The sequence below is a fragment of the Giraffa tippelskirchi genome, chromosome 7 (assembly GCF_054371585.1).
Source record: "Giraffa tippelskirchi isolate mGirTip1 chromosome 7, T2T-mGirTip1v1.2.pri, whole genome shotgun sequence".
NCBI lineage: Eukaryota > Metazoa > Chordata > Mammalia > Artiodactyla > Giraffidae > Giraffa > Giraffa tippelskirchi.
Genome location: NC_137281.1, coordinates 3,928,415 through 3,983,970, shown reverse-complemented (window position 1 = coordinate 3,983,970; position 55,556 = coordinate 3,928,415). Strand labels below are relative to the sequence as shown.

Here is a 55,556-nt window from a genome sequence, read left to right as displayed (position 1 = left end):
TAAAACTGGAGAAACAAATTTTAAATAAAGTCTGTGCATTTTATTTTACATAATCTATACCTTGATAAAAAAACAAATATATAATGGTACTAGTAAGGACAGTTATCTTCTTTTTTCCTGCTCCCTCGTTTTGATTTTATTTCTGCTTTTTTTTTCTTCAGTATTGTTCAGCTAATAAGATTTAGTCATGAGACTTCACTGGTGGTCCAGTGGCTAAAACAATGTGTGTCCCCACTGTCTCCCAGGGTCCTCCCCTACCTCCAAGGGGTTGCTCAAATGTGTGTCCATTGAGTCGGTGATGCAGTTTACTTTCTAGCATGGGTCAGACCTGAGCCTGACACCAATGGCCCTGCACACCTGTCTCACAAAGACAGCCTACGTTTGGGTGTCTATGGGGCTGAAGTTTTGGGGGTTTTTTGTTTCTTATGTTTTGTTTTTCGGTGAAGCGTAGTTGATGCGCTGAGATTTTCTCACTTCTAATCCACACAGGAGCTTCAGAACAGTGGGTGGGCTTCACCTCCCCGTTTTCCAGCCCTCTTCTCAGTGGTTACTCCCCACCGGCAAGTTCCCTTTCAGTCGTGACGCTGCACTAGAGGCGGCCTAAGAGAACTCCAGTTTCTGCCTCTCATTCTCTTTCCCGCCAGAGGCAACCATTCTAACATGTTTCGCGTTGCTCACTCTACTGCCTATGTTTGTGTGCGAGTGTGCCTGCTCAGTGGCTCAGTCACATCTGACTCTCTGCAACCCCATGGACTGCGACCGTCCACCAGGCTCCCCAGTCCATGGGGCTTCCCAGGCAAGATTACGGGAGTGGGTTGACATTTCCTTCTCCAATTAACTATACATATACAAATTTTAATATGTATACAGACATACACATGTATACGTTCCATGGACATGAATTTGAGCAAACTCTGGGAGATAGTGGAGGACAGAGGAGCCTGGAGGACTACAGCCCACGGGGTCACAGAGACAAGACATAGTGACTGAACAGCACGTACACATGGACAGGCTTGCCTCAGTTTTCTGCCCTTTGAAGATACTGCATTTTTTACAAATTGAAGGTTTGTGGCAACCCTAGGTTATCAGATGGTTGTTAGCTTTTTTTTTTTTTGGCTGTCCTGGGTCTTATTTGTAGCATTCAGGATCTTTGATCTTAGTTGTGACATGTGGGATCTAGTTCCCTGACCAGGGATCGAACCCAGGCCCCTTGCATTGGGAGTGCAGAGGCTTAGCCACTGGACCACCAGTCAAGTCCCAAGTGCTTTTAAATTAAGGAGTATACGTTGTCCTTTTGGACAGAATGCTTTGCACACTGAATAGACTACACTGTAGTGTAAACACAACTTTTACATGCCCTGGAAAGCTAAAACTTGTGTGACTCTCTTTATTACCATGTTCTCTTTATTGGGGCTGTCTAAAACCAAACTAGCAACATCTCCGAGATACGCCTGTATTAGCTCTTCACTTTGGGTCATATCATTTATTAATTATATTTAAATTTATTTATTTTTAATTGGAGGATAATTGCTTTACGACGTTATGTTGGTTTCCGCCATACATCGCCATGAATCAGCCATAGGTACAGTATGTCCCCGCCCTCCTGAGCCTCTTCCCTCACCTCCCACCCCATCCACCCCTCTAGGGTGTCACAGAGCACTGGGTTTGAGCTCCCTGGGTTATAGAGCAACTTCCCATTAGTGATCTGTTTTACATATGGTAGTAGATATGTTTCAATGCTCCTCTCTCAGTTAGTCCCACCCTCTCCTTCCCCCACTGTGTCTGCAAGTCTGTTCTTTATTGCTGCCCTACAGCTATGCTCATCAGAACCATCTTTCAAGATTCCATATATATGTGTTAATATATGATATTTGTTCTCTTTCTGACTTACTTCACTCTGTATTAAAGGCTCTAGGTCCATCCACCTCATTAGAACGGAGTCAAATGTGTTCCTTTTGTGGCTATGGGTCATATTATTTAATTGGTATAAAAAGGGGACCATTCTTCTGCCCTGGAGAATTGTCAACATCCTGGTTTTGGCTGGTCGTGTTTTCAGTGGAAATGTAAATCTATCCCTTATGTTCACGACGAGCTGTGGTTGATCTAGAGGCTTGAGGACTTTCTGACTCAGCTTTCCATCAGGGCTGTGTTCCGGGCGGTGTTCTGTGTTGCCTGTTACGGAACACTGGGTAGCACGGGATATCTGGTTGTCCCCCAGCAGTAAGGGAAGAACAGCAATCAGGTGATGCCAGCCTCCTCCATCAAAGTTTCGCCTGACAGAATCACTCACATTAATTGTGTCCTAAATCTGATTTCATTAGAACTTGCAAGACTGTGACTTTGTCTAATTCTATTCATCCTCTTCCACCTAGCTTTAAATTCATTTAATAACTTTGCTACTCAATATCTTGACCTCCAGCTTTCCTTCACTCCACTTCAGTTGCTCATTTCCACAGTCCTCCACTTCATTATTGCCAACATCTTCAATGTCTATAATCTCAAGTTCAAGCATTCTGTTCTGCAGCAACACCTCTTTATTTTGACTTTCCAGTTTCACTTCCCATCTTTCAGTTCTACTCAACTGTAGCCAGTTATCAATCAGCCACTACTTCCCATCCCCTTCACCCCCCTCTGGCCATGCAGGAGGTTTTGTTTTGTTTTTCAATTAAGAACTTTTCCTCCTCAGCTCTACTGTGTAACTCTAAGAGTCTGTGACAGAAAACTAAAGTGCCTATTACACAATGTGATTCTATATCTCAGTGAAGCTGGAGCAAAAGATGAAAATGACCATTTCTCTTTCTCACTGTAAAATAACCCATTTTTTTTCTGTTATTATGCTCTTTTTCTTAAAATCTACGTTGATATTAATATGGCTATGCCAGCTTTCTTGTGATACTGTTTGCACAGTGTATCTGTTCCTTTCCTTTCCTTCCAACCTATCTCTTTTCTCATGTTTAAACTGCAGCTCTTTTTTCTAAAGAAAGATCTGACTTGCCTTATAACAGGAACAAGAATTGGTAATTATAAATCCTCTCACAAAGCAAAGCCCAGGCTGAGATGACGTCTCTGATTAAATTCTATCAAATATTTAAAGAAAAAATAATGTGAACACTTGATAAGCTCTGTCACAAAAAAAAGGAAGCATGAGAACATGTTTAAATTCATGAATTGTTGAATAAAGCTGATTATATTTTCAATTTTTTTTAAAAAAAGTGAAATTCTTTCTTTTAAATTCATTTTCAATCTTTTTTTCTGATTTTTTGGCCACATTGCACAGTCTTTAGAATCTTAGTTCCCCGACCAGGGATTGAACCCTGGCCAAGGCAATGAAAACCCTAAGTCCTAACTCCTAGACCTCCAGGGAACACCCTAAGTGTAACTCTTTTTCTTTTTTTTAATACATATATTTTTTACGTGGACCATTTTTAAAGTCTTTACGCTTCCGTTTCATGTTTTGGTTTTTTGGTTTGAGGCATGTGGGATCTTAGTTCCCCAACCAGGGATTGAGCAGGTACCCCCTGCATAGGAAGGCAAAGTCTTAACCACTGGACTGCCAGGAAAGCCCCCTAAAGTGCAGTTCTTGTCACAACATGGGCTTCTCTGATAGCTCAGTTGGTAAAGAATCTGCCTGCAATGCAGGAGACGCTGGTTCGATTCCTGGCTCAGGAAGATCCCCTGGAGAAGGGATAGGCTATTCACTCCAGTATTCTTGGGCTTCCCTGGTGGCTCAGCTGGTAAAGAATCCACCTGCAATGAGGGAGACCTGAGTTCGATCCCTGGGTTGGGAAGAGTCCCTAGAGAAGGGAAAGGCTACCCACTCCAGTATTCTGGCCTGGAGAAGTCCATGGACTCTATAGTCCATGGGGTCACAAAGAGTCGGACACGACGGAGCGACTTTCACTTGCTTGTCACAATATATGGTTACCTGTGTTTCCTTCCCATGTGACAATTTTTGTGTTTTCACTGGAAACAGGCACAAGAAGGCATTGCTTAAGTTCAAGTTAATATTTTATTTCTTCCTTTATTTTCTGGTTACATTTTTGTACATTATGCATGAAAATTCACTTTTCTGGATGCGTATCATGCTTTTAAATGTAACTTCGACATTTGAAACATCAAAGTCACTTTGCCCACTGGCGATAAACACGGTGCTGTAGATGCATCCACCTTCATGCTCCACAGAGACGCACAGTGTCCCTTGAGCCAGCAGATCCTCCAGTGCATGGAGGGATTCCGCACAGCATCTCTTTCCCGTGGTTAAGACGATTCATCACTAGGGATGTTTCTGTTAAGTCTGGGAAGTGGAGGCTGGCGGCTATGGCCCATTGTCCTCCTCCAGGCTGTGTCGGATCCCGTATCCAAAGTATATGGCAAATCCTAGTAGGGAAATGAGATAGTGAGAAGGGAAGGCTGGTGCTCTCCTCACTTACAAATGCCCAGTGGGCCTCCTATCATGGTGTCTGATACAATTCAGGGGAGAGGAAGTAAAAGAACAACGGGCTCCATCATTCAAGAAACCTTTTTATCCCAGACAACCACTTACCAATTGCCATCCAGATGCCAAATTGAGCCCACGTCTGAGTGGTCATCTGTATCATCAAGTAAGCATTCACAAAGGTGCTCACCAGGAAGACAGCAGGCAAAGCAGGGACCTGTGGGCAAGTCAGTTCATCCCTGAACACAGCCCAGACGTCTGAAAGGTGACCCCCGTGTGGACAGGAAGACTCCAGTTCTACTCAGGCTGTGTGCTCAGTGCATAGTGAGAGTGAGTGTGTAAAGCACTGAGTGTGGATCAGGGAAGAGTCCATTGGTTTCAGCAACTCCCCTTCTTCTCTGGTCCAGCAAAGGATGTTTAGGCCTAAAGCACACAGACCTCCTTCACTCAAGGTGGACACTTTGGACCCATAAGGTCACCTACCCTGAACGTAGGTTCAAGAGGAGAGGGGTCCTGGGGCTGCCTCCAGATGATGGCCATGACCCCAGTGATGAGCAGCAGCAGCAGCACAGCCACAGTTGTGAGCACGGGGTCTCCAGAGAACACCTGGCTGGGCCACTGGGCCAGGATCAGGCTCAGGATGGTCAGCAGGAGAACTGCAGGGGTCAAGGAGAAGGAGAGCAGGCTGGACCCGGAAGACAAAGACGTCAGGACCTCGGGTCACACCCCTCCCCAGGCTGCCCCCATCAGGAAGGGCCATAATATCTCCAACACTCCTCAACTGACAAAATAAATACTCCAGTACCATCCGTCAATTTCAGAATATGACCAAAGAGAAGTCCCACTGCTCACCGAGCAGGAAGGCACATCCATAGACAATTTGGCCAGATTTCCGAGTGGGGATGGGGCTGGCAGGGAACCATGGACTCTTCAGAATGTTTGAGGTTCCTGCTTCAGGTTCAGAGTCCAAAGGCCCTCCTTCAGCTTCAGGCTCCATCTCAATTTCCTCCGCTGTTTTCTCCTTCTTGCTTCCGTTCTGGGCTGGTTGATACCTGAATGAGAAATATTGAGGCGGTATTAGTCACAGCCCCTACTGCTGATCCAACATCAGACTGCCTAATGCCTCTCTTTCCCAAATCAGTGATAGCAGGACATTTAGGAGGCAGCATGAAGGTAGAAGATGATTCCCTCCCCATCAACCCTCGCAAGTCGAAGACCCCCACCCCCAGTCAAGGTGTCGTGGGGTCTCACCTGAGGGCAAGGACAGAAAACGTCCCCAGGGAGTAAGCGAGCAGGGACCGAAATGACATGAGGTCCACCAGGTCGGTGAAGTCGAAGAATAACGCCATAACCGCTGGGATGAGGGAGCAGAGACGGTGTGGGGAGAGTGAGAAGCCACTGGAAATATGCAAGTTAGGAAATATGATTTTAAAAAGGGTGAGTTTTGTTTATTCACCTGCAAGAGTTCCAGGAACCAAGACGGCCATGATGGGTGTTCCTGTGGGGGCAACGGTGCGGACAATGATGCGGGCATTGGTGCGGGCCTTTGTGGGGGCATCAGTGCAGGCATCGGTGGGGCCAGGGATCCAGGCAAGTCCCCGGAAAAGGAGCCCGTCCTCTGCCATTGCATAGGTCAACTGAGACATGATGAACATGATACTCAGAAGGCTGGAAGAGAAAATGGGAATGTGTGAGAACATGCAGAAGCAGGAGAGACCAGGGCTTTTGCTCCCTGGTCTCCATGGGGCAAGATGTCTTTCTCGTCTCTCAGTCCCAAGGGCTGGGGATACCCGAGCATCTGACAGTAGATGAGGAGAAAACCATGACACTGACCTGTATAAAAGGATGCAGAGGGTGCCAACAGCCACGACATATTTGACAGGCTCCCACCCAACATAGAGGAAAGCCTGCGGCAAGGGGCTCTTGAGCTGAATCAGGTAGTAGGGCACCATGAGGGTGAGGGCCGCCGAGACACCAAAACACACCAAAAAGCAGATGAAGAAGGAGATCACGACAGTCAAGGGCATGGACCACTGAGGATTTCTGGCTTTTTTCCCTTCAGGATGGGAGGAGGTATTGGGTCAGTAAACACACTGGGGTGAAATCACAAAACGCACTTTACTCTTCAAACTTCAAAAGCAGCCTAACCTTCTACCCACCCCTGTGCCCAAGGGCAGCCCATTCTGTGCCCAAATCCCTGATGGAACACACGATGCCCATGTTACCTGCACTGGCAATGCCAGTAAAACCAACAAATGCATAGAAACATGTAGCTGCTCCCTGGAGAATTCCATCAAAGCCGAAAGGCACAAACCCTCCAGAAGCCAGAAGGCCCAAGCTATGGTGAGAGAAGAAAAGGGGAGGAACGTGGGTGAGGTGTGTTCAGCCGTCTCTACTGGGCTCCTCCCTTAGGACCTCAAGTCCTGGGCTCCAGGGACCCCCACGCTTGGACCATCAGCCCAGGTCTCCCTAGTCCCCACCATATTCCCAACTCTGCACACCACACACACGTGCATTACTACAACCAAGTGTACCGTCCAAACCTATAGGCATCACCAGATCCAGCTGCAGCCAATGTGTAGTCCTGTTCTGTGAGTTTCCAATTGTTCAGGTCCCCCTTAACGAAGCCAGAGAGGATGATGAAGCTGAGAACCAAAATGTTCAAGCCTGTGAAGACTTTGTACATCAGGGTTGACTCATAAACTCTCAGAGCCAGTAGTCCTGTGGGAAAAACAGAAAATGCGACAACAAAATAACTAAATCCAGGACTCCCCTAGCAGCCCATTGGTTAAGACTCTGAGCTTCAACTACAGGGAGCATAGGTTCAATCCCTGGTCTGGGAGTTCCCCATGCATTGCAGTGAGGCCAGAGAAATAAATAACTAAATCCATAGAGACAGAAAGCAGACTAGTGGTTGCCCAGGGCTGGCGGTTGGTGGTTGCGGACAGACGGACAGTGACTGCTCAACGGGTACAGGGTTTCCTTTTGTTGTGATGAAAATGTTTGGTACTGGATGGGGTGGTGGTTACACAACGCTGGGAATGTACTAAGTGCCGCTGAATTGGACACTTGCAGATGGATATTTTCTTACTGTGACCATCATCTCACAATATCCATGTCTATCAAATCATCTTAAACTTTCACAATGCTGTGTGTCCGTTGTTGTTGTGGTTCAGTTGCTCAGTCATGTCTGATTCTTTGTCACCCCATGGACTGCACCCCATGGACTGTCCTTCACCATCTCCCAGAGTTTGCTCAAACTCATGTCCATTGAGTCAGTGATGCCATCCAACCATCTCATCCTCTGTTGTCCCCTTCTCCTCCTGCCCCCAGTCTTTCTCAACATCAGGGTCTTTTCCAGTGAATCAATTCTTCTCATCAGGTGGCCAAAGTATTGGAGCTTCTGTTTCAGCATCAGTTCTTCAAATGAATATTCAGGACTGATTTCCTTTAGGATGGACTGGTTGGGTCTCCTTGCAGCTCAAGGGATTCTCAAGAGTCTTCTCCAGCACTACAATCAAAAGCCTCAATTCTTTGGTACTCGGCCTTCTTTATGGTCCAACTCTCACATCTGTACACGACTACTGGAAAAACCATAGCTTTGACTATATGTACCTTTGTCAGCAGTGATGCTTCTGCTTTTTAATATACTGTCGAGGTTTGTCATAGCTTTTCTTCCAAGGAGCAAGTGCCTTTTAATTTCATGGCTGCAGTCCCCATCCACAGTGATTTGGAAGCCCAAGAAAATAAAGTCTCTCACTGTTTCCATTTTTTCCCCAACTATTTGTCATGAAGTGAAGTATATCTCAATAAGGCTGGGGAAAATAATAAAATGGTTAAATTTACATGAATTTCCTCTCAGTTAAAAAACAAAACCCAAACACATAACTTTGATCTCAGTACAGAGGAAGAAACTTGTTGGTCTAGGTAAATGATTCCCAGCTGGGGCGATTTTGTGCCCCAAGGGACATTGGCACTGTCTGGAGACATCCCAGTTGTCACGGTTTGGGGGTTGGGTGTGACTGGTACCTACTACATAAAGATCATAGATGCTACTCAACATCCAACAATGATTTTTTGGGGGGTACCCCTCTTGGCATGTGGGATCTTTGTTCCCTGGCCAGGGATTGAGCCCGAAACTTCATCATTGAAAGCACAGTGTCCTAACCATTGGACCACCAGGGAATTCCCCCAACAACAATTTAAAAAAAAAAACAGAAAATGCACGGGATAGCACCCCACAACAAAGAATGATTCAACCCTGTCTCTTGAGAAACCTGTATGCAGGTCAGGAAGCAACAGTTAGAACTAGACATGGAACAACAGACTGGTTCCAAATAGGAAAAGGAGTACGTCAAGGCTGTATATTGTCACCCTGCTTATTTAACTTATATGCAGACTACATCATGAGAAACGCTGGGCTGGAAGAAACACAAGCTGGAATCAAGATTGCCGGGAGAAATAACAATAACCTCAGATATGCAGATGACACCACCCTTACGGCAGAAAGTGAAGAAGAACTAAAGAGCCTCTTGATGAAAGTGAAAGAGGAGAGTGAAAAAGTTGGCTTAAAGCTCAACATTCAGAAAATTAAGATCATGGCATCTGGTCCCATCACTTCATGGGAAATAGATGGGGAAACAGTGGAAACAGTGTCAGACTTTATTTTTCTGGGCTCCAAATCACTGCTGATGGTGACTGCAGCCATGAAATTAAAAGACGCTTACTCCTTGGAAAGAAGCTTATGGCCAACCTAGATAGCATATTTAAAAGCAGAGACATTACTTTGCCAACAAAAGTCCGTCTAGTCAAGGCTATGGTTTTTCCAGTGGTCATGTATGGGTGTGAGAATTGGACGGTGAAGAAAGCTGAGCACCGCAGAATGATGCTTTTGAACTGTGGTGTTGGAGAAGACTCTTGAGAGTCCCTTGGACTGCAAGGAGATCCAATCAATCCATCCAAAAGGAGATCAATCCTGGGTGTTCATTGGAAGGACTGCTGTTGAAGTTGAAACTCCAATACTTTGGCCACCTCATGCGAAGAGTTGACTCATTGGAAAAGACCCTAATGCTGGGTAGGATTGGGGGCAGGAGGAGAAGGGGACGACAGAGGATGAGATGGTTGGATGGCATCACTGACTCAATGAACATGGGTTTGGGTAGACTCCGGGAGTTGGTGATGGACAGGGAGGCCTGGCGTGCTGCAATTCATGGGGTCGCAAAGAGTCGGACACGACTGAGCTACTGAACTGAACTGAACTGAAATGAAATGAACTGAAATTACCAATAGTCCAAAGGTAGGAAAAAATGGTCTCTGTCTTGCCTTCCTCTCTCTCTTATTCCAAACCCTTTTTCCCAGTCCTAATTCCCCACCATTCTGCCACCCCAAGCCTTCTCCATGCCAACTCCCCCTCCATACCTTGCTCTTCCCTTTACGTCTCTGGTCCCTTCTCACCTGTGAGCAGCAGCACCAGGCCCAGGGCAAGGAAGTCTGGAAATGGGGGCAGGAAGTAGGGCATTTGCAGAGAGAAAGTTCCCCCTAATGCCTCAGAGATGTGGTTCCCAATCAGGCTGTCGAAGGTGGAGCTCCAGGCCCGGGCTATACAGGCAGTGGCTGCAGCAACAGAAGAAGGAATGTTTACAAGCAAACAGAACTTGAACCCCTATTATGCACCATGTGAGATATTTGGGGCAGAAGGTGAGCAAAAAAACACCTGATCTCAAAGAGCTTCTTCTCATGGGGTGGACAGGGGAGACCCAGGTGATTCACAGAAAGACCAACTATTTAATATGCTAGGAGATAAAAGTGATGGAAAACAAAGAAACACAGGTAAATGGGACTAGAAGGACCTAGATCAGAGTTGAATTTTTAAATTGAGGTGTAAGGTGATGGAATATTACTCAGCCATTAAAAAGAATACATTTGAATCAGTTCTATTGAGATGGATGAAACTGGAGCCCATTATACAGAGTAAAGTAAGCCAGAAAGAAAAACACCAATACAGTATACTAATACATATACATGGAATTTGAAAGATGGTAATGATAACCCTATATGCGAGACAGAATAAGAGACACAGATACATAGAACAGTCTTATGGACTCTGTGGGAGAAGGTGAGGGTGGAACGATCTGAGAGGATAGCTTTGAAACATGTATATTATCATATGTGAAACAGATCGCCATTCCAGGTTCGATGCATGAGACAAATGCTCAGGGCTGGGGCAATGGGATGACCCAGAGGGACAGGATGGGGAGGGAGGTGGGAGGGGGGTTCAGGATGGGGAACACATGTAAACCCATGGCTGATTCATGTCAATGTATGGCAAAAACCACTACAATATTGTAAAGTAATTAGCCCCCAACTAAAATAAATAAATTAATTTTTAAAAAAGAAGGAAAAAAAAGACTAATAAAATAAACGATCCTCTAAAAAAAAAATTGAGGTGTAAGGGAACATCCATGAAGGCAACAGCTGAGCAAAGATTTCACTGTGGTCAGGGGATGAGCCTAGGGACATGCCTCCCTCTCACCCGCTCCTTACAGTTCCCATTCCTCCGGTTTCTTGGTCCATCATTTAAGGAAAGCAGGATAGACCTGCGCGCGATGAGGTTGGGCAGCTTTCCTGCCACCATTACCCCTTTCCCAACTCTGCCTCAAAGGTGGATAACAAAGTTCTGATGAATGACTGAAGCCTCCAGTCATCTCTCCTACTTTCTCCATCTTAAGGCCCACTTCTCCCCCCTCCCCATCGTCTCACCAATAATTAAATACAGTAAGAGGTTCCAGCCAGTGATGAAGGCGTACAGTTGTCCCATTGTGACATAGCTGATGAAATACACAGTACCAGGTCTTTCTACTCCAGCTGCCAACTCGACATAGCAGAGCCCAGACAACACAGTAGTCAGGCCGGCCACCAGTAAGAAAAGGATGATTGCTGGTCCAGCTACGTATTTGGCCACTCCACCAATCAGGATGTATATGCCAGCTCCCAACATGTTGTCCAAACCTATAACCACCAGGTCCAGGGTGTTCGGAGGACGGGTCTCAGACCCCTCAGGTTCCTCTCTGAACTCCTGTGGCTTCCTGCGGACCAGCTTCTGACCAAACTGGTGAAGATACTGACCCAGCATCATAGACATAGTTGAGGAGCTACAATCTGCTGAGAAAGCAAGACCTGAAGTCATCAACGATGTCCATCTGCCCTTGACCCTGAAAGCTCAGTTCCACGGAGGAATGGGGTGATGGGGAGCAGGTGGTAAAAGGACACACTGGGAAAGTTCTCCCTCTGTAAGCTTTGGTTTCTTCAAACATAAAGATTTTTAATGTTTCAAGGTTACTCGAAGATTTGCTTGAAGAGAAGTGAAGGGGACGAGAATACGCCTTCCCCAGTGTGCCACTTTGGCTCAGGGATTCTTTATGAGTTAAAGGTAATTAAGACCCAGAAGGCTTGGAAAAAGCTTCCTGTCACTCCCTTGTGTGTGTGTATTAGTCACTCAGTCATGTCTTTGCAACCCCACCAGGCTCCTCTGTCCATGGGGATTCTCCAGGCAAGAATACTGAAGCGGGTTGCCATTCCCTCCTCCAGGAGATTGTCCCAACCCAGGGATCGAACCCAGATCTCCTGCATTGCAGGCAGATTCTTTATCATCTGAGCCACCCTTAAGCCACTCACTAATATACAAATATTGTATGATTCCACTTCCATGAAGTATCAAGAGGAGTCAAAGCCATAGAGACAGAAAGTAGAACGATGGTTTGCCAGGGGCTGGGGTTGAGAAGGTATTGTTAAATGAGGGCACATTTTCCATTTTACAAAAGAGCTCTTCAGATTGGCTGGACAGCAATGTAAATATACTTAACATTACTGAAGTGCACACTTAAAAATGATGTAGATGGGAATTCCCTGGCAGTCCAGCGGCTAGGAGTGAGAACTGTCACTGCCATGAACCTGGATTTGATCCTGGTGGGGGAACTAAGATCCTGTGAACCATGTGGGTGTTGGGGCTGAATTTTTCAAGAAACAGTTATGATGGTAAATATTATGTCACGTATATTTTACTACCTTTTTGTTGTTGTTGTTGCCAATGATAAATAATAGAGACCAGCTTCAAAGAGTTGCTGGGTATAACAAACCCTAAGGTGATTTAATATAAATCAACATAGCATTAACTTGAGCAGACTCTGGGAGATGGTGAAGGACAGGGAAGCCTGGTGTGCTACAGTCCATGGAGTCACGAAGAGCCGGACACGACTCAGTGACTGAACAACAACAACCTACCATCATCCCCCACAGACAGCAACATCGGCTGACATGCAAGCCCTTTACAGTTCTCTGGTATCAAAAGATGAGGAACCCACAGATTCAAAAGGCGGGGAGTGTAGAAGAGGCTGAAGTGGGTGGCCCACATATCATAAGCCCTGTATAAGGACAATCTTCACTACTGTTTGAGCCCCAGTCCAAAAAAAAAAAGTGAGTGAAAAAGAGCCTGCCTGTCAACACAGGAGATGTGAGAGACGCTGGCTCAATCCCTGGGTTGGGAAGATCCCTTGGAGGAGGAAATGGCAACCCACTCCAGTATTCTTGCTTGGATAATCTCCATGGACATAGGAGCCTGGCGGGTTACACTCCATAGGGTCGCAAAGAGTCAGACACAACTGAAGTGACTTAGCACATATGCAAGAAACTCCAGGCACTGATCCAACCTCCCCTCCCGCTGGCCCGACCCCACCCTCCACCACCCACCACCCACCGATTCTCTCACAAAGCACAAGAGCTCCCAGCTCCTGCTTTCATCTGTAAAATGGTCTCTCCACCCTCAGTCAGGAGCCAGGCTGACCCCTCTGCACTCTGGGGTTGCAGAGGTCTCTTTGGGAGGATGTGAACTCAGCCCCCAGTCTCCTACAGGAGAGGGTGAGCCGAGACTTACTGGATCCTTGGAGCAGAGCCTGGAGCCCTGGATCAGTCAGGGAGGCTGAGGTTAAGCCGTGCGGGGCTGGAGCTGAGACATCTCCAAGAACCAAAGCGGGGAGTCCTGAGCACAGAAGACAGTCCTCACCCCTGGGTTGTTGGGGTGGAGATGGGGCTGGGCGGGCGGGAGCATCTGCCGTGTTGCTATCAGCTCTTGATTCTTCTGTGGTTACCCTCGGGGGAGGTTCTGAGAAGGTTTTTTTGGTTTTTTTTTAAGTAGTTAAGAAGATTTTTTATGAATTGCTTGAATTATTGATTGGTTGTGCTTTGTCTTGTGGCTGCGCGCAGGCTTTCTCTCATTGCAGCGAGTGGGGGCTCCTCTCTGGTGGGGCGCATGGCCGTCTCAGCACTGTACCTTCTCCTGTTGAGGAGCACAGGCTCTGGGGCGGGCGGGCGGCCCTAGCTGCGCCTCGCGGCCTCAGTGGTTGTGGCTCCCGGCTCTAGAGAACTGCCTCAGGGATTGCAGGGCACAGGATTAGCTGCTCTAAGGTGTGTTGAATCCTCCTGGATCAGGGATTGAACCTGAGTCCCCTGCATTGGCAGGCAGATTCTCTACCACCAGGGAAGGCCCTGAAACGTTTTCTTTGTTGCAGTAAAGTACACATAATAAAATTTATCATTTAATTCATGTTAAGGGTCCAGTTCAATCATGTTGTGTGTGTGTGTGTACGCGCTAAGTCGCTTGAGTCGTGTCCGATTCTTTGCAACCCCGCCATGCTCCTCTGCCCGTGGGATTCTCCAGGCAAGAATACTGAAGTGGGTTGCCATTTCCTCCCCCAGGAGATCTTCCCAACCTGGGGATTGAATCCAGGTCTCCTGCATGAGCACCCAGGTTCTTCACCACTAGTGCCACTTGGAAAGCCCCTCGGTCGTGTTAGGTATATTCATATTTTGTGCAACCAAATTCCAGAGCATTTTTCACCTGGCGACACTGAATCTCTGTTCCCATTAAACAACAATTCCTTCTTTTTCCTTTTCCGGTTCCTGGCCATCACCATTCTACTTTCTGTCTTTATGAAACTGATGACTCTAGGGACTTCACTTAAATGGAATCAGACAACAGTTCTCAAGTGTAGTCACACTTATTTTACTGAGTATGATATCTGCAAGGTGCATCCATCATGTGTTAGAATTCCCTTCCTTTCTGGTGCTGAGTAATACTCTGGTATTGGTACATATCACACTGGCTCATCCATCCTTTGGTCAGTGGGCACTTGGGTTGCTTTCATGTTCTAGTTATTGTGAAAAATGCTGCTATGACCACGAGTGTACAAATATCTCTTCCAGGGTGCACTTTCAGTTCTTTCTGGTATATCCTCAGAGGTAGAATTGCTAGATCGTAAGGTTCTAAGATTTTTATCTGCTTGTGATGGAGAAAATGTTCACATATTGAGGAATGCGGAAGTTATTTTGCTTATACGTGGCTCATCTTGAACTGTGTGTGAACTAAAACAGCCTGTCCAACCCTCACAGCTCATCTGCTTTAACCATTGAGGTAAAGAGCATCTGGTTTGAAGATAAGAATGAGTAACTCCCTTCTAATGGCATCCATACTAACACTCCCTCCAAGATAAGGTTCCCTTCTCGGACACCAGGGTCCTGCTGTCTCTCTGTCTATGTACTAAGTCGGTCTCTTTGGAAACCTTGCAGGAATGCCCCCTGCGCTGTGTGATGTGTGTTCTCTGTTTGGATGCGGTGTAAGACTGTGCTGGAAACCGTGCTTCAGTGGGACAGTCTGAGAATTCCCTGGCAGTACTCTGTGCTTCCACTGCAGTGGGCACGGGTTCGATTCCCGGTTTGAGAACTAAGGACCCTCCTCCACCCTCCCCTCCTTCCTCATGCCATGCAGCAGGGCCAAAAAAAGCAAAAGAAAACCAGTGCAGTTCTTCAGAGTTATTTAAGAGGCTGCCTCCTGGGCTATAGTGCTCAGCTGGGCTCAAATAAAACTCTTTCTACTCCTGTTAGATTGTTTATTGCTTCTTTCCATGGACACGTGAACACATTTGATCATAAAGGACCATGAGACGTGTGAGCTGTAAGACTTGGGGCCCTACTTACAACCCTGCCCCCTGCCAGTCCTCTTGCTGGACTCTCCACTGTCTGCAGATGACCTGAGACACTCCAGTGCGGGGGAACACAAGCCCAGCTGGACTCCACCAGGAGAAGGGGCGCTTAAAGCCTCTGATGTTAACTCAAGCAACACAAACATGGAACCAGCATCTCATGTGCACCCAGTCTTGCCCAAAAGGATGGAAGAGGGTAAAGGGGATGTGACTCGGTCAGGGAGCTCTGTTTGCTGGGATAGCTGAGCACAGAGATGGAGAAGGAAAAGGATGCAAGAGATCAGGAGCCCTGCTCCTCCTGGAAGGAAAACCCGAGAGTGAGAGGGGAATGCTGCAGCTTTGGAGGATGCTAGTGAAGTGTTGACTAGATTCTGACCTGAGTCAAGTGATCCACATGCTAAAACACTGGGCACAAACCAGCAAAAGGACACATAAATGCAGTACTTGACTGACTCTCACATTTGCTTCTTTTTTTAACATTGAAGTATAGTTGATTTACATATTGTAAGTTAAAAAAAAAAAAACAGCCATACAAGACGAAAGAGGCTTAACCTATTTCAGAAAGTTTTAGTTGGTTGAGTGAGGACGCACTTGAATCCCCAAAGTTGGTTAAAAAAAAAAAAATGTAGTGTTAGTCGATCAGTCATGTCTGACTCTTTGTGACCCCAAGGACTGTAGCCCCCCAGGCTCCTCTGTCCATGGGATTCTCCAGGCAAGAAGACTGGAGCGGGTAGCCATTTCCTTCTCCAGGGGATCTTCCCGACCCGGTGTTTGCACCAGCGTCTCCTGTATTGCAGGCGGAGTCTTGGCCGTCTGAGGCACTTCTGTACCTCTCTTTGACTGGGCAGGGTCTCCGTGCTGCGGGCGCTTTCTCCATTTGCAGTGATGAGGGGGCTCTCTTGCAGCGGTGCTCAGGCTTCTCTTGTTGGGGAGCATGGACTCTAGGGTCACAGGCTTCAGCTGTGGCACAGGGGCTCCAGAGCACAGGCTCAGTAGTCAGGAGGATTACTTTAAAAGAAGACATTGGAGATGCAACAGATGCAGAAAGAAGCCTTCTCGGAGCCTCCCTTATCAGACTCAAAGCAGAAAGTTCTGGTAAGTACAGCTGCCAGAAAGTCCCTCTCTGGGGAGAGGCTGCTCCCAAGAAGATGACGCTGAGTAAAACTAGGACAATAATTGTGGACTCAGTGGGGGAAGGAGAGGGTGGGACGCGTTGAGAGAGTAGCATGGAGACATACACGTGACCATGTGTAAAGCAGATGGCCAGTGGAAATTTGCCATATGAGGCAGGGAGCTCAAACCTGATGCTCTGTGACAACCTGGAGGGGTGGGATGCGGTGGGAGATGGGAGGGAGGCTTAAGCGGGAGGAGACATATGTCTACCCATGGCTGATTCATGTGGATGTATGGCAGAAACCAACACAAAGTTGTAAGGCAATTATCCTCCAATTAAAAACAAATACATTTAAACTTTTTAAAAATTTCGCTCTCTCGGAGTTTTCTAGCCTGAAGAAGCTGGAAAGACCACTCACACCTGCAGAGACAAACATTATTACAAAGCATCTCATCTCTGGTTTCTTAATTTGTTTTTCCCAAAGAAACCCATTTGTTCTTCCCATAAAAGCCTTTTCTCCCTGCACCCCTCTAGTAAGTTAGGTACAGAAGCCTGTCACTTTAATCATTTAGTAAGTTATACTTTTGTTGTCTCCTGTATATAATCCTTCCTCCTGGTAATTTGCCTTTTCTGTGTCTTTTTTGCAGGCTCCAGTTAAAAGACCTAATAGGATAAAGGGGGGAAGTTTTTCTGTTCCAATAGCAGCAAAGTTTAACTGTTTCCACAATATGATGTTGCTACTGAATAAACTGCGTGGCCAAGTAAAGGAAGCAGTGGACAGAGTTCATGCATTTAACGTTGCCATAGAGACGACTGTGTGCCAGGAACTAAAATAGGCATCAGAGACTAAGAAGGAAAGAGCTCCGCACTTCAACAGCAGGGGGCATTTGGAGACAGTTTATCTGGAATTCATTTCACACATCTTTTTTTTTTTTTAATTCATTTAATTGGAGGATAATTGCTTTACAATGGCTTGTTGGTTTCCGCCATGCATCGCCATGAATCAGCCATAGGTACAGTATGTCCCCGCCCTCCTGAGCCTGTTCCCTCACCTCCCGCCCCATCCCACCCCTCTAGGGTGTCACAGAGCACTGGGTTTGAGCTCCCTGGGTTACACAGTAGCTTCCTATTAGCTATCTGTTTTACACATGGTAGTGGAAATGTTTCAATGCTCCTCTCTCGATTCATCCCACCCTCTCCTTCCCCCGCTGTGTCCACAAGTCTGTTCTCTATGTCTGTGTCTCTATCGCTGCCCTGCAGATGGGTTCATCAGTACCACCATCTTTCTAGATTCTACATATGTGTTAATATAGGATATTTGTTCTTCTTTTTCTGACTTCACTCTCTATTAAAGGCTCTAGGTCCATCCACCTCGTTAGAACTGAGTCAAATGCGTTCCTTTTATGGCTATGGGTCACACACCATTTACGGAGAAGGCAATGGCACCCCACTCCAGTACTCTTGCCTGGAAAATCCCATGGACAGAGGAGCCTGGTAGGCTACAGTCCATGGGGTCGCTAAGAGTCAGACACGACAGAAGCGACTTAGCAGCAGCATACCATTTAATTGGTATAAAAAGGGGACCATTTTTCTGCCCTGGGGCATTGTCAACATCCTGGTTTTGGCTGATTGTGTTTTCAGTCTAACTGTGAATCTCTCCCTTATGTTCACGATGAGCTGTGGTTGATCTAGAGGCTTGAGGACTTTCTGACTCAGCTTTCCATCAGGGCTGTGTTCCGGGCGGTGTTCTGTGTTGCCTGTTATGGAACACTCGGTAGCACAGGATATCTGGTTGTCCCCCAGCAGTAAGGGAAGAACAGCAATCAGGTGATGCCAGCCTCTTCCATCAAAGTTTCACCTGACAGTTTCAGTCTCCATCATTTCCCAAGTCTGTATTTCAGTAGACCTTGCAAAACGGTGAACTTGCAGAATTTTCCTAATTCTGTTCATCCTCTTCTATTTTTTTTAATTCATTTAACAACTTTGCCGCTCAGTTTCTTGACCTCCATCCCTCCTTCTCTCTACTGCAGCTGCTCATTCCCACAGTCCTGTACTTCTTGGTTACTAATGTCTTCCAGTCCATAATCTCAGTTTCAAGTATTATTTTCTTCAGTAACACCTTTTTATTTTTACTTCTCTAGTTTCACTTCCTATCTTTTAGTTCCACCCTACCATGAACATGGTCAGGGTAACCACAGGCTCAGCTGGTAAAAAATCCGTCTGCAATGCGGGAGACCTAGGTTTGATCCCTGGGATAAGAAGATCCCCCGGAGAAGGGAAAGGCTGCCCACCCCAGTATTCTGGCCTGGAGAATTCCATGGACTGTATAGTTCATGGGGTTGCAAAGAGTCTGACATGGTTGAGTGACTTTCACACAACCGTAACCATTCATCAACCAACTATTACTTCCTACCTTCTTTCCTCACCTCTGGCAATGCAAGTTTTTATTTTTCCAATTAAAGAACTTTTCCTCATCAACTCTACTATCTAACTCTAAGAGTCTGTGGCAGAAAAATAAAGTGCTTATTATATAGTGTGATATATATCTCAGTAAAGCTGGGGGAGAAGATGAAAATGACCATCTCTCTTTCTCAGTAAAATAATTCAATTTATTTATTGTTATTCTTTTTCATAAAATCTCTTTCATCTGATATTAAGATGGCTATACATCTTTCTTGTGTTACTCTTTGCACAATGTATCTCTTCCTTTCTTTCTGCTTCCAACTCATCTGCTTTCTTATGTTTAAAATGCAACTCTTTTTTAAAATTACATTTGTGGTTGTTTTTTTTTTCTTATTTTTTGGCCACACTGCACAGTTTGCAGGAACTTAGTTCCGTGACCGGGGATTGAACCCTGGCCATGGCCTTGAAAGCCCTGCGTCCTAAATCCTGGACCTCCAGGGAATTCCCTAAGGTGCAACTCTCTTTTTTTTTTTAAGATTTTTTTTTTAATGTGGACCATTTTTAAAGTCTTTATTGCCCATGGCTGATTCATGTCAATGTATGGCAAAAACTATTACAATACTGTAAAGTAATTAGCCCCCAACTAAAATAAATTAATTAATAAAAAAAATAAATAAAGTCTTTATTGCTTCTGCTTTATGTTTTAGTTTTTCGGCTGTGAGGCATGTGGGTCCCACAACCAGGGATCAAACCACACCCCCTGCATTAGAAGGCAAGTCTTAACCACTGGACTGCCAGGGAAACCCCCTAAAGCACAGCTCTTGTCACAATATGTGGTTACCCGTGTTTCCTTCCCATGTGACAGTCTATGTGTTTTTGCTGGAAACAGGCACAAGAAGGCCTTGCTTATGTTCAAGTTAATATTTTATTTCTTCCTCTGGTTTCTGGTTACATTTCTGTACATTTTTCATGAAAATTCTCTCTTCTGGATGTGTATTATGCTTTTAAATGTTTCCTCCAGCATTTGCAGCATTAAAGTCACTTTGTCTACTAGCAATAAATACACAACTATAAATGTATTCCACCTTCACAGTCCATAGAGGCTCACAGCGCCCCTCTAACCAGCAGATCCTCCGGGGCATGGAGGGATTCCACACAGCTTCTCTCTCCTGTGGTTAAGATGATTCGTCACTAGGGATGTTTTTGCCCATCATTTGGGAGGTGGAGGCTGGTGTGTTGCCCATTGTTCTCCTCCAAGCTGTGTCGGATCCCATATCCCAAGTATATGGCAAGTCCTAGTAGGGAAATGAGATGATGAGAAGTAAAAGCAGGCGCTCTCCTCACTTATAAATGCCCAATAGGCCTCCTATGATGGCATCTGACACAGCTTAGGGGAGAGGTGATAGGAAGAGGACTGGGTTCAGTCACCCAAGAGGCCTGTTTACTCCAGAAAGTCACTCACCAATCCCCATCCAGATGCCAAATAGGGCCCAGGTCCAAGTGGTCATGTGCACCATCAGGTAAACATTCACAAAGATGCTCACCAGTGGGAGGACAGGCAGAGCAGGGGCCTGTGGGCAGAGTCAGTCCATCCCTGAGCACAGCCCAGACGTCTGAGAGGGAGACCCGACCCCACATGGGTGGGACAAGTTCAGTGCAATTCAGGCTGTGTGTTCAGTGCCTACTTGGATAGTGTATGTAAAGCAGTGAGTGTAGGTTAGGGAAGGATCCATAGGTTTTAGCAAATCCCCTTCTTCCCTGGTCCAGTGAAGGATGCTTAGACCTAAAGCACGCAGACCTCCTTCACTCAAGGAGGACACTTTGGGAACATGAGGTCACCTACCTTGAAGTGAAGAGGAGAGGGGTCCTGGGGCTGCCTCCAGATGATGCCCGTGACCCCAGTGATGAGCAGCAGCAGCAGCACAGCCACGGCTGTGAGCACAGGGTCTCCAGAGAACACCTGGCTGGGCCCCTGGGCCAGGATCAGGCTCAGGATGGTCAGCAGGAGAACTGCAGGGGTCAAGGAGGAGCAGAGCAGGCTGGACCCGGAAGACAAAGACATCAGGGCTCAGGTCACACCCCTCCCCAGGCTGCCCCCATCAGGAAGGGCCATCGTATCTCCAAGACTCCTCAACTGACAAATATACACTCCTACCCATCCTGGCAATTTCAGAATACCACCAAAGAGAAGTCCCACCGCTCACCAAGCAGGAAGGCACATCCATAGACAATCTGGCCAGATTTCCGGGTGGGGATGGTGCTGGGAGGGAACCACAGACTCTTTAGAATCCTTGAGGTGCCGGCTTCAAGTACAGAGTCCAACGACCTTTCTTTGACTACAAGCTCTATCTCAGTTTCTTCCTCTGTTTTTTGGTTCCTGCTTAAATTCTGGTCTGAGTGATACCTGAATAGAGGCGTGATGGCAATATGAACAGTAGCCCCTACTCACCCAACATCACACAGGTGAATCCATCTCTTTTCCCACAAAAGCAGAGCAGGACAGTTAGAAGGCAGCATGAAGGCAGAGAGGATTAGCCCCCACCAATCCCCACAAGTCAAAGACCCCCAGTCAGGGTGGAGTGGAGTCTCACCTGAGGACAAGGACAGAAAAATCGACCACCAAGTTAGCAAGCAGGGACCGAAGTGACATGAGATCCATCAGATCACTGAAATGGAAGAGTAATGCCAAGACCCCTAGAAGGAGGGCACAAACCAGGTGGGGGGATGGCGTCAGAAACAACTGGAAATATGCAAGCCGAGGAATATAATCCAAAGGGAGTGGGTTTTGTTTATCTACCTGCAAGTTTTCCAGAAATCATGATGACTGTGATGTGGGTGCGTCTACGGGCGTTGATCCGGGTAAGAAATCGGAAAAGGAGCCCGTCCTCTGCCATTGTGTAGATCAACCAAGACATGGCAAACATGGTGTTCATGAGGCTGAAAAAGAAAACAGAGAGGGGTGAGGACGTGCAGAAGCAGGAGAGACCAGGGCATCCGCTCCCTAGTCTACGTGGGGCAAGGTGTCCTTCCCCTTGTCTCTCAATCCCAAGGGCGGGGATACCCGAGCATCTGACAGTAGACGGGGAGAAAACCATGACACTGACCTGGATGAAAGAGCACAGAGGATGCCAACACCCACGAGATATCTGGCAGGGCCCCACCCAACATGGAGAAAAGCCTGTAGAAAGGGGCTGTCAGGGTGAATCTGGTAGTAGGGCACCATGAGGGTGAGTGCTGCTGAGACACCACAATATGCCAAAAAGCAGATCAAGACTGAGACCACGATGCTGATGAGGATGGACCGCTCAGGATTTTGGGCTTTTTCCCCTGCAGGATTGGAGGAAATGCTGGGTCAGGAAGCACACCAGAGTGAAAGCACAAAATCCCCTTTCCCTTTGAACCTCCAAAAGAACCCCCTGCGCCCAACGGCAGCCCGATCCATGCCCACACCCTGGATGGGACACAGGGTGACCATGTTACCTGTAGTGACAATGGAATCAAAACCAATAAACATGTAGAAACATAAAGCTGCTCCTCGGAGAATCCCATCAGCACCAAAAGGCACAAACCCTCCAGAACCCAGAGGGCCCAAGCTATGGTGAGAGAAGAAGCAAGAAAGAATGTGGGTGAGGTGTGTTCAGCCATGTGTACTGGCTTAGTATGACTCCTCCCTTAATATGACAAGTCCTGGGCTCCAGGTCCCCCTCCACCTGGATCTCTTTAGGTTAATTTCTCAGTCGTGTCCGACTTCAAACTCATAGACTGTAGCCCACCAGGCTCCTCTGTCCTTGGAATATTCCAGGCAAGAATACTGGAGTGGGTAGCCATTCCCTTCTCCCGAGGATGAGGAAGACCCAGGGATTGAACCCTGGTCTCCTGCATTGCAGGCGGATTCTTTACCGTCTGAGCCACCAGGGAAGCCCGAGATCTCTTTAACCCTCAGATTCCTAGATGGGTACCCTTTCTCACGCCGTGCATTACTAAGGTCAAGGACATCCTCTTAACCTGTAAATGTCATTGGATTCAGACGTGTTCAACGTGTAGTCCTGTTCTGTGAGCTTCCAGTTATGCAGATCTCCCTTAATGAAGCCAGAGACGATGATAAAGACGAGAACCGAAATGTTGATGCCCATGAACACTTTGTTAACTTGGGGCAACACATGAACTCCCAGAACCAGAAGTCCTGTGGGGAAAAAATGGAAAATGAAACTTCCCAAATAACTAAATCCAGGACTCCCCTGGTGGTCCAGTGGTTAACACTCCACGTTTCCACGGCAGGGGGCACAGGTTCAATCCCTGGTGGGGGAAGTTCTGCATGCCTCATGGTGAGGCCAAATAAATAAATAAATCCATAGAGACAGAAAGCAAACAAACTGTTGCCTAGGACTGGCGGTTACGAGTGGTGGACAGACAAACAGTGACTGCTCAGTGGTTACGGGGTTTCCTTTTGTTGTGATGAACATGTTTGGAACTGGAAAGAGATGATGGTTACACAACACTGTGAATGTACTAAGTGCCATCGAATTGTACACTTTCAGGTGGTTAATTTCTTATTATGGCCATCATCTCACACTATGCATGTCTATCAAATCATCTTAAACTTATACAATGTTGTATGTCAATTATATCTCAGTAAACTGGAAAAGTTTCCTTTCAGTTAAAAACAATCTTTGTGGGGTGGGAGGGAGGCTCAAAAGGAAGGAGATATATGTGTACATATGGCTGATTCACAGTGATGTACAGCACAAACTAACACAACATTGTGAAATAATTATATTGCAATAAAATAATAAAGTGAATAAATAATAAAAACTAATTTTATAAAATCTTTGGTACTTCCAGGGTGGTGCAGAGGTTGAGAAACTGCCTTGCGTTGCAGAGGATATGAGCTCGAGCCCTGGTCTGGGGACTAAAGTCCCATGTTCCATGCCACAACCACTGAGCCCAAGCCCAGCAATGGAGAGCCCAAAGGCCACACAAGAAGACCCATCGCAGCCAGGAGGGAAAAAACCAACTGATTCTCAACTGTAATTTTATCCCACAAGGGACTTGTGGCACTGTCTGGAAACATTGTGATTGATACACTTTGGAGGGCTGGGCCTCACTGGTATGTAGTACATAAAGTTCAGCGTTGCTACTCAATATTCAACAATGATCTTTTTTTGGGGGGGTGTGATCCACTTGCCAGGTGGCATCTTAGTTCCCCAACCAGGGATTGAACCTACACTTTTCTTAGTGAAAGCATAGAGTCCTAACCACTGGACCACCATGGAATACTCCCAACAATGATTTAAAAACAAACAAACAAACAACTGAAATGCACAGGACAGCCTCCACCCGAAAGCACGAAAGTGTTAGTCATTCAGTCGTGTCTGACTCTTTGCGACCCCGTGGACTGTAGCCCACCAGGCTCCTCTGTCCATGGGGTTCTCCAGGCAAGAATACTGGAGTGGGTAACCATTTCCTTATCCGGGGGATGTTCCGGACTCAGGGATGGAACCCTGGTCTCCCGCATCGCAGGCAGATATCTGAGACACTTATTACCCCTACCCCAAAGAATGATCCAAATTTTCAGTAGTCTAAGGGTAGGAAAAAAATGGTCTTTGTCTTGCCTTCCTCTCTTTCTTATTCCAAACCTTCCTTCCCAGTCCTAATTCCCCCACCATTCAGGAACCCTGAGGCTTTCCCAACTCAGCTTCCCTTCCACATCTCACTCTTCCCATCCTAACTCTGATCCCTGACTCACCTGTGAGCAGCAGCACCAGGCCCAGGGCGAAAAAGTCTGGGTATTTGGCCAGGTAGTAGGGCATATACGGAGAGAAAGTTTGCTCTAATGCCTGAGAGATGGGGTTCCCAATCAGGCTGTCGAAGGTGTAGCTCCAGGCCCGGGCTATACAGGCAGTGCCTACAGCAGCAGCAGAAGGAATGTTTATGAGCAAACAGAAATGGAACTCCTATGATCTAGGGAGAGGAGTGGAAAACAACAAAAAGAAACCCCTAATATCTAGGGATTCGAAGAGTTTCTTCTCATCGGGTGGGGAGCGCAGACCCAGATGATTCACAACATAGGTCAACTCTTTAATATGCTAGGAGATCAAAGTTACAGAAAATGATCAAAAAACACAGGGAAGTGGCACCAGGATGGTGGGATCGGAATTGACATTTTAAATCTGAGTGTTGGGAAAAATCCCAGGAAGTCAGCAGCAAACCAAAGTCTTCACTACAATGAGGAGATGAGCCTGAGGGATTTGCCTCCCTCCACCCACTCCCTATGCAGTGGGTGGTTCAGATGGTAAAGAAACTGCCTGCAATGCGGGAGACCCGTGTTCAATCCCTTGGTTGGGAAGATCCTTGGGAAAAGGAGATGGCAACTCACTCCAGTATTCTTACCTGGAGAATTCCATGGATAGAGGAGCCGAGAGGGCTATAGTCCATGGGATCACAAACAGTCAGACACGACTGAGGGACTAATACACACACACCCACTCCCTACAGTTCCCTTTCCTTCAAGGTTATTTGTTGTCGCTGTTGTTTAGCCCTTAAGTCGTGTCCAACTCTTTGTGACTCCATGGACTACAGCACACCAGGCTCCTCTATCTATGGAATTATGCAGGCAAGAATACTGGAGTGGGTTGCCATGGCCTTCTCCCGGGGGTCTTCCCCACCCAGGGATCAAACCCACGTCTCCTGCACTGGCAGTCAGATTTTTTGTCACTGAGCCACCTGGGAAGTCCTCAAGGTTCTCAGTCTCCTTGTTTAAGGAAAGCAGGATTGAGGGGAAACCTGGCATGCTGCGGTTCCTGGGGTCACAAAGAGTCAGACACAGTTTAGCGACTCAACATCAACAACGGCATCGAACTGAGTAGAATGAAGTTGTAGAGTTTTTCTGTCGCTATTTCCCATCTCACCCCACAAGGTGGGGTTCGTTCCCTGGGTTGGGAAGATCCAGGAGGAGGACATGGCAACCGGGACATGACAACCCACTCCAGTATTCTTGCCTGAGAAAATCCCAAGGATAGAGGAGCCTAGGGAGCTACAGTCCATGGGGTTGCAAAGAGTCGGACACGACTGCAGTGACTGAAGACAGCACAGCCCCGAAAGGTGGGTAACATCTGCTTGTGAATGACCCAAGATCCCATTCATCTCTCCTAGCTTCTTGATCTGAAGCCCCTCCCCTTCATGTACCCCAATATCTCACCAACAATTAAGGACAGTACGCGATTCCAGCCGATGATGAAGCCATACACCTGACCCATGATGCTATAGCTGTAGAGATACATAGACCCGGAGCGTGGTACCCGGGCCCCAAACTCTATATAGCACAACCCAGACAACAGAGAAGACAGGGCGGCCACCAAGAAGGAGAGGACGATCGCTGGTCCAGCGATGTACTTGGCCACTGCACCAACCAGGATGTGCACGCCAGCTCCCAACATCCTGCGCACACCTATGACCACCAGGTCTAGGGTGCCCAGACAACCAGCCATGTGATGCTCAGTCTCCTCTCTGGGCCCCAGTGGCCGCCTGCGCACCAGCTTCTGACCAATTTGGCAAGCATGCTGAAGTAGCATCCTAGACGGAGGTCATGAGGCTACGATCCGCTGAGGAAACAAAATGCAAAGCCGTCAAGATGATGAACCCCCCACTTCTTGTGACACAGGGACAACAGCTCCCAGCTCCTTTGATTTCATCTGGAAAATGGATCTTTCCACCCTCAGGCTGGAGCCGGGCTGACCCTCTGCACTCTGGGGTTGCAGAGGTCTCTTTGGGAGGATGTGAACTCAGCGCCCAGTCTCCCACAGAAGAGGGTGACCCAAGACTTACTGGATCCTTGGTGCAGAGCCTGGAGCCCTGGGTCAGTCAGGGAGGCTGAAGTTAAGCCGTGCAGGGCTGGAGCTGAGACATCTCTAAAAACTGAAGGGTGAGTCCCTGTGAACAGAAGACAACTTTAACCCCCGGGTTGTTGGGGTGGGGATGGAGTTGGGGGCGGGCAGGGAGCATCTGCAGTGTTGTTATCAGCCCTTGATTCTTCTGTGGTTACCTCAGGGGGTGCTCCTGAGAGGTTTTAGACGTTTTTTTTTTTAATTGTGTTGTAATACCCAGAACATAAAATGAACCATTTTAACCTTTTTTAAGTGTGTAGTTTAGTTAAGTACATTTACCTTTTGGGCAACCAAACTGTAGAACTTTCTTCATGTTGTAAAACTGAAACTCTGTACCCATACAACAAAACTCTCCCTTTCTTCTCTGGCAGTCTTGGCAGCCACCATTAAACCCTCTGTCTCTGTGAGCCTGACCACTGCAGAGCCAGTGCTAAGCTGCTTCAGTCACGTCCAGCTCTAGGTACTTCATTCATGTGGGTTCATACACTATTTCTCTTTTGTTGTCAGGCTTTACTGAGTATAATGTCAACAGAATTCACCCAGGTTGTAGCATGTGTTAGAATTCCCTCCCTTTTTAATGCTGAGGAACACTCTATGGTATTATGAGTACATACTGCACTTGGCTTATCCATTTCGTGGTCAATGGGCACTTGGGTTTCTTTCATGCTTTAGTTATTGTGAATAATGCTGCCATGAACACGGGTATACAAATATGTCTTCCAGAGTGTGCTTCTCTCCAACTCTTCTGGGTATATACTCAGAAGTAGAACTGCTGGGCCATATGGTTTTAAGATTTTTATCTGCTGGTGATGGAGAACATGTTCACATATTGAGGAATGGGGAAGTCATTTTGGCTTATTTGTGGTTCAGCTTGAACTTTGTGTGAAATAAGACAGCCTGTCTGACTCTCACAGCTCATCTGTCTTAACCATTGAGATAAAGAATGTCTGTTTTGAAAATAAGGATGAACAACTCCCTTCTCATGGCGTCCCTGAAAAGACAACGTTCTCTTCCCAGACACTGGTGTCCTCCTGCCTGAAGAACGTGTAACTGTGGTCTCTGCCTATTTCTGTTGCTCACCCAGTTGGATGTCTTTTAAATTCCGTCACACTCGACACTGTTCTGAGTCAACTGGCCTCTTAGGAGCTACCGTAACTGCCTTCACCCAACGTCACTTTGTCTTGATATAATCGTCTGAACCCTGTAATTCTGCTTCCAGCACCTCAAGATGACAACAACTCTGACTGCGTGGTGCTAACTGACTACCTTCTTATTCCTATACCTGTGCTATTAGGGTGGCTCCTAACCCCATATGACTAACGTCCTTCTAAGAAGAGAACAGAATGCAGAGAGCGAGAGATTTAATAAAAAAAAAAATACAAAACACCTAGAAATAGTGGTTACAGATACAAAGAGGGAACGTTCAAATATATATTTCAAAACACATCTTTTATATAAATGCATGTTTGTGCATTTTATATAAATACATATTTGTGCATTAATTATACTTATATTTTAAATCTGTACATATACATGTACAAGCACTATCATGCATTGATTTATTGTGCCTCAAAGATACTGGAGAAGGCAATGGCAACCCACTCCAGTGCTCTCGCCTGGAAAATCCCAAGGACGGAGGAGCCTGGTGGGCTGCCGTCTGTGGGGTCGCACAGAGTCGGACACGACTGAAGTGACTTAGCAGCAGCAGCAGCAGCAAAGATACTACCATTTCTTATAAATTGAAGGTTTGTGGCAACCATGTGATGGTCAAATGATTGTTAGCATTTTATCTTTTTACAAATACAGTATCTTAAAATTACAGAAGAATCTGCAGGAGCAAGAGAACTTGGAGCCTCGCTGGGTATAGTCCATGGGGTCGCAAGACTCAGGCACGACAGAGCAACTGAACAGCAACAACATAGCGGGGAGCAATTTGCTGGTGGTGGCGGGAGGCGTCCAGCTCTGATTCCCGGCGTGTTTCTCGAAAGCCGATGAGGAAGCACTGCTGGGGCGAGGGACATGCTGGGAGTTGTAGTTCAGGCGGAACAAGAGAAAGAGGGGCTGCTGCTGCTAAGTCGCTTCAGTCGTGTCCGACTCTGTGCGACCCCATAGACAGCAGCCCACCAGGCTCCACCGTCCCTGGGATTCTCCAGGCAAGAACACTGGAGTGGGTTGCCATTTCCTTCTCCAGTGCATGAAAGTGAAAAGTGAAAGTGAAGTCGCTCAGTCGTGTCCGACTCTTTGAGACCCCATGGACTGCAGCCCACCAGGCTCCTCCGTCCATGGGATTTTCCAGGCAACAGTACTGGACTGAGTTGCCATTGCCTTCTCCGGAGAAAGAGGAGAGGAGAGAGAAAAACGTAACTAGGGCTCCTTCACTGAGCGGACCTAGATTCAGCCCTGTGGGTCTTGGAAAGGGAACAAAGCAGAGAGTGAGAGTAAGCAAGTTCTCGTGGGAGAGAGAAAGGCAGAGGTCTCCAGCCAGCAGTTTGGAGAGACCGGCAGTTTACCTTGAAATCCCAGGCTTCAGCATCAATGATCTCCAGGAGAGACAACCATTAGAAGTGGCTTAGTTCTCTGCCCAGGAATTGGACCTGGCTGGCCTGGGTGAAAAACCAGGAATCCTAATCTCTAGTCCACCAGCAGCTAGAAACTAGAAACAAGGTTCTTCTGGCTCTTGCCCCCAGTAAAAAAGGCATTTCTCCAGGAGCAAAAACTAAAAATATGGTAAAAGTGCATTGCTGGAGTCACAGCACAGTCGTGGGGGAGCACAGAGGAACAGTTTGTTTAGTTAAGCAGAAACCAGGCAGAGTTCACACCCAAGAGAAAGGCTGTGGGTGTCCTCCGGAAGAAGGAGGAGCTCTGTAAACAGACTGCTGAATCGACTATACAGGGCAGTTCTTCCTGTCTTTGTTTGCCTTTGGCTAATTACCTGCCCTGCCCTAGGACACTCCCTGACAGGTGTGTGCAGCTTTTTTCCTAGATGGATTCCAGCACACAGGCCTGTGGGGGCCTGGACATCACCTATTATGGGATGGCACTCCCTCCTTTTTGCCCCCAAGGAGACTTTCTGTGCCTGTGAGGTGCCCCAAAGATAGAAAATATGTGACCTCTTGATCTTTTACACACACAGGGTTTAGCCCCTCTCTGTTCCTGCCGTGATTGTTATATTACAGTGTCCATAGCAGGCAAAGCCCAGCTATTTACTCTGTTCCTGTCACTTCCATCTCCAAGTGGGAACATAAGGCTGACTGTAAATATCTAGCCTAGAGCCCACTGGCCTCCTTTCTTAGGAAATGTAAACAGAAAGCTAGTTGTAAATGTAGTTCTTTCTCCTGTTCATCTACCCTTCATGTGTCTACTTTGCAGACTCCAGACAAAGAACCTAAGAGGATAGAGGGCAAGATATTCCGCCCCAACAGCAGTAAAGTTTAAATGTTTCAACAATATGATGTGAGCTTCACTGGTGGCTCAGACAGTAAAGAATCTGCCTGCCATGCAGGAGACAAGAGATATGGGTTCGATCCCTGGGTAGGGAAGATCCTCTGCAGGAGGGAATGGCAACCTGCTCCAGTGTTCTTGCCTGGAGAATCCCGTGGACAGAGGAGTCTGGCGGGCTCTAGTCCATGGGGTCACAAAGAGTTGGACACAACTGAACAACTAACACTTTCACTTTTCTTTCACTAGTAAAATATGTGGCCAAGGGAAAGAAGCAGTGTACAGAATTCATCCAGCTAATATTGCCAAAAGGCATCCTAAAATAGACACTAAAAGAGACATCTAAAACATGGCCAACATGCACAGGAAAGATGGCTATCATTCATAATTATTGGAGAAATGCAAATCGAAACAACCATGAGGTGTCACCTCATGCTGTTCGGAATGGCCATGATTAAAAAGTTTACAAGTAATAAATGTTGGAGAGGGTGTGGAGAAAGGGGAACCCTCTTACACTGTTGGTGGGAATGTGAAGCGTTGCAGTCATTATGGAAAACAGTATAAAGGGTCCTCAAAACATTAAAAATTGAGTTGATATAGGATCCAATAATCCCACTTCTGACTGTATACCCAGACAAAACTATAATTCAAAAAGATATCTGCATCCCTATATTCAGAGCAACACTATTTACAACATCCCAGGCATGGAAACAACCTAAAACTCATCAACAGATGAATAGCTAACAAGATGTGGTATATATGTGTGGGTGTGCATGTGTGTGTGTGTGTGTGTGTATGTGAATATTCAGTGGCTTGGTGGTGAAGAGTCCGCCTGCCGATGCGGGAGGTACAGGTTCCATCCCTGTGTTGGGAAGATCCCCTGGAGAAGGAAATGACAACCCACTCCAGGATTCTTGTCTGGGAAATTCCATGGACAGAGGAACCTGGCTAACTGCAGTCCACGGGGTCACAAAAGAGCCAGACAGAACTTAGCAACTAAACAACAACAAATATATATATTCAGACAGACAGACAATGGAATACTACTCAGCCATGAAAAATGAAACATGCCACTCGCAGCAGTGTGGATGGACCTAGAGATTATCATACTTAGTGAAGTAAATCAGAAAGAGAAAGACAAATACTGTATGATATCATTTATATATGGAGTCTAAAAAATGACCCAAATGAACCTATCTATGAAACAGAAAGAGACTCACAGATATAGAGACTAGACTTATGATGGCCAAGGAAGAGGGGAAAGGAAGGATTGGGAGTTTGGAATTAGCATGTGCAAACTATTGTATATAGAATAGATAAACAACAAGGTCCTAATGTATAACACAGGGAACTATATTCAATATCTTGTGATAAACAGTCATGGAAAAGAATATGAAAAATAACATATCAATACATATGTATAACTGAGTCACTTTGCTCTACAGAAGAAATTAACACAACATTGTAAATCAACTATACTTCAATAAATTAAAAAAAATAATTCAGGTTGAGGCAGCCAAACAAGTGAGAGTATAAATTTAGAAAAAGATAAAAGACATCTAATATAGGCATTGGGGATTTAGAAGTAAGGAGCACTCCCCTCTTTAACAACAGAAGGACATTTGGAATCAAGTCCACCTACATATGTTGAAAAAATTCCACATTGTTTAAGAGTCTGACTTTTCAAACAACTATAATATAATAGGAGAAAACACACAGAGTTTAAAATAATGTAAGAACAGACACTTAAGCCTTGAGGATGGCACGTCTGATATCACATCGTATAGAATTTTGTTCCTTCTGTTGTTGTTTAGTCACTCAGTCGTGTCTGAATCTTTGCAACCTCATGGACTGTAGTCTGCCAGGCTCCTCTGTTCATGGGATTTCCCAGCCAAGAATACTAGAGTGGGTTGCCATTTTCTCCTTTAGGGGATCTTCCTAAACCAGGGATCAAGCCCATGTCTCCTAAATTGGCAGGAGACCAGTTGGCTTCTTACTGCCTGTATTGGCTTACCACCTACTCCTGCACTGGCTTCTTCCCACCAAGCCACCAGGAAAGCCCAGTAGACAACCCCAGTTATCAGGCACTCTCTCCCCGTTATGATTCATGAGAGGGTCACTCAGGTCCACCTCTGCTGCCTTCTCCCCACCCTCTCATCTTTTCAATATAATTTCCCATGTTTTTAATACATCTCACGGTGACTGAGGTATCAGAGATATGCGCACATTCCTTTTCTTTTTCCTTTTTCATTGAACAGCCGCCCTGTATTTCAAGGTGAGTGTCCTGATCATCACCCCTTCCCTAATTTCCCAGCCTTCTGACCTCTATCTTTCAAATACTAACAGCTTTTCTTTTTCATGTACTTCCTGAAGTATCTGAAATTGTGCTCAATTCTATAACCACTGCTGAGTTTGGGTGCTTTGCATATACATTATATGTGAATTATTTAAACTGATGTTGCATTCAGGGTGACCTTTAATTCACAATTGATAATCAGCTCCCATCCCCTCACCAGTCTTGGGTATCTTAATCCTTTTGTCTTTGCCTCCTCCTCCTTCCTCTTTTGGAATTCCCTAGTGGCTCAGATGGTAAAGCGTCTGCCTACGATGCGGGAAATCTGGGTTCGATCCCTGGGTTGGGAAGATCCCCTGGAGAAGGAAATGGCAACCCACTCCAGTACTCTTGCTTGGAAAATCGCATGGACGGAGGAGCCTGGTAGGTTACAGTCCACAGGGTCGCAAGAGTCGGACATGACTGAGCGACTTCATTTCACTTCCTGCCTCTTTTCTGTCTCAGATGGAAACACTTCTTCTCACTCTGTTTCTCTCTTGCCTTCTGTCCCATCTCCCCACACATCCTGTTTTTGACATACATTCGTTACAGTGCCTTGGGCCAGCGGATTTCCTGCCTTGGCTGCATATGGAAACCGTCCAAATCCCTAAGCCAGGCTGGCCCTGACAGGACGGAAACCAAATCAGAGGGGAGTTGAGAGAAAACCATGAGACATGGGAAGAGGATGAGAAAATTCCCAATCACGGTGCATCAAAGATCCTTCCATTAGGAGGGGACCCTGGAAAGAATGCACACTGACAACACGGGTTTTCTCCATTATCTTATAAAAGGAAGGAGTCTAGAAATAAATGTAGTCTTTTGTGTTTGTTACAATTCTTAGTTTTTTGGACTTTGCTGGTGGTACAAGTGGGTGAGAATCTACCCGCTGATGCTGAAGCTCCAATTCTTTGGCCACGTGATGTGAAGAGTCGACTCATTGGAAAAGACCCTGATGCTGGGAAAGATTGAGGGCAGGAGGAGAAGGGGACGACAGAGGATGAGATGGTTGGATGGCATCACTGACTCGATGGACATGAGTTTGAGCAAACTCCGGGATACAGAGAAGGACAGGGAAGTCTGGCGTGCTGCCGTCCATGGGGTCCCAAAGAGCCAGACAGGACTGAGGGACTGAAGAAAAACAGTGACAACCGCAAGGAGAAGCATGCATACCAAAGTGAAGAGTAGCCCGGGATCACGGCAACTAGAGAGAAAGTCCTCCCGCAGCAACAAAATCCTAGTGAGGCCGAAATTGTTTTAAAAAATGTTTAAATCAAATGTTTTTTAGAATTCACCAATGAAACCATCTTTTCTGTATTGAGAGGTTTCTTATCACTGACTCAACTTCCTTTCTTGTTATTGGTTTATTCAGATTGTTTATTTTTTCCTTCCAGTTTATCCAATTTGTTGGCGTATACTTTTTCATAGTATAAGAAATGTATATATTTGAGGTACCATTTATAATATCTCCTTTCATTTCTGGTTTTACTTATATGAGTGTTCCCCTTTTTGATTTTTTATTGGCGTATAATTGCTTTACATTGTTGTGTTAGTTTCTGCGACACAAAGAAGTGAATCAGCTTTGTTGTTGTTGTTTAGCCTCTCAATTGTGTCTGACTCTGTGCCACCCCATGGACTGTAGCCCACCAGCTCCTCTGTCCATGGGATTCTCCAGGCAAGAATACTGGAGTGGGTTGTTATTTCCTTCTCTAGGGAATCTTCCCAACCCAGGGATCGAACCGGTGTCTCCTGCATTGGCAGGTGGATCCTTCACTGTTGAGCCACAGGGGAAGGAAGCCCAGTGAATGCTGTATGTATACACATGTCCTCTCCCTGTTGGGCCTCCCTCCAACCCCGTCCCCCATCCCAGCCCTCTAGGGCACCACAGAGCTACAAGCTGAGGTTCCTGTGCTCTGTGCAGGTTCCTATTAGCTCTCCGTTTTGCACATGTGGTGTGTATATGTCAGTCCTAATCCCCCAGTCTGTTCAACCCTCCCCTCCCCCACTGGGTCCACATGTCAGGGAGCTTTCACCTCCCAGCGGTCAGAATGGTCACCATCGGAAAATCTACAAACAATAAATGCTGGAGAGGATGTGGAGAGAAGGGAACTCTGCTGCACGGTTGGGGGGAAAGTAAACTGGCACAGCCACTGTGGAGAACAAGACGGACATTCCTGAGCAGACTAGGACTAAAACTACCATACAACCGGGCAATCCACTACTGGGCATAAACCCTGAGAAAACCAAAATTCAAAAGACACGTGCAACCCAGTGTTCGTTGCAGCCCTATTTACAATAGGCAGGACATGGTAACAACCTAGATGTCCTTAGACCAATGCATGTATAGAGAATATGTAGTACACATATGCAATGAAATATTACTCAGCTATAAAAAGGAAAGTATTTGAGTCAGTTGTAGTGAGGTGGATGAACCTAGATGGAGTCTATTATACACAGCGAAGAAACTCAGAAAGAGAAAAACAGAGATTGTATATTAATGTGTATACTAGAAAAATGGTACAGATGAACCTACTTTCAGGGCAAGAATTGAAATGCAGCCGTAGAGACTGGACTGTGGGCACAGCGGGGGAAACAGACAGTGGGGTGAACTGACAGAGTAGCATTGACAGATACACATCCCATGTGTAAAACGGAGTTAGTGGGAAGCCTCTGCACAGCTCAGCGAGCTCAGCCTGGCTCTCTGTAAGGACGTAGACACGTGGGGTGGGAGGCTCAGCAGGAAGGAAGTATATTTATAATCAGGGCTGATTCACTTTATTGTTCCGCAGAAACCAACACAACATTGTAAAGCAATTATCCTCCAATGGAAAAGCAAAAAAAAAAAAAAAAAAGTTTCTAATTAATTATTATTGAATATCGAAAGAAAAAGAAAACCCAGACTGATTTCCCATGTGCCTGGAGGGAGGGAGGACTAACCTTCATTCTGAATCAGAAATGACAGACTGGGTTTTCTGTCCTTTGGGACGTAGAATGTCTCCCCACCACAGTGCTCTGCAGGGCCAGGCTGACTCGGTGAACACGAGTTAAGGTCAGGGGGCTTCCGTCCACGTTACTCTAGGGTCTGAGTTTATCATTATGGTTGAGGGCAACCATTCAAAGAGTCAGGAAGCTATGATTAGGATCTAGGCCCCACGAACACCTCTCAGCCTTTGAACAAGTCATCTACATTTCTGGACCTGTGTTTCCTCCTTGGTCAAATGCTGCTGATGAACTTCTGAGCCCTGCGGTTAGGAATATAAATTGGTGCAGCTGCTGTGAATAAAGTATGGTGATTCCTCCAAAAAACCAAAACTGAAATTACCATCATGGTTGAGCAATCCCACTTCTGAGAGTACACCCAAAAGAACTGAAAGTGAGGTCACAGAAGATGTTTGCACACCCATGTTCATGGTAGTATTATTCAGATTAGCTGAGAGATGAAAGCAACCCAAATGGCCATCCACAAAAAATGGATAAATACGATGTGCTCTATACCTACAGTGGAATATTATTCAGCCTTAAAAATATGGGAAATTCTGACCCATGCTATAACATGGAGGAAACTTGAGGACAATATGCTAAGTGATATAAGCCAGTCACCAAAAGACAAATGCTGTATGATCCCCCTTCTATGAGTAGCTAATATAGTCAAATTTACAAAGACAGAAAGCAGAATGCTGGTTTGCTAGGTGCTAGGTGAGGGGGGAAATGGGGAGTCATTGTTACATGTGGACACAGTTTCAGTTTACAAGACAAAAAGAGTTCTGCAAACTGGTTACACAGCTGCGTAAATTTACCCAAGATTGCTGAAGGTTCATTTAAAAATGGTGAAGATGGCAAATTTATGTGTATTTCACCACAGTTTTTAAAATTTTATGCCGAGGATAAACCGGAGAGCCAGCTTCACAGAGCTGCTGAGTGTACAAAACTCCAAGGTAATTTAACACAAAACACCACTGAGTCGTCCTCAGCGGGATGCTCAGCTCCTAGATGAGGCATCAGCAGACGTAGAGGGCAGAGAGGAGGCAGGAGACTGAAGTCAGTGGTACCCGTATCACAAACTCTATATGAGGGTCATCTTAGTGTTGAGTGAGCACCAGACTAAAACCAGTCCAAGAGCCTCTGGACATTGATCCAATCTCTCCCAGCCCCTCCTCTTCTCACGCAAACACAGACAGTTCCCAGCTCCTTCTACTTTCATCTGGAAAATGCGTCTCTCCACCCTCCGGCTGGAGCCAGGCTGACGCCCCTGCACTCTGGGGTTGCAGAAGTCTCTCTGGAAGGATGTGAACTCAGTGCCCAGTCTCCTAGAGAAGAGGGACCCGAGACTTACTGGATCCTTGGAGCAGAGTCTGGAGCACTGGGTCGGTCAGGGAGGCTGAGGTTAAGGCGTGCAGGGCTGGAGCTGATGTTTGTCCAAAAACCAAAGAGGGGAGCCCCTGAGCACAGAAGACAACCCCTAACCCCTGGGTAACTGGGCTGAGGATGGGGCTGAGAGGACCGGAAGCCTAGAAAGTTCCTGTCAGCCCGTAACACTTCTGTGGTTACCCTTGCGAGATTTTCTAAGATGTTTTTACCTGGGGTAACATACACATAACAGGAAATTGTAACCGTCTTTAAGTATTCAGTTCAGTCATTTTGTAACCGAAAGCCCAGTCTGGCTGCCAGCTGCTCAAAAGCCATTCAGGAGGCCAGGTTGGTGGAAGGAAAGTTTACTTTATTTTGGATGCCAGCAGTGGGAGGAGAGGGTTACACTCCTGCCAAAGGTCGACTCCCCTCCCACCCCGACAAGCAGGGGGTAAGAGGTTGATAGACAGAGGGAGCGGGCCTCATGGGAAACAGCAAGGTCAGTTCTGACGGTCATCTTCAAATTGGTCATCAGTGGTTGAACCAAGAGCATCCTGACTGTTTTAGGTACAGTTACTCTTCAGTCACAAGGTCAGCTTGTTCCTGTTTCCTTGAGGCCGGTTCTCAGAATCGGGGCAGCTGTTGTCAGGGCTATAGTCCAGTCATCAGCTAGTTACGTTCTTGCTCCTGGTGGAGGGTCCGTCTCTACACACTCTCAGAATATTGTCTGTAGCCCTTGAGAAGGAACTGAAGGTCCTCGACTATGCTTAGTCACCACATTATTGTTATTTGTTCTCCTTTGTTTCTGCACGTCCTCACTTCTTTGATTAAACTTATTCTTTGGCTGAGCTTTTCCCACAGACAGACGGCAGGCAGAGGACATGGGGGTCAACGACCTGCCCCATTTCCAAGTTAAGTACATTCACATTTTGTGCAACCAAACTCCAGGACGTTTTTCCTCTGGCAAGAGAGAAACTCTACACATTCAACAAAAATTCTCCTTTTCTCCTTTCCCAATTCCTGGCAGTTGCCATTCTACTTTCTGTCTCGATGAATCTGACAACTCCAGGTTCTTCATTTCAGTGGAATCATTCAATATTTGTCCTTTACTGTTAGGTTTATTTTACCAAGTATGATATCCACTAGCTTCATCCATGTTGTAGCCTGTGTTATATTCCCTTCTCTTTAAATGCCGAATATACTCTATTATCGGTACCTATCACATTGGCTCATCCATCCTTTGGTCAATGGGCACTTGGGTTGCTTTCATGTCTTAGTTACTGTGAATACTGGTGCTGTGAACACGAGTGTACACATGTCTCTCCCCGAGTGTGGCTTCAAGTCTTCTGGGTTTATCCTCAGAGGTAGAATTGCTGGATCGTATGGTTCCAAGATTTTTAGCTGCTTGTGATGGAGAAGGTGTTCACGTATTGGCGAATGGAGAAGTCAATCTGTCTTATACACGACTGAGCCTGAACTGTGTGTGAACTAAGACAGCCTGTCCAACCCTCACAGCACGTCTTTAACCACTGAGGTAAAGAAAGATCTGTTTTGAAGATAAGGATGAACAACTCTGTTCTCAGGGCATCCATGTTAACACTCCCTGGAAGATAAAGTTCCCTTCTCTGACACCAGGGTTCTGCTGTCTCTCTATGTACTAAGTCTGTCTTTTCTGAAGCCTTGAAGGAATACACCCTGTCATGTTTGATGTATGTTCTTTGTTTGGATAAAGCATAAGACTGCGCTGAAAACTCTTGCTTCAGTGAAGCAGTTCCTCAGAACTCTCTGAGCGTCTGTGTCCCAGAGTACAGTCCTCAGTTTGGTTCAAACAAAACTCGTTCGTATTCCCATTATAGATTGTTTATTGATTATTTCTTTGGACACTTGAATTCACAGATCTCAAGGACCCTAAGAAGGGGTGTAAAACTGGGGACCCCACTCAGACCCTGCTCCCTCCCAGTCCTCTTACACTTCTCAAGTCCCCACAGTCTGCACCTACCTGAGACACTTCAGTGTGGGGGGACCCCAAGGCCAGCTGGACCCCAACCAGGAGAAGGGGAGCTTAACATCTCTGATGTGAATTCAAGCAAGAAAAGCATCTAATGAGCCTCGTGCCTGCGTCCAGCCTTGCGCAAAGGGATGGAAGAGGACAAAGCGGATGTGACTTGGTCCCCTTCTTCAAGGAACTCTGTTTGCTGGGAGGGCTGAGCACACAGGCAGAGAAGGAAAATAGGAGAGAAGAGATAAGGAGCTCCAGTCTTCATGATGGAAAAGCTAGCAGCAGGAGTGGAGTAGTGAAGAGCGTGGGGGTCCTGGTGAAGGGTTGACTAGATTCTGAAATCTATCAAGTGATCCGTAAGATAAGACCCTGGACACAGACCGTGAAAACAGGACTTAAATGTAGTAGTTGAGTCTTACTTTAACTTTTTGTTTTTAATTGAAGTATAGTTGACTTACAATATTGTAAATGTGTTTTAAAGGCAAACACACAAGGTGGGGGACTCCCTGGTGGCTCAGAGGGTAAAGACTGCCTACAATGCGGGAAACCTGAGTTTTATCACTTTCACTTTAAGCTGTCGTGGAGAGTTTAGAAACTATCCATCTGTTACAGGAATTAGCCTGTAAGTGGCATAATACCTCCGCAGACAAACTGCAATTCTGCTCACCAGTTGTGAAATGTTTAGGTTGTTTCATATCTAAGGAAGAATGGTGATTGATTCTGAAAGAATTAAGGGAATCCTGGCTTTCTCAGTTCCCAGTATCTCAGGGGATTTCTCAGTCTAACCAGACATTGAGAGAATTAGGTACCTAGATGTTCCTGCATTACCCAACCTCTCCATGCATTACTAAACTCTACCCAATCAGACCCAACTGAATGAATAAGCAGAAAATGCTATCAGTGCTTTAAAATCTGCATTAGCCCAGGCTCCAGCAGTAGGCCATCCTAACTACAAATTACCATGTTTAATCTTCATGCATGAAGAGAGAGGATTCACCCTGGGTATATTAACTCAGAGGCATGGTGACCAGCATTGACCCATTGACTATCCTAGCCCAGCACTTAGATCTGTAACTGATGGCGGGTTTGGCCACTTAACACTCAACAGACAATAAATCTAGGGACAAGCTTCTGCAGAGAAGAAAGATGCTTTATTCAGAAAAGCTAGCGATCTGGGTAGAAGGTGAACTTGTGTCCATGGCAGTTCCCCTCAGCCAAAACAGTCTTTAAAGGGAAACAGTCTCAGTTAATCATTAAGGCAGGAGGTCAGATTCCCTGTCATTTTTCCACTGCTGCAAGCCTGCTGACCTCTGTCTTCCCTGGGACATTGTCTTGCTCAAGTGACTCCCCTGCAACTGGAGGTTCTCTTGCCCTTGTGGTCCACTTGCAAATTTACTAAGAGGAAGCTAGGGGCAGAGAGTCAAGCATTCTTAAACTACTTAATTCTTTTTCTTTTTGTGGCCACATCCTGCAGCATGCAACCCCATGGACTGTAGCCCACCAGGCTCCTCTCTCCATGGGAATCTCCAGGCAAGAATACTGGAGTGGGTAGCCATTCCCTTCTCCCAGGGATCTTCCCAACCGAGGGTCAGACCCGGGCCTCTTGCATTGCAGGCAGATTGTTTATCAATGAGCCACCAGCGAAGCCTCTGAAACATCTTAGATTCTATTATGGATCATCTCACCTGGACTACAAATGATATACTGAAGCTGAGTAATCACTTACCTCTATGTCTGTCTCCATTCTTGTTAAATCCAGCCTAATTGTTGGGTACAAACCATGCATGTATAATACATTGTACTTTTTTCTGAGCCAAAAAAAAAAAAAGCAGAATTGCCCTTCAGCTAACAACATTATTGGAATCTGGAGTTACATTCCAAGAACTGCTCATCCTGGGAACCAAAGGAGGTAAAATATTCCCTTTAGGGATTTCCCTGGTGGTCCAGTGGCTAAGACTCCATGTTCCCAATGTGGAGGGCCTGGGTTCAGTCTCTGGTTGGGGAACGAGATGCCACATGTCACAAGTGCAGGTCCTGCATGCCACAGCTACGACCTGGAACAGCCAAATAAAACAAATAAATTTTTGTAAACTCGTCTACAGGTGTCATACTTATTCCATGAAAATTTTCATTTACACTAACACCGTGTTAGTAAAATTGTGTTCCGCTTGAAGATTCATTGATTCCTTTTTCCTGTTAGCTTGTGTTCTGGACCATGTCTTAAAACAGATACATTTCTTCTGCAGCACGGCCATAATCAAGTCTTTTCAAATCCCTATGCTGTGAATCACCAACCCTAAAAAAGTTGGGCTCGTTTTTGTTTTACTCACCTTTGCGTTATATGAAAGAGCTCCTGGTTCTGTTGCAGCTCACTAGCATGTGTGTGTACGCTCAGTCGTGTCTGACTCTTTATGACCCTATGGACTGCAGCCCGCCAGGCTCCTCTGTCCATGGGATTCTCCAGGCAAGAATACTGGAGTGGGTTGCTGTTTCCTCCTCCAGGGGATCTTCCCATCCCAGGAGTCGAACCCAAGTCTCTTACATCTCCTGCATTGGCAGACAGATTCTTTATCACCAGCACCACCTGGATAGCTCCCATTAGCATGTAGTCAGGTTTAGATGGTTTGTCTGGTGATGAGTACCATGAAAATTCACCCAGGCAGAGAGTAAACTGGGATGGGTGTGGGAGCAGCTGTCCTGCCTAGGTTGGTCCGGATGTCCCCTCAGTGATGGAGCTGAGCCCTTGATGAAGTAAAGCCTGTAACCATGGTAAGGAAATACCTGAAGATTCCTTGGAAGGACTGATGTTGAAGCTGGAGCTCCAACACTTTGGCCACCTGATGCTAACAGCCATCTCATTGGAAAAGACCCTGATCCTGGGAAAGATTGAGGGCAGGAAGAGAAGGAGGGCGGCAGAGGAGGAGATGGTTGGATGGCACCACCGACTCAATGGACACGGGTTTGGGTGGACTCCGGGAGTTGGTGATGGACAGGGAGGCCTGGCGTGCTGCAGTTCATGGGGTCGCAAAGGGCCGGACATGACTGAGCGATTGAACAATAACAACAAGGGGGGGGGATGAAAGAGATCGATATCCAGTGGGGTGGGTGAGGTGGATGAAGAAGTTTGGTACAGGAGGTCAGAAGCCCAGCAGGATGTACACTCTGGACAGACTACCTGCCCAAACCCAGCTGGTTGCTCTAGTCCAACCATCCTTCCTGCCCCTATTTTAGACCTTGTGGCGAATTCATGGATCTGGCAGGGTTTCTGAAAGTGATGAAGAGCCATGACAATCCAGTCCTTTCGGTGAGATTTCCACATTCCTAGTTCTTGCCAAAAGTACAAACCTTCTGGAGAGATGCCTCACTGAATTCCCCAGACGAGCTTACCCTGATAGCATGCCGGATTGAACAAGTGAACTATCGGATATCCGGTACAATTTGAAATTCACATAAACAATGGATGATGTTTTAACATAAATGTCCCATATATTGAATAGTTGGGACATGTGAAAATGTTTGAAAGTGTCAGCTCCATTGTGTCCAACTCTTTGCGACCCTATGGACTGTAGCCTGCCAGCCAGGCTCCTCTGTTCATGAGATTTCCCAGGCAAGAATACTGGAGTGGGTGGCCATTCCCTTCTCCAGGGGATCTTCCTGACCCAGGGTTTGAACTTGGGTCTCCTGGATTGCAGGCAGATTCTTTACCATCTGAGCGACTAGGCAAGCCCTCATTTGGGACATTCATATAGGAAAAGAATGAGTTGCTATTGAAGTGAGGAGATTACTTGTCAAGCCTGTAATATATGAGAATGCTTCTTTGAATAGCAGACGATCCATTGTTTGCTTGAAATCCAAATGTTACTGAGCATCCTGTATCTTTTTTTTTTTTACGATTTGTTTTTATGTATTTGGCCGCACCAGGTCTTAGTTGCCGCATGTGGGATCTAGTTTCTCCCAATGCAGACCCCCTGCACTGGCAGAGCAGAGGCTTAGCCACCGGGCGCCAGGAAGTCTTGAGCATCCTCTGTTTTTTTTTAACATCCTGTATTTTATCTGGTCACCTCTTCTGCCACCCAGAGGTCTGTGAGTGTACTTGCCTCCCAGAACCATCTCTGCACCTTTGTTGACGTGGCCAGACGGCTCTAAGTCCCACAAGGCAAGACATCATTTCTGATTGAGAAACATGTCTGGGGGCAAGAAGCTTATCGAACACTGCTACTGTTGGGCTGGCTGAGCTCAAGAAGGACGTCTGTTCTCAAGGAACTTATGGTCCTAGCAGAGCAGAGAAAAACATAACGAAATAAAATAGAGACCGATGAACAATCTTCCCTTTTCTGCTGTTTCTTCATCACCCAGACCCTTCCCCATAGTGGTATATTCCCCTTGTTCTAGTCTATATTGTAGAACTTGAGCGATTTGACCTGTAACGTTGTCCCACAGTCTGGATTTTTCTGGCCAGATCTTCCTGGTGCAATGATCCTTGGTCTTTATTTCCTGCCAGTTGACAGTAAGATCTGGAATTGGTTCAGATGGTTATACCTAGGATGCTTCCTGTTCATTTTGTAACATTTTATTTCATTTTTTAAAAAAGTTCCCATCTTCAAAAAAAATCGTTACAATAGAAGCTTCTGAGTATGATCCTCCCCACCCCGCAAAAAAAAAAAAAAAATGTGATCTGTTTTGCAAAGAAAAAGAGAGGGTACTTTGGTCTTATTAGGAACATATTTTCTGAGGAAATGGCATTCACCTTTAAAAGGATACACAGGGTGGTGATTAGCTAGCTAAAAGCATTCCAGGCAGAGTGCATCAGGCTGACAGCCCTCTTCAGAAACGAAATAATGGACAGTGAGCGGGGCTGACATCTAACGAAACAGAGAGAGGATAATGATGATGCAGAGCTTACAGGGATACAGTTATTTAAGTCCCTGTAAGGGCTGGTAAGAATTTTTATCTTTACAAGGACTTTGGTTCCATTAACTGTTTTTTTTTGAGCTGGGTTTAGGTCAGGATAATTATGTGCGTTTTGAAAAGAACATTGTGGTCTAGCTCCAGAGCAAATCCCTGAGAGGCCAGGGTAGATGTAGGGCAAATGCAAAAAGGGATGCTTACAGAGCATCCTCCTCCAGGTGAGATGCAGCCGCCCAGCGGGACGCAGCTGGAGGAAGGGGCTTGTTTGCACGGTGGATCCTTTAGCAGGTGGGATCAAGGCCTTTAGGTCTGAGGAGTGGGAGTGTGTATGAAAGGAATGGGAGTGTATACAATAGATTAAGGATGCAGATCAACAAGCCAAGTTTGACCTCTACCCAAAGTGACCTGCACACGTCTCTGTGTGTGTGCTCAGTCACCAAGTCATGTCCGACTCTTTGTGACCCCGTGGACTGCAGCACACCAGGCTTCCCTCACCATCTCCCAGAGTTTGCTCAGATTCATGTCTATTGAGTCGGTGATGCCATCCAACCATCTCATCCTCTGTCATCCCCTTCTCCTCCTGCCTTCCATCTTTCCCAGCATCAGGGTCTTTTCCAGTGAGTTGGCATTGTGCATCAGGTGATGCACAAGCTTCCAAAGTATTGGAGCTTCAGCTTCAGCATCAGTGCTTCCAACGAATCTTCAGGGTTGCTGTCCTTTAGGATGGGCTGGCTTGATCTCCTTGCAGTCCAAGGGCTCTCAAGAGTCTCCTCCAGCACCACAGTTCAGAGCCACCAGGGAAGCCAGCAAATGCTTTTTGGATTTAATTGTCGCCATAGGATTTTTCACTTTGAAGTACAACCTCAATGTCTCAGCAGTTCGGTTTCTCACTGTGTTTTTTCAGCAGAACGAGTTTCACTTCCATGGACTATTTGTTCATATCTTTTGCCCACTTGGGAACACAGATTTCCAAAGATATTTGATCATTTGTTTTGGGATGTACCCCAGTCCTCTCTGTTCACAAGAGGCTGATCTGAATGATTCTAGCATCCCCTTATTTTATGCCACTCTCACTCACCCTGACTATGACACCATAAAATTGGAAGGTTTTTTTTGGTTGTGCTGTGTGGAATGCTAGATCTGAGGTCTCAAACCAGGGATCTAACCCTGTTGATAGCGGAAGTAGAGTCTTAACCACGGGACCACCAGAGAATTTCATTCCTTTCCCCGTCCTCCCCACTTTTAAAAAAATGATTTTTTATTGGAGTATAGTTGATCTACAATGTTGTGTTAGTTTCAGGTGCACAGCAAACTGATTCAGTTACACATGTATCTGTTCTTTTTCAGATTCTTTTCTCATATAGGTTATGACAGAGTATTGAATAAAATTCCCTGTGCCAAACAGTAGGTCCTTGTTGATTATTTTATATACAGTAGTCCATATGTTAATCCTAAACCCTAATTTATATCCCCTACAAAAAGAAAATGCAATTTTCAATATCCTCATTGAAAAAAAAAATGAGATTGGGCATAGTGGGAAATCTATGTAAAGTGACTGACATCATGGCTTACTTGTGATAACCTTATCACATTAATCTTATCTCATTAATTGGGAGGCAATACTTTGGCCACCTGATGCAAAGAGCAGACTCTTTGGAAAAGACCCTGATGCTGGGAAAGATTGAAGGCAAAAGAGAAGGCGGCAGAGGATGAGATGGTTAGATAGCATCACGGACTCGATGGACATGAGTTTGAGCAAACTCAGGGAGATCATGAAGGACAGAGAAGCTTGGCGTGCTGCAGTCTATAGGGTCGCAAAGAGTCAGACAGGACCTAGTAACTGAAGGACAATAACAACCTGAGACCAAAAAAAAAACCACCCAACAAAAACAAAAAAAATAGCGGAAGCCTCCAGTAGGTGGGGCTAACACACAAATTAGATCTGGAGTCTCTCAGAGTGTAAATCCTGGCTTGTAGGAGCTCCGTGATTTTTAAGCAAGGGGCTTGACATCTCTGAATCTTGAAGTCACTATGAGAACTGCGTTAACCATGTCCAGGATAAATAAATGAAAGCAGATGCTCTTTACGCACTGGGAATGCAGATCTGCTAAATGGAGCTACAATTTGAGCTACTTGCTAGTGGCTCCTCCGCCAGATCGTCTGAACTAGGGCTCAGTGAAATCACTCACTGGTCCGTTTCACCCACTCAGCAAGCTTTCTGCAGACCAGCACCCACGCTGAATGATACCAGAGACCTATCTGTCTTGTTTTTGGCTTTAAGGTGCTCCCACTCTGATGGAGAAGACAGTCACAGCCGAGGTGGCACAAACAATGGATTGCTTTTGTTGATTTAAAAAAGCGCAGGAAGTGAGAGTTGGGAGCCAAGGAAGTCTGCGTGCTTGTGATTGTCCCACAGTCATGTCCGACTCTTTGCTACCCCATGGACTGTAGCCTGTCAGGCTCCTCTGTCCATAGGGATTCTCCAGGCAAGAATACTGGAGTAGATTGCCATGTCCTCCTCCTGGGGATCTTCCCAACCCAAGGATCGAACCCAGGCTCCCATATTGCAGGCAGATTCTTTACCCACTGAGCCACCAGGGGATCCCCCAAGTTAAGTTTATTTGGGGGCAAAATGAGGACTGCAGCTGCAGAGACAGGACCTCAGGCAGCTCTGAGAAACTGCTCCAAAGAGGCAGGGGGAAGGTCAGTTATGTATGTGATTTTGTGGAAGAAAAGTATATGCAATCAAGCACTTTTTTTTTTTTTTTTTGCAGGTTTCTACTAGTCATGAGGAGCAGACGTCAGCATGTAGGATTTTAGTGCTTTCCTAGATGTGGGGAGATACAAGAACTGAGCTCATAAAATCAGCTCCTGGAAATATCTTTCTGAAGACCTGTCCTGCCAGTATTTCCTGGAGTACAGACTTGCCTCATTTGTTACTGAGTCCAAGCCTCTCTGCTCACCGAACAACAGGCCAGTGAATCCGAGAGACGAGGTGTTGAGACAAGGAAGAGACTTTAATCGGGAGCCGGCAGACGGAGAAGAGGGCAGGCTGGCGCCTCAAAATCACCATCTTATTGGGGTCTGGATGCCAGGTTCTTTTCCAGATCAGAGAGAAAGAAGCAATGAGGAACTAAAGTCAAAAGGCACCATAGAGAGGGAGAGGCAGTGGGGAAGTAAAGGGAAAGGGTCTTCAGTCTTGCAGAACATCTCCTAGGGGATGTCCAGCCTTCAGAAGGGGCGTGTTAATCCGTTCTGTTCACAGGTGGGGAGGAACAAATTATCTCTCTATGAGCTGAACAAAGGCACTTTAGTTTACAGACAAGCAGAGATGCAGGGTCCTCTAGGCAAGCCATTAAGTATGATTATAATAATAAAGGCAAGTCAAAGAAACAGTTTCCAACATGGAGTCAGAATTGGCCTCCTCTCTGCAACAGTTGCTGCTCTCCACCCTCAGCTCCTTTCAGGGGGTGTTGAAGGTCAGCAGCTGCAGCAGCACCGGATTTAATCCTTGTAGAGGTAGATGGCAAGTGCCAATTTGTAGCTGATGCATGTTGAGTCACAGATTTCACTCACTAAAAAGAAGTTTTCACTCCAAAATAAAGTCCTGGGATAACTGCAGACATGTGTCTTCCTGGGGGTTTACACCTCTTTCTCAAAATTTGTTTCTAGTCTACTCAGCCCCTCTTCTTTCTCCACGTTCACCCCAAAATTTGCTTTCCTGTCCACTTAGCTGATTTGTCAGCTGGGACCACACTTTGCCGGGGTCTCAATGTGCCCATCTGTGAAATGGGTATCTGCTACATGCTAAGTTGCTTTCAGTCATATCTGACTCTTTGCGACCCCATGGATTGCAGCACGCTAGACTTCCCTGTCCTTCACCATCTCCCAGAGTTTGCACAAACTTAGGTCCATTGAGTCAGTGATGCCATCCAACCACCTCATCCCCTGTCACCCCCTTCTTCCACTCTCATGGAGCTTCTATTTCAGAAATCAGGTTCCTGACTATGAAGTTTCAGCTTTGCTCACTGGCCCCCACCATTCCAGCCTCATAAGATCTGGAAAAACATTCAAGAGGGAATTTCCTGGTGGTCCAGGAGTTAGGCCTCTGGCTTTCACCGTCCAGGGTGCTAGACGCCACAGGCCTCAGCCCCAAACAAAGCTTTTCAGATTAAACTCTTTATCCTGTGAATGTGAGTTCTTACAACATCTTTACATACCCCCTACCCTCCTATGCTTGCCTGTCTTACTTCCCTTTGAAATGGGGGCCCACAGGGAATCCCAGAGTTCAGGTAAAATAATCTTTAATCCCCAAATTATCCTTATTTGTGTGTGTGTGTGTGTGTTGTTTGTTTGTTTGGACTGTGCTGTGAGGCAAATGCGACCTGAGTTCCCCAACTAGGGATTTTAACCCACACCCCCTGCAGTGGAAGCAGTCTTAATCACTGGACCACCATGGAAGTTCCTTTTGTCCCCAAATTATATTTATCTCAAAATAAAACAATTCAGCTGCTGAAGATGCAGAAAGAAATCTTAGATAAGCTTCCTCTGCGTCCTCAAAAACCAGCTGCCCTCAACCACCTCCTCCAAGGGAAGTTTGCCATAAACTTAGTTGCCAAGGCAGAAGGCCCATAGTCCTAGCATCACAAAGCCCCACAGAACTTTCTCGTACCCTCCCACTGAAGCCCTATGCGCCCTCCTTCAGTTCAGGTGTTAGCTGCCCAGTCGTGTCCGACTCTGCGACCCCATGGACTGTAGCCCGCCAGGCCCCTCTGTCCATGCTTCTCCAGGCAAGGATTCTGGAGTGGATTAGCCATGCCCTCCTCCAGGGGATTTCCCAGCCCAGGGGTCAGACCCAGGTCTCCCTCATTGCAGGCGGATTCTATAGCATCTGAGCCACCAGGGAAGCCTTATGTAAAAGTTTCTCTAGTTTCTCAATACTGGGAGGTCCCTCATGCACTTGCTAATAAGCTTCTTTTCTCCTGTTAATCTCGCTATTGTTAGTTTTCTGGCCTTCAGCTACTAGACCTGATTTGGAAGAGGAAGAAGTTTTTCCTCCCAAAGCTTTCTTTAGAATGTCTTTCATCGGATCTCAGATCTGGGGGGGTCACCCCTGTACTCTCCCCTCCACCCAGTGGCCATAGCTCAGGTTCTGAGCCCTTGAGCATGGACCCCAAGCACTAAGGGATTATCTCCCTTTCTTACCAGTGAATTAGGACCCGGAAAATAGATTTCAACTAACACCTAATGAACAAATAAATTGCTCACAAGAAATCTTCAGGAATATTCAGTGAAATTGGATTTTGGAAAGGAAAAAAACTGTCCTAGTAAATCCTAAACAGATAAAAAAGAAAATGAGATTAAGCCCCACCCCAAACCTCTTCAGGATTCTACAGTCATCCCAGAGGAATTCCCTGTTAAGTAAGCTATCTTTGTTCTATGTGTTAAAAATAACTTTTTGCACCTAGCTCATGAGACTCAGTTCTTTGAAATGAATTGGACATCTGAAATCTCTTTTCCAGAATATTTTCTAGACCTCTTCCCTGTCAATGAAAAATCAGTCTATCTAAGAAAAAAGTGGAAAACTTTATTCCAGATGAATTTGAGGATTAGCGGGGCTCAGAAAATAAAGAATCCCCCTGCAATGCAGGAGACCCAACTTTGATCCCTGGGTCAGGAAGATCCCCCAGAAAAGGAAATGGGCACCCACTCCAGTATTCTTGCCCGGGAGATCCCATGGACAGAGGAGCCTGGCAAAGAGTTGGACACGACAGAAGCAACTCATACACACACAAGACTAATCTTGGTGGGTCATGTGACCCCTTACAAGCTCTCAAAGGCATCCCCCTTGTTTTGTTTTGTTTTGTTTGCCTTGCTGCAAGACTCACAGGATCTTAGTCCCCCACGAGGACTCAAACCCATGCCCCTCGCGATAGAAGTGTGGTCATAACCATTGGACCACCGGGGAATTTCCTGAGCTTCAGATTTAACTGATCAGCCTGTATTTTCCTGCCAACTCCAGACTGAAGAGCTGAATTTTTTTCCCTACCTGTTTCTTTTTTAATTGAAATAAAGTTGATTTACAATATTGTGTTAATTTCTACTGTACAACAAAGTGACTAAGTTATATATACATTTTTAAAATAGTCTTTTCCATTATGGTTTATCTCAGGATACGGAGTATAATTCCCTGTGTCATTCAGTAGGACCTTGTGAGGAGCTAAATTCTTAATTAATTAAATTTTAAAGAGCTACATGTGACTAATGGTTATTATGTTGGAAACACCGAGTTGATAAGTAAAAATGAGTCCAGAGGGCAGATAACAGGACCTAGTTTTTGAGCCGTTTCCCAGGGCTGACCAGAGAGGTCCTTCATGGACCATCCCTTCCCTCCTTTAGCTCCCAACCTTCATCCCTTTAGCATGTTGTCTCTCTCTCTTTTTTTTTTTTCTTAAAGTACATCGTCAGTAAAACCCATCTGAGTATGGAATCCTAGAATAAATGGCATGGCTCTGAGTGTTTAACAGTGCAGGTTCTGGAACAAGTATTAAAGAAAAAAAATCCACTGGACACTTGTTAAAAGTTGGTGAAGACGGGAATTCCCAGGTGGTCCAGTGAGTAGGACTCCATGCATTGGTCCTTGCCTCCCCACCGGGTCTTCTGCATGCCTTTTGCCTGTGGAACATTTTAGTCAAAAAGAATAAGTTTGATCAGAGAAGTGAGAAACGCTGAAACAAAAAGAATCAAAGGAGACTAAATAATAATGTAGTCATTAAACATAGTCAAGGACCTTTAGTTCCTTCTCAAGAGCTATGGACAATATTCTGAGCCATTTCCTGTGAGGTGTCTTATAGATACCAAAGCAGCAGGTGGAGAAGTTAACTACAGGGCAACTGGACTGCACCCTGGCCATGAGCTGCCACAATTCAGAGAACTGACTGGAAGGAAAGGGGAACAAATGGACCCTGAAACGGAAGATTAACTGTACCTAACACAATCAAGTTGATGCTGCTCAGACCACTGATGATGAGTTTGAAGATGACTGTTGGAGATGACTGTGCTGTTTCTGCATGTAGCCCCCCCCACCCCACCACCGAGTCTATAAAAGCTCTCACCCCCTTCTTGGGGGGGGGTGGAGTCGGCTTTTGGACAAATGTCCAGCACCCTCCCCCAACCTAGCTGCTGGCATCTGAAATAAACTTTCCTTACCACCAACCTGGTCTGATTATTCATTTTTGAGTGGCACACACGCTTTTGGTAACACTTTTTGCCGAGGGCCCAGGTTCAATTCCTGGTCAGGGAACTAAGATCCCACAAGTGGCACAGTGCAGCAAAAAAAAAGGAGTACAGACTATCATCTGCAGATTGGCACTTGCCTCTACAACGGTTAAATCATGGGCTGCTGCAGCTGCCGCCCTACAACCCGGCCTGGAAGGAGCTCAGAGAAAGGAGTCACGCTGTGCTCAGGGGAAAAACTTGCAGGACAGGTCTTCAGAAAGTTAGATATTTTCAGGAACTGATTTTATGAGCCCAATTCTTGTATCTCCTCATATCTAGGAAAGCACTAAAATCCTTCTTGGTGATGTCTGCTCCTCGTGACTAGCAGAAACCTTCTGCAGGAAAAAAAAAAAGAAGTGCAAGATTGCATATACTTCTCTTCCCCAAAATCACATACATACTGACCTTCCCCCGCCTCTCTGATCTCAGAGCTATCTGAGGTTCTGTCTCTAGACTGCAGTCCTCATTTTGTCCCAAATAAAACTTAACTCGCAACTCTCACATCATGCTTTCTTTCTTTTTTAAGTCGACAAGACTTAACAGAAACGGAGTAACAGATTTAGAGAAGGAACTTATGATTACCAGGGGGGATAAAGGGGGAAAGACAGGCCAGAAGTTTAGGATGGATGCGTGCACACTGCTATTCTAAAGCAGATAAGCAACCAGGACCTGCTGTATGGCACAAGGACCTCTACTCAAAATTCTGTGATAATCTAAATTGGAAAAGAATTTGAAACAGAATGTGTGCTGTGCCCAGCTGAATCTGACACTTTGTGACCCCACAGACTAGAGCCCACCAAGCTCCTGTGTCCATGGGATTTTCCAGGTAAGAAACCTGAAGTGAGTTGGCATTTCCTCCTCCAGGGGGTTCTTCCCATCCCAGGAATTGAACCTGGGTCTCCTGTATTGGAGAAGGCAATGGCACCCCACTCCAGTCCTCTTGCCTGGAAAATCCCATGGACAGAGGAGCCTGGTAGGCTGCAGTCCATGGGGTCGCTAAGAGTCGGACACGACTGAGCGACTTCACTTCCACTTTTCCCTTTCATGAACTGGAGAAGGAAATGGCAGCCCACTCCAGTGTTCTTGCCTGGAGAATCCCAGGGGCAGCGGAGCCTGGTGGGCTGCCGTCTATGGGGTCGCAGAGAGTCGGACACGACTTTAGTGACTTAGCAGTAGCAGCAGTAGCAGTAGCTCCTGTATTGCAGGCAGATTCTTAACCATCTGAGCCACCCGGGAAGACCATGGGGATTGAGATTGGGCTCAAATTCAGGGGGTCATAGCCATCAGCAGAGTTAAGGTGAGCAAGTGGCTGGAAAATTACCAGCAGGAGACCTCATGGTGGGGGGAATACTAACTCGCTTAACAGGATTCTTGCTGAAAGCAAGCCAAGGGCTTAGACATCAGGGGTGTTGGATGAGGAACTTGATCAGAGATCAGAAGTTATCAGTTATCAAGGGTGGGGTGGAGACAGGCAGAGTTTTTTTGCCAAGATTGGACCGGGAGGGCCACGGGCAGGTCAAGGTCAAGGTATAGTTAAGAGGCTACAGGGGAGCCTGACTCAATCAGGCTTAAGTCAAAGACAGAGTCTTGGTCAGTATTGTCCAGAAAGAAGAAATGTGCCTCTACTCTTCTCGGTTCTCCTGTTCTAAATGGACATGAGACCAAGAATTCCCTGGGGGACCAGTGGCTGGGACCCGGTGCTACCCCTGCAGGGGGAGGACTGGGACATGACTGAGCGACTCAACAACAGCAAAACAAAACACGAGGGAGACTCAGGAAAACTGAGCAACTAGCCAAAGGGGCCCAAAGCTTTGCCTTACATGCCATCTTCAGCTAAAGACAAAAAAGGTTGAGGCTGGTGGAATGGGACTTGAGAGAAGGGCAATTCACTTGGAGATGGAAAGCAAACATTTGGTAAACAAACATTTGCTGGGGCTGGGCTGGGACAGTGAAACTCAGAGGGGAGTCTGATCTTCAGGCCTCCAGGTTCTCCCCCATCTAGACACCCACATATTCTTTGTAGACATCGCTGGTGGTAGCTTTATTCTGCAAACAGGTTCTCTCTCTCTTTTCTTTTAATGTGTAAATTTCTTCAATTTTTGGCAGCACCTTGTGGGATGTAGGCTCGAATCTGCACCCCCTGCATTGGAAGCTCAGAGTCTTAACCACTGGCTGCTGCTGCTGCTAAGTCACTACAGTCGTGTCCAACTCTGTGCGACCCCATAGACAGCAGCCCACCAGGCTCCTCTGTCCCTGGGATTCTCCAGGCAAGAACACCGGAGTGGGTTGCCATTTCCTTCCCCACTTAACCACTGGACTACCAGGGAAGTCCCCAGGCTCTCTATCTAAACTCTTAAGGCAGTTCACTCGTTTCCAACTCTTGCCACCCCATGGACGGCAGCCCAACAGTCCTAATCTAATCACGAGAAAAACAGGAGAGCAGTTGCAACAGAGGAGGCTGGCAGGTTACTGTCCCTGGGGTCCCCAAGAGTCAGACACGACTGGGCAACTGAGCACATAATTCCAGTTGAAGCCCATTCTACAATACCTGACCAGAGGCCTCGAAACTGCCCCCAAATAAGAAAAGCCCGAGAAACTCTCGCAGCCAAGTGGAACCCAAGGAGGGGAAAAAAAAAAAAACTATGGAAATCTGAATTAACCATGGACTGCAGCTAACAATAATATTGGCTTATTAAATGTAACAAGTCTGTTGTACTAATGTTCTAATAGCAAAACTAAGGAAATATAAATTAACTATGGACTGCAGCTAATAACAGTAATGATATCGGTTTATTCAGTGTAACAAATGTGTTCTACCAATGTATGAATGATGTATTTTTAAATTTATTTTTATAGGTATCAATTATTTTTCAAATTCTTTTCCCATTTAGATTATTATAGAGTACCCAGTTCTCTGTGCTCTGTTTGTTACACTTAAAAAGCCAGTATTATTATTATTAGCTGCAGTCCATGGTTAATCCAGCTTTCCCTAGGTTTTTTTTTTAACCTTAACCTAATGTCATTTTCTGTTCCAGCATCCCACTCAGACATCGAATTACACGTAGTTGTCATGTTTTCTTGGGCTCCACTTCTCCCCTTGGCTGCGAGGGCGTCTCAGTCCCTGTTGGAGTAAAAATGTATTCATGTATAGGGAAACTGGGGGCAGGCATAGTGGAAACTATACACGTTGCAGCTTCTCTGTAAATCTAAAGTTGCTCCAAAAGGAAAAATTTCATTATTTTATTTTTTTTAAGTTTCTTTTATAAAAAAGAAAAAAAAAGCCATAAATTAAAAAACTGTTCTGGCTCAGTCATTTCTTAGAAATCCAAAGAATGAGAGTAAGTCCCACCCAGCCAAGTCCCCACCCCTAGGGCTTTCAGAGTCAATGTGCCATTATTAAACAGATGTTTGCTGGTGATATTCAAAATACTCTCTGAAACAGCTATCAAATCTCATTCTTTGAGCTGAATGAGGGTCTGAATGTCTTTCTTGAGGAGAAGGAAGGAATTTTTGCCCTCAAATCCCCTTTTACCTTTCAGATTCCCACTCCCATCCATTTCCATTAGCTTTTGCATCAATTTCCGCAGCCTGGCCCCAGGACATCTGTCCATCTGCCCCACAGGTAGAATTTGTAATTGAGGGAATAATGAGCTCGACCTTGGCCCTGAGCTTGCCTTCCAGGTCTTAGCAAAGAGTCCTTCTTTTCCCCCGACCTTTGACAGCTAATCACCTCTCGTACCAGATTTAGTTCCTCTCCCTCCATTTAACCTCTGAGTCCTTGGCCTGCCTTAAATGAGAATCCTGCTAGACTCACTTAGTAAGACCCTTCCTCACTTTGGTATCTCTTCTCAAGGATTTTGCATCCACTGATCCCCTCACTCAACACTCTGCTACAAATCCCCATTTCTCCTTGGAAAAGACCCTGATGCTGGAAAAGATTGAAGGCCAAAGGAGAAAGGGACGGCTGAGGATGAGATGGTTAGATAGTATCACCGACTTAATGAACATAAATTTCAGCAAACTCCAGAAGATAGTGAAGGACAAGGAAGCCTGGCGTGCTGCAGTCCGTGGGGTCACAAAGATACGACTCAGAAACTGAACATGTAATCAGATATTCTCTCAATCCATCTCCTCCGCTGAGAAAGTTTTCACCCTGGAAGAGTTCAGAACAGGCCACCCCAAACTATGCAGCTGTGTGTCTGTTGAATAAATTGATTAGTGAAGTGGTTTGCAAGATCTTACAAGGTCTGCCTTCAGAATCCCCTGAATTAAAACTCCTGGGACTTCCCTGACAGTGCTCCAGTGTTTAAGACTCCATGCTTCCACTGCTCTGGGCATGGGTTCCATCCCTGGTTAGGAACTAAGGTCCTGCATGCCACGTGGGTGGCC

The 55,556-nt window shown here is 46.1% G+C and overlaps 2 protein-coding genes and 1 long non-coding RNA gene across 6 annotated transcripts; 1 reads left to right on the top strand and 2 right to left on the bottom strand.

Annotated features, from left to right (window-relative positions):
- Nucleotides 1-3,990: 3,990 nt before the first annotated feature.
- LOC145515831 (cationic amino acid transporter 3-like) lies at nt 3,991-16,086 on the bottom strand. Of its 4 annotated transcripts, none has more exons than XM_081517227.1 (11): nt 11,195-16,086; nt 9,890-10,048; nt 6,970-7,156; nt 6,661-6,773; nt 6,269-6,491; nt 5,892-6,103; nt 5,687-5,789; nt 5,288-5,487; nt 4,919-5,091; nt 4,544-4,652; nt 3,991-4,377 (listed from the first exon to the last, which is right to left on the bottom strand). In XM_081517227.1, the coding sequence occupies exons 1-11, from the start codon at nt 11,619-11,621 to the stop codon at nt 4,316-4,318; spliced, it is 1,968 nt and encodes a 655-aa protein (XP_081373353.1). In that variant the 5' UTR covers nt 11,622-16,086; the 3' UTR covers nt 3,991-4,315. The 4 variants fall into 4 exon arrangements, with proteins under 4 accessions (XP_081373353.1, XP_081373354.1, XP_081373355.1 ...); XM_081517228.1 differs by having other exon boundaries at nt 6,979-7,156; XM_081517229.1 differs by lacking the exon at nt 11,195-16,086 and adding an exon at nt 10,979-11,179.
- LOC145515834 (uncharacterized) lies at nt 11,305-19,666 on the top strand. The gene is made up of 2 exons (XR_014061041.1): nt 11,305-11,864; nt 17,230-19,666. It is a non-coding gene; the product is annotated as an uncharacterized LOC145515834 (long non-coding RNA).
- A 464-nt stretch (nt 19,667-20,130) lies between these two features.
- LOC145515833 (cationic amino acid transporter 3-like) lies at nt 20,131-37,122 on the bottom strand. The gene is given in 14 exon segments (XM_081517231.1): nt 20,131-20,218; nt 20,220-20,280; nt 20,448-20,556; nt 20,829-20,995; nt 21,190-21,389; nt 21,577-21,679; nt 21,783-21,922; nt 22,090-22,312; nt 22,466-22,578; nt 22,991-23,168; nt 24,732-24,890; nt 26,184-26,586; nt 26,810-26,914; nt 36,969-37,122. Coding segments are annotated over 12 exon segments (1,884 nt in total). The 5' UTR covers nt 26,557-26,586; nt 26,810-26,914; nt 36,969-37,122; the 3' UTR covers nt 20,131-20,160.
- Nucleotides 37,123-55,556: the final 18,434 nt, after the last annotated feature.

Excerpts from the sequence above, each read along its gene's own strand:
- LOC145515831 (XM_081517227.1), bottom strand. The coding sequence starts at position 11,621 with ATGACTTCAGGTCTTGCTTTCTCAGCAGATTGTAGCTCCTCAACTATG. Across the intron at positions 10,049-11,194 it reads CTTACTGTATTTAATTATTG|CCACTGCCTGTATAGCCCGG; the intron begins GTGAGACGATGG and ends CTGTTGCTGCAG. Across the intron at positions 6,492-6,660 it reads TACTGGCATTGCCAGTGCAG|GGAAAAAAGCCAGAAATCCT; the intron begins GTAACATGGGCA and ends CCCATCCTGAAG.